Raw genomic sequence first — 72,089 nt, 5'->3', positions numbered from 1 at the left:
CCCCAGCCCTGATTGTGGCGTTCAAGTTCAAGAGAGGAGAGAGCAGTCAGGAAGAGAGCAGTCTGCTTCAGCTCATGTCTGCTGGGTCTTTAATTGAAAGGGATACTTATAATGGGCTGTGTAATGTAGTGAGATGACACTGTCTGGACCAGTACATTAACAGGAGCATAGTACAGAAGGCAGTTCTCTCAGAGCAGTGTGACACCCTCACAGGGAGTCCAGCGCACCTGCGTGTGCTATACTATACTGTTACTCTACTGTATTTGTATTGTACTGTACCGTTCACCCTACTGTTTTTAAATGGTATTTTACTGTTACTTGACTGTAGAGTGAGTATACAGTTCTCTATTATACAGTTTTTGTAATATTGTACAGAATATGTGTCTACTACATTGTTATTACACTGTTGATTGTCTATAGTGTTGTTGTTGTTGTTATTATTGTTATTACATGACTGTATTGTTAAATACTGTACTCTACTGTTACTATACTGTATTGTGATTTACTATACTCTACTGTTCCTCTACTCTCCTACTCAGCGCAGTCTCTGGCCTGGTCGTGTGTGAGTCAGTCAGGACTGTGACCTGCTGGTTCAGACAGAGCAGGCCAGGACGCTGGAGGTCCTTGGTGCCGTGTGCAGAGGTGACTGCTGACCACGGGTAGTCCGCCATCAACTCCACATGCTCCAGATCCATCCCACTCTCTCCGTCACACGTCCACATATTTTACAATGTGCACACAAACATGCACGCAACACTGAACAATGTCAACACACACACACACACACAATGCATACAAAATACTTACAACATACTGTAACAAACACATACAGTATAGTGTATATATAAATTGCAACTGCTTTTAATCTGTACTGCTCCCAACAGATCATTGGAATCAAACTGATCGTCGTCAGATGTTAACTGCTGCTGGATGAAACTGGAAGTGAGAAGTTATGGAGGGAGAAGAACTTACAGAAAATAGTTTCCAGACCTGCTGGCCCTTCTTGGCTGGGAAACAAGAAATGAGAGTTGGACGGAACCCAGAACACCTCGGAAATGAAGAAGAAGAAGACTAAGATTTAGAAGCCTGCCGGAGAGCTGCACTGTATCCTTGGAGGAGCTTCCGTGTCTTCCTGGAACCGCATGGTAGGGGGTTTTGTGACTGTGCTGCAGGGCATTGCAGCCTCATGAATGTCGAGGCGTTTGAAGAGCGCCTCAGATCGATTCCCTCTGCTGACTCGGAGCCTGTCATGCTTGCTTGGCCTCCGTCCAAGACCACGACAACCTTTGGCACAGGGTTAGAATTTAAACTGTTCTTCGGTGCAACAATTTCAAATTCCGTTTGTGTGTCACGTGGATGTGTGGCTGTGCAAACACTCTTTCTCTGTCTCTGTCTCTCTCTCTCGTTCACTTTCTCTTTCTCTTTTGTTTGTATGTGTTTTTCTTTTTACGTTGTTAGAGAAACCTGGTTCACCTGTTTCAACATTACTGATATTTTTATTACCTATAGGAATACCGTTGACATTGGAACCATCACAAACTCCTTTCTAGGTTGCTTTCAATGTCCCCATCTCTGTCTCTCTCAGTCTCTCTTTCCTCACCCCTCTCACATTCTCTCGTTCTCATTCTATCTGTTCCGTGGCAGAGAAAAGATACTGCTTTCAGTTTCCCCTCAATAAAAACCCATAATGGCTAATTAAAGTTAATTAATTTCAGCACTCAGTGTGCATAAATAGTTCTGGTAATTGCTCATTGGGTGGCAGGCTCTGGCTCTGTTTAAACTGGGTGTGGTAGAATGGGGCCTCATGTTAATGACATTACTCGCATTTGGGGCAAACATTTACCTGAAAATATCCTCAATGATGCCTAGGTAATGCATGTAGAGGAAGGGAGTGAAAGACAAAGTGTGGGATGAATAAGTGGCAAAGATGCACGAAAGAAAAGGCAGGAGAGAGGTAGAGTTGGGGAGGAGAGAGAAGCGAGGAGAGGTGAAATGTTTGTCCTCTCAGCAGTCTTCAAGATGTTATCAGCCATCAGGTCACATCGCCTTAGCAACAAACAATGGTACACACACATGCACACACAATCACACACAAACACATCCGTAAAAACACACAGTGCCTCGGGCGGCTTCCTGGCTCAACAGGAGGAGAGAGATGAGGAAGAGGAAGAGGACGAGGAAGGCTGTGTTCCACTGTTGTGACAGAGTGTCTCCAATGTGACCAGATGGTGGTGGACAGGCAAAGGCTGTGTATGCCTTCACCTGAGCTAAGGTGACCTGTGTGTGCATGCGTATGTGTGTCTGTGTGTGCTTGCTTGTCTATTTCTTTGAGTACATTTTACTTTTATGCTTGTTTAATCAATTTCTGTTCACTGGAGTTTATGTTGTCTTTAGTGCACTGTTTGTTCTACCTTTGCATTTACAGTGCATATTATTTAGCATCTGTGGTGTATGTTACCTTGTATGTATGATGTTGTATGCAGGGTTTAGCAAGCTAGCTTGTGTTGCATGTGTAGCATATGAGCTTTAACACAGCCTCAGGCTGTCACACAGAAAAGTTGTTGCACAAAGTCTATCTCTCACCTCTCCTTATTTGAACTAATCTCACCTCAGATGTTTTCTCATCAGACCTCTCCTCCCTGTCTCTCTCACACACGCTCACACACACAAACACACACACACAGACGCAAAACACACAAACACAAATGCTGTAGCGCAGTCTGAGCCCAATTGGGCTGTGTGCATACAATCACATGGATGATCGACAGCGATTGGCTAATGTTTAACCATAATTCTCCCAGCAGGCCCGCATGAAATCATGGGAGCCCTGCTGAGGCTCTCATTGGTGCTTTGAGCCTGCCGCCTCAGCCTGGCTCACTGGCTCCAAATGAGAAAATCGAAGGAGCTCAGGGGAGTAATTGTAAACAGCTGAGAGACTAGTGTAGCGGATTGGAGAGAGAGAGCGAGAGAGAGGGCATCTAACTGCTAATCTTGGTAACTAGTTGGCAATGGTAACTGGAGTTAGAGGGAGAGAGAGAAGGAGAGGGAGAGGAGAGAGAGCGAGAGAGAGAGAGAGAGAGAGAGAGAGACAGAGAGAGAGAGAGAGAGAGAGAGAGAGAGAGAGAGAGAGAGAGAGAGAGAGAGAGAGAGAGAGAGAGAGAGAGAGAGAGAGAGAGAGAGAGAGAGAGAGAGAGAGAGAGAGAGAGAGAGAGAGAGGGAGAGAGTGAGTGAGGGAGAGAGTGAGCGCGATGGATTGACACCCTGTGGGTTGGCGTCTTGCACATTCAGGAATAATGAGTGAGTGAGAGACAGGCAGACAGTGAGAGACACAGATGAGTAGAACATGAAAGAAATAAACACAGTGTTGGCGGCTGTCACAGACAACAGTCTCTCTCCCTGCCTGGTTTGAGACCTCTTCTAAACCACGTAAGCAGCACTACAAACTGCTCTGAGGAGCTCTCCATACGGCATGATAAATGGCCCCTATCCCCAAGACTGGTGATTGGATTAACTGATATCATTTGGTGATGCTCTGTATTTGATTATGGGTCTTCGAAATTGAAGAATGATTCGGATCATATTCAGAAGTGCTCCACAGGCAGAAGTCGGTGTCCAGTGCCTCTGGGCCAAGTGGCTATAAAGAAAACTGTAATGAAACAGGATTGATGGATGGAAATTGATAGACCGGCATCGGTCTCTTCAGGTTCTGATCCAAACTAAAAAGGAGAAAGGGATGTGTGTGTGTGTGTGGGGGGGGGGGTGTTGTGCATATAAATGCGTGTGTGCCAATGCGTGTGCTCCATTGTCTTGTGTGTGTGTGTGTGGGCCCGTGTTTGTTTGTGCATGTGTGGCCGTGTGTGTATGTGTGTGAGACGATGCAGGGCTTGACTCCAGCCTGCTGTACCAATCAGTAGAGCGCGGGGTGTGATTGGAGCAGGACCGACCTTGCAGCACAGCCTCAGAGACCACAAGGACAGCAGAGTGTTAACTCCTCAAGGTCTGGACCCTTTTGCACTTCCAGGGTCAGTCCAGACCACTGGAGCCAACAGGTCTAGCTCTCTTCACCTGGGATCTCTACCTCGCCATCTGTCTCCTGGTTCCATAAGTGTTGTCAGGTTTTATTGATGTCTGTTTCCAGAGTCTTCTGCTATTGGTCTCATGGTTCCGTTAATCTGTTGCGGTTCTGTTGTCTCTCCTGGTTCCAGGCCTGATTTACAAAACTCAAACATTCCCCAATTTAGGCCCATGCATTCACAGTAAATGATGTCATCCTAAGAACCCTGGAATAAATGTGCCTCCAGCTAATGGCCCTAGTGACATCAGATTAGACTGGTATCAGATTGGCATTATGCAGACATTAATGTAGCTGGCTTGGCAAAGACTTGGCATTATTTAGCAGAAGTGAAGTACAGGAGGACAGCAAGAGAGAAGCTCCAGTATGTGATCTGATGGTGTGCCAGGAGCCCATTACTGCCTGGCCAGGCTTGGAGGTAGGAGGACCCGCTCCAGCACCTGCTCCGGGTCTCCGAAGCTCCAGAGCTCCTGATCCACTTCAGTTCAACGATTCCTACTTCGTTTTTATGTCCAGATTCGGTTTCTGGCAAGGGTTGGGTCAACACCCGACAACAACGCTGGCAACCACGCACACGCAGGTGCACGCACGTACACACGCAAACATGCACTGACTCGCACACACAACGGCGCTCCCTAGCCTGAGAGGAAGAGAGAAAGAGAGGAAGAGCAGGATGGCGACGAGGGGCAAGGAGTGACAGCACTGAAACAACTGACTGATTTTGGCAGATTCAATTTCAACTAAAACTTCTGTTGTGGATGTCTGGGGCGTTTTCTGAAAGCATCCCACAAGCTCATTGCCTGGCTCTGCCCCATTCTCCACTTAAGACGTGAGGATAGGCAGAAAGGACGACACTCATCCTCCTGCTGGGAAATGGGGTAAGTGCATTTTTTGGAATGGGACAGTACAGTATGTATAAATAGATGGTCACTGCTACCACAGCCCGGAGTACACACACACACACAGAACAAACACACACATACACACATTGCTAGCACAGGCTGCAGCATAGGGAGGTTGAGGGTGAAGTAGTCCATGAGATGACCCAGTTGGGGAAAACCAGGTTATAAAGAACTGCAATAGGACACACACACACACACACACTCACACACACAGACAAATAAACAACCACACGTTCACAAACATAGATACACACACTTTCATATTTTTAGGACAAGGCTTGGGGCAAGAAGTGTCATTCATAACGTAAAAACCATGTGAAATGTAACCTGGCCAAAAGTCTGATGGGGAGAAGCGATAGTTTCATTTGGTATTCAAGGCCCCTGCCAACCCCCTAAAGCTCAGGATGACCGCAGCACACAGAGAATCTTGTCCTCCCTCTCTTGCCCCCTTTATCTCGCTCTTTCATTTTCTTTCTCGATCTTCCTCCCCCCTCTCTATCCCTCTTTCACCTTGTCATTCTTTCTCTCCTTTGCTATTTCACACTTTTCCATTTCAGCGCTTTTCCCGAAGCGAACCATTGTCTCTCCTCTTTCCTTCACACACTTTCTCATTCTTTTCTTCCATCTTGCTACCTTTCTCTGTCTCTGTCTCTCTCTCTCTCTCGCTCTCTTTTCTCTCTTTCTCGGTTACACTAACAAAACGGAAAAATAAATAGGCTTGAGTTTCACAGCCGGCCCCCGAGAGGCGCTCCACAAAGTGACTGATGGAGAGATCAGCTGCAGTGTAACACCTCAAGTTAACACCTTTCAGTGCGTCAGTCTTTTCAGTCAGGTTGGTCTGTAATGCTTCGGCAGCATTCTACTTCCTGTAGATCCTGGCTCCCCATGCTGCTTCTCTCAGACAGGATCAGGCTGCTGCAGCACACCACCTCCCTCCCTCACCTCAACAAGCAGAACCAGCAGAGCCAGATACCATCTACTGGTCGCCAAGCCATACTGCAGCCCGAATTGGAGACCAACCCAGCCCAGCCCTTCAACCCCCCTTTAATCGGCTGCAGAGAGATGGCTCCGGATAGGAACTGGTCTGGGATCGGTTTCCCCCTCCTCTCCATCACCTGAAGGTGACCTGTCAACTTGACCTTGGATAAGCGCGTGCAGGCACCGGGCGAGCGGCAACCACCTCAGAGACGTCACGGTAGCGGCTGTGCAGCTTGTGTCAGCGTGGGGGCTGTTTCATGGCTGTTCTTTTCAGACGAATTTCTCACGGTTCTCAGCACAGGCTTTAGTGAAAGATCTGATCTTCTTAATATTTGTCCTTGGATACGTAAAGGAAAAATTGGCATAAATGGAACAGATTCAGATTTTTGGGGTCAGTTGTGCAACGGTTACAGCGTTTAATTGTTGGGAGACAACAGAGATGCAAGCCAGTGCAACGCGTTCATTGTGGGTTTGACTTGCACTATAATGCCCAGTCTAGGATTCTCTTCTGCCTTGGAGAACAAACATGTAACACACACAACACAACTGTGTTCAGTGAAAACACACAGTGAGGCAGAAATGTGTTCTCTGGCGTATGTGAGAGTGTGTGTGTGTGTGTGTGTGAGTTAGAGGGGTGTGTGTGTGTGTAGTGTGTGGTGAGTGTGGGTCTTTCCAACCGACAGAGCAATATGGACATGGACCTCACTGGAACATGAGAGATGTGTGTGTTTTTATCACTTCAGCGCGTTGATGCTGAGACAAAGCCATGGCCAACTCTTAGGGAAAAGGACTAATTGGACTTGGTGCAATCTGCTGTCATTAAAACGAGTGAATAGGCTTACTGCAATGTTAACATATCCTGTCATACAGTTATCCACACTGTCACGCACAGTCCCTATCACTTTCCTTCCCAGACATGCTTTATGCAGCTGTCCTCACCTAACACACACAACACGCTAAATGTCTTTCAGGAAGTCTGTTTCCATGACGATGCGATACATTATTGTAAGGGGAAGAAGGACACTAATTGGAGCTGAATTGAATTAAATATCATTGATAGTCATCAAACTCAGAGACTAATATGTGTAGGAGTACAGACACAGAGAGCAAGGTTAAAGTGTAGTGGAGGGATTAGAGAGAGACAGAGAGAGAGAGAGAGAGAGAGAGAGAGAGAGAGAGAGAGAGAGAGAGAGAGAGAGAGAGAGAGATGTGAGATGAATCACAGAGTGGATCCAAAGGCTAAACAATTACGTTAATTCAGCCATATTAGCTTCCTATTCCACACCATATACAAAGATGCTTGCTGGTAACACTTTATAATAAGTCTATGCTTTTTGGCATCTACCGACATTTTTGAAAGCTTGAGTAAATAACTGACAACATATTTACTTATGTCTTTAATTAATGTACGTAAAATTACAACGGCACTTAGGAATGTTTGGCTGGACCTGATGTTAGTTTCCTCCAGGATCACAATGACTCGTATTGAGAGACTTGTTGCTCTTGTTGGTTAATTTTAACGGTTTCAAATTCTTGTACTCGCTGTGAAATATTTTTACTGTTGATTGTTTTTTCTACAGGTACACTCTTGCATTCTTGTGGGGAGTTTCATGTTGTTCAATTGTAACTTGTTTAACTGCATGCTCTTATGGTTCTTCCCTTTGGCACTTATTTGGTTTTCCACAATGTATGCTTCATGTTTTGGCTGCTCGCAATGTTTAGGGCTATCTCGTTGTTATGATCAGTGACCTATGCTCTTTTGTAAAGCTCTCTCTTTGGAGTCGCTTTGGATAAAAGCGTCTGCTAAACGCATAAATGTAAATGTAAATACATGATACACACTAATAATTAGCAGATGTGTTAACAATGATTTTATATACACTTAATATGATACAACTTGTGATAAGTAATGCAAGTTATAAAGCATTTACTAACTGTTAGACAAGGCTGTTGCGTGACCTAATCTGTGAGGACTATCTATGCAACTATGTTAACAAGCTGTCTATGAAGTATGTCAATGCAGTTATAAAACACCTTATAAATTGAATTATTAATCAAATAAATCATTTTCAACAGTGTTTATTAATTATTAACATAGTGTTTAATAATAGCTTAGTAATTAATTATTTTTTTGGGTGTGCTTTGCCTTCGGCAAGGGCACAACCTTTGTTCTCTCACATATGTAGCCGGGTGGTGAATTAGTTGTAGCACCCCCGTCATTTTAGTTTCTGGGTGAATGCATGTGTATGTAAATGACTAAAAAATGACTAAAATGTATGTATAGATATTTTGTTGTGGACCTAAGGGGTACATTTTGGGTTGTTTGTTTCGGCCACTGGGTGGCGGTGTCGCGAACCAGGTGTTGACGCGGTGCATCTTGGTCGTTCTTTCTTTTCTTTTTCGTCTGAACATGAAAGCAGCACCTTTGGAAACTGCCGGAGTAAACCGTGTAAACATCTAGGTAAATGTTGTAATACTGTTTAAAACATGTATGTTAAAAGGGTTGAATTATACCTGTTCATCTTTTACTGGATGATGTTTTGTTTTTATTATATATTTTTGGATAGATGTCTACGGATTCGTATGTGGCGGCTAACGCCAGTGTTTCTGTGACTGTATATTTATATTGTTTTGTTTTCTTTGTCAGTGTTCCTAAGTCCACTGCCGTATTGTTTTGTATTATTTTGTTTTAAATCATTTCTTGGGGTGTGCTTTCTGCGAAAGTAACAGTTAATAAACTAAATTGTGTCCTGTGTCGGTCTCAGTTTGGCAGGCTACACATATATATTATTTCTCACATCTTTTACTAGTCCTGCGTACTTTCACCGATTCCTACAATGTTTGTATCAAAACGTTCAGCTCCTTCAGGAGATGTTGGCTATGACTTTTGGTATTTCTCACTTTTATACTTTTTAAGACATTAAGGTTTTTGTGCAAATTATTCTCCCATTAAAAGTAATGGTAAATCCTTTCAAATCATTAAAAAGCTTCCTCCTTTTTCAAACGTGACTACTTCAGCATACTTTCAGCTAGAGACACCATTCAACCTTTAAGATGTTCACAAGACATTCAACTATTCCCAAATGATTCAGCTTTTTCAAATATTCAGCCAATTTAGAATTATGACAGTTTGAAATACATTAAAATGTTTGCTCCTTCTTGATTTTTATGAATGAGCAGCAAGCAGAGTGGCACATTCTGCTGCCTGCTCTTTTTATGATATTCAACTAAATTGTCAAACAAATTCCTCTAACGTTCATATAGTTTAACTTACAGAAACAAGTTATACCTTAAAATGTAGGAAAGATTGTCCTCTTTCAGCCAATGTAACTACTAAAGAGCTAACATTTACAGATGTTCAGCTATGAGCCTTGAAGCGAGAGCAGCCTTTCAAATTCTCTCACTAACTTCAATGGAGAGGTGGGTAAAATTCGTCAGAGAAAGCGAAAGAAACAAGATTTTGAAACTGCCGATAGAGTCGTATTTCTGACCGCACAGACATATAAAGGACATCTCTGGTCAGAGTCTTGGGTCTCGGAAAATATCCTTATTTTTTGGAGTGGACGTATAGTTTTGCGTCTAGGTTAACTTGTTTGAGGTGTGGATTCTAGCTACATTTCTGTTATTCTCTGCCTTCAGCGCATTAGCAATCATAGCTGCACCATCACTGTGGCAACGACAGACATGCACCACTCAGTCTCTCACACAGGTGATTGGTGCGTTTACTTGACCATGAGAAACCCGATTACTAGCAATTGTCGGTTTATGCCAATTATACGATTACTCCGTTTACATGTGTAATTAGTTATGCGATTACTCAATAAACGCGTCAACATGATTCTTTTTTATTAATCGTTGTATGCTCCACGGACAAAACTTGCACCATCATCCTTCTGCAACAAAGTGTCGCCGTGTCTTCCTGTATCGGCCCTACTACTGTATGTTACATGTATCCATCAACACATTGAATCCTACTAAGAAAGCCGAGTAAACGCACTCAATGGTAGGCTACATCTGCTACTGCTATTACTATCCCAACTATAATTTCAGCTGTTAAAAAGATAATATTCTTGTTACAACTAGCTAGCCTACTTCTTCTGTTTAACAGTTCAGCTTTCAGCTTCTCCCGCATTGTAGGCTATTTCAGCTCTTAGCTTTGTTAGATGATGCAGTTCAGCTTCCACACTGCCTCTTTTGTGTGACTCACACATTTTTGAAATTCATTACAGCTTTCAGCTTGCGGGTTTTTCTCATTTCTCACTTTTATACTTTAAAATATTAAGGTTTTTGTGCAAATTATTCTCCCTTTAAAAGTAATGGTAAATCCTTTCAAATCATTGTTGGAATGCTGCTCCAGCCCCTTTCAAAAATACCTTTCGGTTGCATTGAAGCTTCAGCTTATAACTTTCTACAAAATTTTCACTATTTTCAGCTTTTTTAGCATGGTCAGCTATCCCCATTCAGGTTTTCAGCATTCTCACTGCTGTTTCGCAGGAACAGCCTTTTCTAGTTATTATTCTTTTTGCCCCCATAAAACTCAGTCAATATTTGGCCTACATAGACAACCTAGGTGTCAAAAGTTTCGTCTTGGTAGCGATTGAGTTGCTTCTATTGGGATTTACGTTCCGTTTCACGGTTTAAGTAGAAATTAAGTAAAGGCGAAAAGTTAAGCTAACGGTGGCTAACTTGCTAGCCACAGTCAATGACGCTACTTACGTCACTAACGTCACGAAAACTCGCGTGAATACCTCTAGCAGGACATTAGTTTAGCAACTCGTTAACTTCTGGGAGATAGCTAAGCTAACTGCTTTACTGTAAGGCAGCTGCAGAAACGCCACAAGCAAAGAGGCCAGGGTGATAACTATTTACTAATTTTACTTTGTGATATGACACACAATTGTGATGTGTAAAGTACAATATAATCTGATATTATTAAGGAAGTACATCAACTTTCAAAAACAGTAGTTTACTATTTCACTGAAGTATTAGCATGTTTAAGTCATAGAGATTAGGTCAATTTTTACACCGGTCTGCCAAATGTATTCGTTTTGATTCAACGATGAGGCTGCCTCTTGCAGGGGAAATGAGAAGACATCTATTTCATTCTACACTTCACTCATATTTTCAGTTGTAAATGAGCAGCAAAAAAAATGCTTTTAAATCTATGTAATCTTTATAAATAATAAGTATGCATTTTTATATAAAATATACAGAAATATCAGTTGTAAAAATGTCATTCAAAAACAGACCCCTGTGCAACCGACGCAAGCAAGCACACCCTACAATTTCCCCAGAAATTGTACCCTCTCTAGTTGTTAATGTTTTATAATGTACTGTTAATGTTTTATAAAGGATAAACTAACAATTAGCTAACACTTTGTAAATGCCAAAAAGCGTTGACTTATTATAAAGTGTTTCCTGCTTGGTTTAAAGTCTTGCAGCCCGCTTGTTTTTACAGGGTCGAGCTGGTGGCAGCTATCCTGAGCTGTTATTCTATATGACTCTCTCTCCCTGTAAATCTGTACATCTGTCAGAACACATGAGAAGTCAGGGTTCTGACACTCTGGCATGAGGACTGTCACATTACACTGAGGAGGACAGCATCGCGGCAACCCAACCTCAAACCTCAGGCTTCCACAAACGTAACAATGGGTCTTTCAATTATGTCAGTGTGTGTGTGTGTGTGTGTGTACCTTCTCACACTAACACACACACACACGTCTGGACAGTTCATTTGCATGCGCACCTTGAGAACACAAAAGTGTGCAAACAGTGTATAACCCATCCGCGCTTGTCAGTTGAAACCACAACAGGACCATACGGTTAGTAACTCACCAGTCAAACACCTGCTGCATCCACCCTCATATTTCTAACCCAGACTGTGTGTGGGATAAAGAAATGTGTGTGTGGTACTGGGAGATTTGATGTCTACATGTGTATGTGAACATATGTGTGTGTGCGTGTGTGTGTTGTTACTCTCAGTCCACCCAACATGCCTTTTTTCAGATGTGACACATCAGATTAACACTGTCTTCTACAGTTCTACTCCAGTAGCCTCTATCACCACAGAGAGAAGAAGAGGGAGAGAGAGAGAGAGACCGAGAGAGAAGGAGAGGGAGAGACAGCGAGGTGAAGATAGAGAAAGAGAGGTGAAGACAGAGACAGTGGTAGAAAGAGAGAGGGAGAGACAAAGTGAGAGGGAGAGATATAATGAGACAGCGAAAGGGAGAGGTAGAGAGAAAGAGGTAGAGAGAGAGTGAGACAGAAATAAGCGAGGGGGAGAGGATAAAAAAGGCCTAGTCCGTCGTTGCCAAGTGAAGATGAGAAGTTACAAAGTAATACACACTGAAATATTAAGTGGCTCAGTGCGGCCGTAGGCATTGCGCTCTTTTGCATAAAACAACACACACACACCTCATCTCAGAAACGAGGCCAGCTGATTTTTGATCCCTTTGTTTGGCTTCCTCTATATTGAAGTTGGTCTGAGATATAGAAGAATCCCTGACTTGAGACACTACCGTAATTCAAAACCTCTTTGTGTGTGCATCTGTGTGTCTTTGTGTATCTGTGTGTTTTACCACTCCTTGTCCCAGACTATTTCTGTATAACACAACACATTTACACACCCATAAATAAACCAGTATTCATGCACCAAGAGGAAACATGGGTTAGGAGAGTGATCCCACAGGGCTTGAACATGAGTTAGTGTGCGTGTGCTTGTGTGTGTGTGTGTGTGTGTGTGTGTGTCCATGTGTGCGTGTGTGTCTTTGTATCTATCTGTGTGTTCATGTGTGTGTGTAAACCAGACACTGTAAAGAGTCATCCATGAGGGTGGAATTTCATATGAAAAATGTTGATGATTTTCTCCATCCCCCTCGACTTTGCTGCACATCATTTTGAGATCAAGCGTTAAACCTGGCCTTCAGACTGGAAAACCAAATGAATGTTCATACTTTATGGCTGCCCATTGATGGAAGACTTTTAACATTACTTACATCATACATACACTTTTTCTGACACATCTCGACTTGAGTTTGGATCTGATAGATATCGAAAATGTTTCAGCTGTTCGTGAATCTACTTGTGATCAGATTCGGAACCACTAACCTGCCTATGGTTGTTTCACATGAGCTCACTGGGAGAAAGACTATGTCACTGTTTCTTTTTACGTTCTCTGCGTGGCATAGCATTGCTTCAGCCCAGGAAGTGGGAGGGAAAGATGGAGAGATGGAGGGATGAAGGGAGAAAGAGGACAGGTTTGCTGAACAAGCTCAAAGTTTCAGTTCTTCTTTTGTCATTAGTCGGAGTCTCACCGTCGAATCTTTCAGCCATGCAGGTGCGCACGAGTCAGTCCTGCTGAGAATAAGACACACTCACACAATCACACACTCACTCAGAGACACAAACGCTCAGAGACCCGCAGTCAGGCACACACAATCCTCGCACTCACACGCACTCTGACACACACACACACTCACCCAGGGACATGCAGTCAAGAACACACTCACACACACTTTGACACTCGCACTTAGACACACACACACGGGCGTAGATCTCTGACCAGCCTAATAGGCCACATTTCTTCCTCCCACACTCCATCGTCTGTTCACTGAATCTGACAAGAAGAGGGGGAGTGTTCAGGCAGCAGACTGCTGATTTGAAAGAAGTGTGTATGTGTGTGTGTGTGTGTGTGTGTGTGTGTGCGGCTGTGTGTGAGCGAAGTCAGAATGAGAGTGAACCTATATTCTGACAAATCTGCCTTTTAGGAAATCTCCTAGCGCAACAGAAAAGTGGTTTCTTAGTTCGGCACCATTTGACAGAGTTTAACAAAGACTACCACACGCTCCAAACCCAAATTAAACACAGCCACACTCTTCCACACTGCCAAACACTACCACACATTACCAACCACTCCCAAACACTAACACACTACTAGCCACTACCCAGCATTACCACATACTACCAAACCCTACCACAGCCTACACAAGACACTACCACACTTTACTAACCATTATTCCCCACCAAACACTACCAAATACCCTCACTCACTACCATGCATTGTAACACACTTATAACCACCACTAAGCACTACCACACATTGCCAAATCTCACCAAGCACTACCAAACACCACCCCACCCACAACCACATATTATAAAACAAAACACTGGCCTACAGTTTGCAGAGCTTTACAACACAAATACAAGCTCATTTTTCTACCTGCGGAGATCAATAAAAGATGTATTGTGGGAGTTTGTTAAGGTGTATAATAATTCCCGTCCAACATCACACACTGCACCCCCTATGCTGCCTTGATAAATATGTGAGGAAAGGAAAATATGTCAGCAGCCACCACTGCATGATAATCACTATCTCCCCATGCAGGCTAAAACAGAGCAGGAAGGCTGATAGAATTAATATGGCTTACGGCTGGGGACTGAAAGTGGCAGATTGAAATGTCACACAGATGTGTGACAAAACTACTCAGTGTGGCTGCACACAGACACACACACAAACAGCAACACATGTACATGCAACAAACACATACACACACACATGCTCGTGCACACACACATAGACACATGTGCAGCCACACAGACAAGCACATAAACACACACACATTCATGTCCACACACAAACACACAAGTAGCATGCATGTCATAGCAGTAGCCTGGTGCTACAATGATAGTGTTGTTAACAAATATTAGCAGAGACAGTGTGAGTGAGGTGTCGCAGCAGCATATCTCTCACCACACCCACAGAGGGACACAGGCAGGGACTGGGTGACGGTGACTCTCACTTCCCCTGTCACCATTTCATGCCAATTTGGGGAGATTTTTGCTGCGTCCTGAAATAGAATTCAGATAAGAGTTACTGCATTATTAATTCGTCACAGCATAACCACAGACTATAGCTAATGGTCGTTTTGAAGGAACGGAGAGAGGGAGGGAGGGAGCGAAGGAGAGACGAAGGGGAGGATGTTGACTATTAATGCCTGTTTTCTTGATCTTTGAGATAGATAAAGAGAAAGAGAGAGAGAGAGAGACAAAAAGAGAGAGAGACAAACAGACAGACAGACACACACACAAACATACATACTAGTTCTTAAGCTTGTATGCTGTGATATTCAGTGTTATTGCCGGGTGTGTTGGTCGACGTGTGTGTGTGTTTGTAGCATGCTCTGCTGGATGCGTGCGGGTGTTACATAAGGCTCAAACGGAGGATGACGTTGTCTGCCAGGATGGTTCAGGGGAGCAGAGAGAATGCTTTGTGACACAGATAAGACTACAGCCCTCTGCCAATCTCCCCCACCCCCCCCACCCCCCCTACACACACACACACACACACACACATACAACTGACTGGCATCCTGTCCCTGCTTGGGTGGGTGGGGCAGCTGGAACGATGAACATGGACGGACTGTAAGATAACACTGATATCAGTAAACACCTTCCAGCTAGACTGCTGTGCCATTGTACCAGAACTCCCAGTGAACCTGATTTTGCAACCAGATGTCCCAGTTAACCTGGTTTAGCAGTATACCAGAACTCCCAGTGAACCTGATTTTGCAACCAGATGTCCCAGTTAACCTGGTTTAACAGTATACCAGAACTCCCAGTGAACCTGATTTTGCAACCAGATGTCCCAGTTAACCTGGTTTAGCAGTGTACCAGGCACAGTAATGTACCAGATCTCCCAGTTAATCTGGTTTAGCAACCAGATGTCCCAGTTAACCAGGTTTAGCAGTATACCTGACACTGTAGCCAGTAGCATTCTAGTCAGCCAGCTGGCTCACTGCCCTCACAACAGACACCAGCCTGTGCAGCACACCGCCAACCAAACGTTCTCAGTCCCAATGGGTCCCATGGGTCCCAATGACCCCCATGGGTCAAGAGAATATATGCCCCCTACCTCTGCTCCTTCCTCCGTTGAAACAATTACATGAAATGTGCAGTGCAGCAGTTTCCCTAAGTGTGGACTTCCACTCTCTGTACCAGAGATGGGAAGCACAGCACAGCTTACTGGCCCGAGAGAGAGACACACAGAGAAAGAACGCAAGTGCCAAAAAAGTGAGCGAGAAGGAATGAGAAAGAAAGACATACAGAGAGGAAAGATGAAACAGAGACACAGAGACAGGTTTGGAGACAATGATAATTAGGAGGGCGTCAGAGTGGAAGAAGAGAGAGAGAGAGAGAGAGAGAGAGAGAGAGAGAGAGAGAGAGAGAGAGAGAGAGAGAGAGAGAGAGAGAGAGAGAGAGAGTGGAGGGTTTGGGAGAGTACGTTCTTGTTTCTTAGTCTATGTGGCTAAATCATGGCCTTATTTCTGTAGCCTAGTCAGAAAGTGCTGCCTTGGCTGTTTTGAAAGGAGAGGAGGAACTTTTCAAACTGAGGCGAGGAGGTCAATTACTTCATCCTCCAACCCCTCCCTCCTCCCCCACAACCCCCTCCCTCCGTTGTCCCTACAGGAGCATAGAAGAAGAGAGGACAGGGGCAGCTAGCCACCGCTAATGCTAATCGAATTCTAATCTGGCCCTGCCCGGCCGAGCAGGACCACTTCAATAATACCACAGGGAGCCACAGCAGCAGAACCCGCTAATTAAAGGAGGGAATAAGAGAACCATCACACACTCATGCACATACACACACACATACATGCACACACACGCACCCAGTCTTTGTCTCTCACCCACACACTCTCTCTATCTCTCTCTCATACACACTCTTTCTAACACACGCATACACACGCTTGCTATTTTGCACATTCACACACGCTCTCACACAGAAAGGCTTTACAAGACGAGGGATTCTTCTTAGAGGGAAATAGGCTCCATCTATGCAGACTGGACAGTTTTTTCATACAGAGCTTATTGGAGAGGAGAGAGGCGTGAGGGAGCGAGAGTTTGGGAGTGCAATAACATACTTAATGACTGGGAGAATATTAAAAGTGTGTACAGTTGGTCTCCTGGGACACTCTGCAATATGACTGGTCCCGGAGGCCTGGGTAATATGTCTAAAACAGTCCTGCGTGGACAAACAGGAAATATTGAATCAGCTCTACAGTAGTTGACTTTTCTTTAGTAAACTGAACCTTGCCTGTCCATGCACAATCATGTCACACTACAACCTGTCTGGGTCTGTTTGCTTTCTAGGACAGGCCTGCACAAACCTTTTCATCCCTTCAGGTGTGTGGTTGTGTGCGTGCATTTGTGCGAAGGTGTGTGTGTGTTTGTGTGCATGCGCATGTGATCACGTTTGTTAACCTGTGTGAATGAATGATGCGATCGCATGTGTGTGAATGCGTGTGTGTGTGTGTGTGTGTCAGGCAGAGCTGATGTGATTAGGAGGGCTGGCAGGCTGCAGCTGGATGCTGGAGTCTGGACCGTGGTGGAGAGACTGGCTGACTGGGCTCCGAGGACTGGCCCTGCTGGGGGACCCAGGTGCGACAAGTGACAGAAATACCCCCCCCCCCCCTCCCCCCCCCCGCGCCATACATACACACAGATACACACCCTCTCGTACACACACACATGTACACCGCATGCTTCAGTGCGTCTCAGGGCGCCGGCCAGGAACAGCAGCGAGCTGATGGGATTTAGGGGAGGGGATAAAAAGGGGGGAGCAGCATGTGATTGGTCGATTAATGTTTTATTAGAGCTTTAATTGGACGCTCACCTCATCCACTGATGATCAATAAATATTTATAGAGAGGTCATTCATGTTTTATGAGAGTCAGAAGAGTGTCAGATCGAAGAAGCGCTGGTTTTAAAGAAGTCACGACTTCCAGTAGCACAGCTGACAATTACCTGAGGTTAAGGTGTCAGGGTTAGGTTACGGTCAGGGTCACAGTCACGGTTAGGGTTAGGGTTGAGCAAGAGTCAAACCCAATTTGCCATCCATGGCCAAAACAGTGTTACACGTATACATATGTACTGTATGAGTATATGTGTGCCAGCATGTCCATTTATCTGTAAAGGATGTACTAATATGTATGCCTAATGTACCTGCTTCTTAATCACTAAGTGTTGCAACAACATGTAACGCGATTGACACACACTCAGTCACACACTCCAGTTAGGTATCTGAGGAAAAGTTGTCCAACGACACCAGCCATGAGGCACAGTGGGTATCAGGGTCACTATCCACCTCTGCTATCGGACTTGCGACTGCCTGTTTTGAACAGTTTGTATTCCACACAGCCGCAGTCCTACTCTGCTGTGACTCTCCAGGGCAGTGCGGCATGTCATGGAATGTAGTAGGCACTTGGAACAGGCTGAGTGCTTTAAAGTGCTGCTCAGTGTAATTGTGGGAGAAAGTCAACTGCTGCCTCTGAAATCGGAAATTCACACAAGCGAGGCACTCCAACGCAGCGCCGCTCTCTCTCTCTCTCTCTCTCGCTCTCTCTCTCTCTCTCTCTCTCTCTCTCTCTCTCTCTCTCTCTCTCTCTCTCTCTCTCTCTCTGTCTCTCTCTCTGTCTCTCTCTCTGTCTCTCTCTCTCTGTGTCTCTGTGTTTCTCTCTCTCTCTCTCTCTGTCTCTATCTCTCTCTCTGTCTTTCTCTCTCTCTCTCTGTCTGTCTCTCTCTCTCCTTTATATTACTCCTAGTCCCCAAGGTCCTGACCTGCCAAAAGATCAGGATTCATCTAGACAGAAAATTGGGCGAGTTTACTGTAATAGCCATTGCACTATACTCACAACCCTCAATTAAAGGGCTTTGCTAGTACAGGCGCGACAGTTACACACACACAGTGATATGTCCGAAGGTGGCAGAGATTTTCCAGGATACAGTATACTTAAACCATTTATCACGCCAAGTATTGAACACCTAGCACTCAGTTTATTAGCAGTGAGCCTAGAAAAAGAGTCATCCCTATTATCAAAGAGAACAGAAGAAAGAGAGAGAGAGCGAGACAGAAAGAGAAAGTCAGATAGATAGACAGACAGAAAGACACACGAGAGAAACAACATTTGTAAGATAAGAGCGTCTGCTAAATGACTAAATGTAAATGTATTTTAACAATCAAAAAATGTTGGATTTAGAGAGGGAGAGAGAGAATTTAAGGAGAGTGAGAAAGTAAGAGAGAGGGAGAAAAGCAGGGGTAAAAAAGGTGAAAGAGAGGTATGGAGGGAAAGAGAGAGAGGGTTTCTGACTGCTAATCATGGTAACTAGTGGGAGAGTATGTCTCCTGTATCAATAGGAGCCTGGGCTCCCCTGCCCTTCTCTGCCTCCAGATGGAGTTTAGGCTCTGATGCTACACTGGTACCTCTCTGACCTTACTCTGAACTAACAGCTTTCTCTGCCTCCTCTCTTCTCCCCTCCTCTCAGCTCCTCTCATCTCCCATCCTCCTCTTTCCTTTCTTCTCTTCTACTCAACTTTCCGCTCTCCTCTCTTCTCCTGTCCTCTCCCCAAACCTCCTCTCTTACACTGTAAAAAAAAAAGTTGTAAAAAAACAGGAACAATCTTGCAGCTGGGACGCCAGAAAAAAAACATTAAATTAAAGTAGAAAAACATTTTTTGATTAACATTACCTAGCCGTAAAATAATTGTAATTTTCCAGTACCATTTTCCTCGTAATTTGTGTCCATTTGCTGGACCTGATGTTAGTTTTCTCCAGGATCACAATGACTATTACTATTATCTTGTTGGTTAGTTGTAACTGATTAAAAATTATTGTACTCGCTGTGAAATATATTATTGTTGCTTGCTTTCTACAGGTACACTCTTGCACTTTTGAGGTTCATGTTGTCTAGTTGTTTAATTGTAACTTGTTTAAATACATGCTCTTATGGTTCTTGCCTTTGGCACTTATTTGGTTTTTCACAATGTATGCTTCATGTTTTGGCTACTCTTTTGGCTATCTCGTTGTTATGATCAGTGACCTATGTAGTTTTGTAAAGCTCTCTCTTGGAAGTCGCTTTGGATAAAAGCGTCTGCTAAATGAATAAATTTAATTTAAATGTAAGTACCGAATTTACAAGACATATCTGTAATATTAAATTACATGCTGTTCTTTACCGGTAAATACTACTTTTATTAATTAAACTTCAATGTAAAAATACAGCATTATTTCTCAAATAAAAATACTCAGCGAAGCCAAAACAAAATATCACAATTTAACATTTGCATTCAAAACAAGTCATGTGGACAACATGACTTGTGAGCAATATGATTACAGCATCCAGATGCTGTAATCAGTATCCAGATATTTACAACTGTAGCACCGGCCAGCTGTACAAATTGGAGGTGTACAGGTGAGATTGTCATCTAACTGGACAACATTCACACTCAGGGTGAACACTTAATTTATCCAAACTACAGACCATCACATTACACATATCAAAACAGAACGAACACAACAACAAAACTCCAAACAATGCTTATCTAATTAAACCTTTAACTTTGTAGCTTTTCAGCTTGCCTCGGGGCATTCTGGGTGACAGGAGCGTTGCCGCTACACAACTATCTAATCGGACCAATCATCACCTCCCATGGCTTCTCCTACCACTGCTATGCTGACGACACGCAGCTGTACCTGTCGTTCCCCCCGACTGATCCGGGGATCTCAGCTAGGATCGAGGCCTGCCTCACAGACATCTCCGCCTGGATGACCGAGCACCACCTCCAGCTGAACCTCGCCAAAACAGAACTCCTCATCATCCCGGCCAAACCCTCCATCTCCCACGATCTGTCAATCACCCTGGGATCGGCGACAGTGACCCTTTCATCCTCTGCCAGGAACCTCGGGGTGACCATGGATGACGAGCTCTCCCTCACAGCCCACATTGCTGCGGTCTCCCGGTCGTGTAGATTCACCCTCTACAACATCCGGAAGATCAGGAAATACCTATCTGAGCATTCCACCCAGCTGCTAGTCCAAGCACTTGTCCTCTCAAAGTTGGACTACTGCAACTCGCTGCTCGCTGATCTCCCAGCATGCGCAATCCGCCCTCTCCAGAGGATTCAGAACGCGGCGGCCCGTCTGGTCTTCAATCTACCCAGACGCTCCCATGTTACCCCGCTCCTCATCTCCCTCCACTGGCTTCCCATCACGGCCCGTATCAGATTCAAGACTCTGGTACTGACCTTCCGAGCGGTGAACGGGACTGCACCCGACTACATCAAGTCTCTCCTCCAGCCTTACACCCCCACCCGCCACCTACGGTCTTCTTCTGACAACCGTCTGGTGGTCCCACCGCTCAAGAGCGCCCGGTCCCAACACAAGCTCTTCTCCTGTCTGGCCCCCCAATGGTGGAATCAACTCCCCACCTCCATCAGGGACACTGACTGTCTCCCCACCTTCAAGAAAAGGCTCAAGACGCACTTGTTCCAGGAGTACAACAACACTTAGGAATGCTTGGCTGGACCTGATGTTAGTTTCCTCCAGGATCACAATGACTCATATTGAGAGACTTGTTGCTCTTGTTGGTTAGTTGTAACGGTTTCAAATTCTTGTACTCGCTGTGAAATGTTTTACTGTTGATTGTTTTTTCTACAGGTACACTCTTGCACTCTTGTGGGGAGTTTCATGTTGTTCAATTGTAACTTGTTTAACTGCATGCTCTTATGGTTCTTTCCTTTGGCACTTATTTGGTTTTTCACAATGTATGCTTCATGTTTTGGTTGCTCTCAATTGCTCGTTGTTATGATCAGTGACCTATGCTTTTTTGTAAAGCTCTCTCTTGGAAGTCGCTTTGGAGTAAAGCGTCTGCTAAATGCATAAATGTAAATGTAATCAACTTTCCTTCGTCCTACTCTGGAGTCTTTACATTTATTCATTTAGCAGACGCTTTTATCCAAAGCAACTTCCAAGAGAGAGCTTTACTAAAAGTGCATTGGTCAATGATCATAAACAATGAGATAGCCCCAAAAAGACTTGTGCAGGCTTTTGTAGTCTTTGATATTGACTGGTGCATGTTGGGATTGCATGACGTCAACTACCCGAGCTCAGTTCACAATTCATTATTATTATGTTATTTAGAAGTTATTTGTCCGTGGGATGAAAGTAAATATCTGTAAAATAACTGTTAAAATAGCTAGTTTTGATAAAGTTAAATTATGTGTTTTAACAAAACATTTTGGTGAAAATGTTATTCATATTTGTTAAAAAAAGACATTTCAGTGTATTTTTAAGTAAGAATATTTTGTTGTAATTTTAATGTAAATATATGCATTTACATTTTGCCATTGTCTTTCTATCTGTATTTCCTGTCATTCAGAAATACAGAAAAAAACTAATTTACAGAAAAAGTACTGCAATTTAATAGTTTTTTTTTACAGTGTACCCTCTCTTCTCCTATCCTTTCCCCAACCCTCCTCTCCTACCCTCTGTTCCAGTGTACCCTCTCTTCTCCTATCCTTTCCCCAACCCTCCTCTCCTACCCTCTGTTCTCCTGTCATATCGTCTCCCCAACCCTCCTCTCCTACCCTATCATTTCTTCTACGCTCTACTCCTCTCTCCTCTTTCATTCTGTTCTCAACCTCCTCTCTCCCCACCTTTTTTCAACCCTTCTTCCCACCATTCTCCTCCCCTCTTCTCATCTCCTCCTGTGTAACTGGTGAGGGGAGCCGTGTGGATGAAGCCAAAGTCCAAATGAGAAGTGTCCTCATCACCCCGGCCCCACACTGCTATCAAACACACTGTCCTTGGCTGTGTCCCCACGAGGGACAATTTACGGGCCTTCCCTGGTGTTTCTCTCTCTCTCTCTCTCTTTCTCTCTCTCTTTCTCTGTATTTCTTTCTCCGTCTCCCTCTCTGTCTGTGTCGCTCTCCCTGTCTCTCCCTCTCCCCCCCCCCCGTCTCTCTCTCTCTGGTTAGACACATATTGATTGATAGAGAACTTATATCCACAGGAGAATCCCAGGGCAGTGATTAGTGGTGACTGTGTGACTGTCCTACAGAAAGGTAAAGGTAGTCAGGAAAGGAACCCGAAGGGACCCCTGTGACCCCAGAGAAGTGTTAATTAAACTGATAACCAGACAAACATTTATCTCCAGGATGACAGGGTTCTGCCTCCCAACCCCATCCCCACTTCCACTACTACCTCCATCCCATCACCCCCCACCACCACCACCCCAACCCCCCACTTCCACTCCCATGAGTTCTGAGTGATGGAAAAGTCACTGTTGCCCCCGTAAAGCACACTCCCTCATGTGTAATCATATGAATCAATGTCCAATATGCGACATGAACAGCCTAATGGCTTTCCCCTGCTATCATTCTGTATCTGTGCTCTGCTCTGCTCACATAAATCCCACAGCAGTCTGTCCCAACAGCAACTCTGGACCACGGCTTCCAAGCTTCCTGACTGCTTCTTTGACTGACTGACTGACTACATAGCTGCCTGTCTCCCTGCCTCCCTGTTGGCCTGTCTGCATGTCCCCCTGTCTGCCAGTCTTCTTGTCTGCTTGTCTCCCCGTCTGCCTGTGTCCCTGTTTGCATGTCTCCCTGACTCCCTGTCTGGCTGTCTTCATGTCTTCTGTGTCTGTGTCTGCCTGTCTCCATGTCTGACTGTCTCCCTATTTGCCTGTCCCCCTATCCACCTGTTTGTCAGTCTCCCTGTCTGAAAGTCTCCCTGTCTGCCTATCCCCCTGTCTCCCTGTCAAATGTCTGTGGATTAGACCACAGGTGTCTGGTAGAATTACATCCAGCAGAGGGCCCAACAGTGAGAGGGTGTGTGTGTATGCGTGTGTGTGTGTGTGTGTGGGTGTGTGTGTGTGTGTGGGGGGGGGGGCTGCGCTTGTCTATATGTGTGTCTCTCCTTCTGTTTAAGAGTGTGTGAGTATATGTCCTTCCCTTGAGTGACAGATGATACCAGTGTATCTGCCCTGTTGTCAGCGAGGGTCATTCACCCGGAAATTAAGAGATTATTTCAGTACAATACTTCCTTTCATAGTCCGTTAGCATCCAGGAGACGGACAGACATATGCCAAGGGGGCACTGTGTGTGTGTGTGTGTGTGTGTTCTGCAGTCAGACAGATGACAAGCAGCTGTGTCCTGCTCAGGTTTAAAGTATCCTCTCCACATCTACAGTATACGGTACAGTATTCAGATGCTTAGTGGTCACTTCACCCTTCCCCTCTCTCTCTCTTTCTATCTTTCTATCTCTCTTTCTCCTTTTCTCTCCCTCTTCCCCCCCCCCTCTCTCTCTCTCTCTCTCTCTCTCTCTCTCTTTTCCTCTACCTTGTGCTCACTCACACTTTCTACCTTTCTCTTTATCCTTCTCTCTCACGCTCTGCCTCTGTCGCTTTCCCTCCATACTTCTCCTTCTCCTCTTCTACCCTTCCCTCTCTCTATTTCTCTTATTGGGCAGATTTAATGATTGCAGCCTCCTTGTCCCTCTCACTCACCTCTGATGATGTAGTGTATCCCCGCCCAGGGGGACATCACCAAGGTTCCGACGGCAGTGAGCGCGCTCCAGAATGTGTAATGGAACTGGCAGGTCGTTAGAGAACCACAGCAGAGCACTTAGAAGTTCTGGAGATGCTCTGACAAGTTTCCCAAACAACTGACCCCTCACGTTCATCAGAACACGGCCCTTGTAGAAACACACACACTCATGCTCACATAGTGCACACATGATACACACACACTGACACACACACGCATGACACATAACACACGCACACAGATAAACGTGTTCTCTTCCTCACATGCAGGCTGAGAGCTGGGGATGGCTAACAAGGACATCTGCATTGACTCTTCCTGGCTGGATGGGCTCCCAGTGTGGTGCCACTTTGCTGCATCACAGGACTCTTCCACTCTGTTAGAGCATCTCAGAGGGGAAGCACATATACACACACATTCTACAGATGTGTACACATACTTATGCACAGGACACCCACACCACACACACCTAACACACACACACATTTGCACACTTGTGTATAATGTACTTCCGCACTGATCACACACACACACACATGCTTGTTTGAGGGGTACATTAAGTACTCTCTTCATCTACACCCGTACATCTGTTTGTGTGTGTGTGTGTGCCTCTTCATCTGGCTAGCCCTGTCTCGCAGCCAGCTCGAGGTGTGGTCTCACGCGGAGGAGAGACGCGTAAAAGAGAGGGCTTCAAAGAGAAGGCAAGGAGCAAGCAGAGAGAGTGACGGAGGAGGCAGAGGAACGACGGAGGGAGGGAGGAGAAATGAACCGAAGGAGATTGGGGAGAGGAACGGGGAAGCAAAATGACAGGGACATAGAGAGAAGGGGGAGGGGGGGGGGTGGAGGGCGGCTAGTCCTCCACTGTGTGAGCTGTGATGAGGGGAAGAGCAGGCAGAAGCTCTAATTAAGGGAAGGCACTCCAAGGCCCCTCTCCTCTCTTTCTTTTGTGCGCCTCAGCAACTTTCACTCCTTTTTTCAGTTCTCCCCCCCCCCCCCCCACCTCTGGTTTACTGCAGCGCCAAGCACATTTCCTCCCTCTCCTCTACCCTCCGGCCTGGGAGAGTACAGCTCCCCCTCAGGATGGAGAACACACACATTTACCTACACACACACACCTGCGCACGCACGCCTATACACACGCATGCACCGACGCACGCGCACACATCCACACGCAAGTACGTATGCGCACACGCACGCATCCACATGCGCGAGACCGGAGTCCCGCACGTCTACACACGTGCTCGCGTGCCTGTACACACACGCACACACCTGTGCACACACACTTGCGCAAAAGACACAACAAACTAATATGCTTGATTAAACTCCAGTTTACTTGAAGGGCGCAAGACGAAACACACGCATACGCACGAGCACCAACACAAACAAACACGCAAAAACCAAATTCCCAGGCTCCCTCTCTCCAGAGCGTGTGTGAACAGATGCACAAGCTCTGGAACGTGACATGGCGTCCGGCCGCTCGACTAGATCATGTCACACAAAGGGAAAGGAAAGGAAGAGAGAGATACAGATTGAAGGAAAAAAGAGAAAGCAAGAGATGGGAGGACTATGGGGGAATGGGGAGCATTTGCATGCACAGTCAGTCCTCCTGTTTTTCACCTCCTCCTGCTCTCTCGCTCCTCCTCTCCTCCGTGTTCCTCTTCTCCAACGTGTCAACGTGAGTGAGGACTGCACCACCCAAACACACACATATACACACAAGCATAAAGGCAGGTTCTTTTTCTGTTGAGCTGGTAAGTGAACAGCACAATATCCCCCCATGCCCTGCCAATGAGAACATTACCATATTTCCTTTTATCTTCTGTGAAAAGATACTTTAAATCTGAATAATAGTTTTTTTATACTACATGACAACAGACTGTAGAACCTCACACAGACACCCACACAGAAATGCAGATTGTGGTGTATGTTCGGAATGCCAACACACTAACTGGACGTGCATGTGTGTTGTGAATGCATGTGCGTGCATCTGGTGTGTGTGTGTGTGTGTTTGTGTGTGTCAGGATAAGGGGATGTCTTCTATAACCGTCTGCTGTCTAAAGCCCTCCCCAGCAGAACAGGCCTTCAGACACTGAACCAACACACTGTTGGTCACACTCACATTGAATCTTAAACCTAATCCAGATCCCAGTTAAAACTATGTCTAACTCTTACCCAGGTCTACATCTAACCCAGGTCTAATTCTAACACAGCTCCATGTCTAATCCAGGTTCATGTCTAATCCATGTCCACATCAAGTCCAGGTCCACATCAAACCCAGGTCTTCATATAACCTGGGTCTAAATCTAACCCAGATCCATGTCTAATCCAGGTATAAATCAAAACCCAGTCAGTGGTGTAGGTGCAGCCGTGGTGCAGACGGGACGGTGTGAGTCGACGTGGATCGATGCAGATCCTGTCAGGCCTGATAGCAGCAGTTTGGTGTGAGAGACCTTTAAGAATCCAATTAGAGCTTGTGGATCTCTACCTCCATTCTGCATCATCTCTTTCTCACTCTCTGTCTTCCTCTCACTCTCTCTCTCCTTCTCCATCTCTCACACACTCTCTTTCTGTCTTCTCTCCCATTCTCTCTTTTTTTCTTTCTTTCTCTCACTCTCTCCCCCTTTCTCAATCTATTTATCTGTCTCTCTCTCTCTCTTTCTCTCTCTCTCTCTCTCTCTCTCTCTCTCTCTGTCTCTCTCTCTCTCTGAGGAGTAGTCGAAGGTCACTGCTAACTCAGTTAGGCTAACTTGATTAGCAGCCTCTGTGCTAGTAACAACCACTGATCAGACTAACCCTGTCGACACAAGCAGTAATGGTGATTGACCACCTGTCTCCAGACACAGACCTTTAAATATGTAGCAGCCAATAACAGCAGCCAACATATCAATACAGCTAATTGTTGGTAGTTAGAGGATCGATGCTGTAGTATATGTTGTGACTGTGACTGCAGGTTGTAAATGTGGTACAGGCGTGTGTGTATATATATATGTGTGTGTAATAAATCATAGAGAGCGAGAGAAAGGAGAGAGGGAGAGAGAGAGAGAGAGAGAGAGAGAGAGAGAAAGAGAGAGAAAGAAAGAAAGAAAGAGAAAGAGAGAGAGATAGATAAATACTGTACACACGTGCACACATACTTCCTGTTTGTGTTGGTGTTTATCAACACAAGGTTAAACTGTTCTACAAGCTGCCTCCCACAGCTCCACAGATATGTTGTTTATACCTGATCGCACACACCCTGCAATTAATAGTAATCATCTCATATGCTAATTCATTATATATTCATATTAAATTACGCCAAGGCTTTAACTGATACCAATCAGCTGGGAAGTCAATCAGTATTTGACCTTGTTGGTTGTGTGTGTGTGCATGCGTGCATGTATGTCTATGTGCGTGCATACGTGTGGGTGTTTGCATGTGTGGATGTGTGTGTGTGAGTTACCTGCTATGGTGATGGTATGGACATAAATATCATTTTGGGAAGGGTATTTGGTTTAGGGAGGCATGGGAGTAGAGGTAGAGGGTGTGAAGAGAAGGAGATAGGGCTTGAGCAGGTGTGTACAGTATCAAAGGAACCGCCACGGAGGGACACAGGAGGACACAAAGAGAGACAAACAGACAAACAGACAGACAGACAGACAGGGACACAAAGAGCCAGCGGGCCCAAAACGTCTTCATCCACAGTGAATACCCACGCTCATGCCCTTTTCATTATTGAGTGAAGTTGATACTGTCGATAAAGTTTTCATAAGCTACACACGCACATGATGCATTACACTGCACGCCATAAGAGCAACTCAGTACCATCTGCTGTGTAAAGACCCTGAAGTGCTGATGTATGTTGGGCCTAGGAGCCAATCTTGGTGCCCATATTAAGATATTTATTTATGTGTTCCGAGTTGCCCTGCAGCACAGATCACAAACTGATCGCGGAGCAAATGTTTCCCATGTCATGGGAGAGCTTATGCACATGCTTGAAAACACACACTGTGTAAACACACACACATCCATTCTGTACACACACAGGCACACACACAAATATTCACACTCATATCCACTCGCAAACACACCATCTCCACAAACACGCACACATACAGCACATGCAGCACAAAGACAGACACTCACACCACCACATACACACACACCCTCCCAGTCCATAGCTTGTTTGCAGAGGGCCAACGTTAACATTCCGAGAACCTTTCTTTCCCTCGGATAACTTTCCCTTGTCCTTCCTCCCCCCCAGTTTCCAAATCTCATTTACCGGTAGTCTAATCTGGACTAGGAACAGATTAAATTGGACCTGGAGGGCTGCTTTTGCATGTATGCAAGATGGCCGCCCCTTCCACCATGATGGAGCAGCGCCTCTGTTACATCATATTGAGGGGCTGAATCTACACATTCTCCTGCCTTGGGGTTCTGAGACACCAGTACGAGATTAGGAGAAGTGTGTTTGTGTTTATTAAGATCCAACATCCCCTCACCCTGATCTTCCCTTCTCTCTTTCTATCTTTTCATTTATATTTCTCTCTCTCACTTTCATTCACCCTCTCTCTCTCTTGCCCCTCCCTCTCATCTCCACTCTCTTCTTTTCACTGTTTAGCTCCCTCCCCCATCTCTCTCTCTCACTCTCCTCCATTTTGAATGAGATTAATAAGAAAATCACATGTCATTGTCTTCCAGCTGTGTCCGGGTGCCTGGCAGCTGTCTATTAGAATAACACCTGTTTTCTATAATGGAGTATTACTGAGAGGCAGAGTTCCAGACCTCCGCGCCTCGCCACGTCTCACACACTCTATTAAATCAGAGAGAAACTCTGAGAAGACAGGAAAAGAAAGACTCCTATTCAACCTGCTGAGATTCACTGCTGCCCATACAGAATCGGTATATGTGTGTGTGTGTGTGTGTGTGTGTGTGTGTGTGTGTGTGTGTGTGTGTGTGTGTGTGTGATTGGGCCTCCTGTGTGAGGGTGAATAACTGGCAGCACACACAGAGATATTTTGTTTCTCCAACAGAGGGTTTTTGATCTCCTGTCTAGTTTCCTGTCTAATTGGACATTACAAGATGAAAATATGACAAAGAAATGGCCACTCTGCACAGGACACCTGCAGTGTGCTTCTGTCTCTCAGTCTCTCTCTGTCTGTGTGTGTGTCTGTGCCTGCGTGTGTGTGCGTGCGTGTGTCTGTGCCTGCGTGCTCGAATGTGGGCGTGTGTGTGAGTATCAGTCTGAAGGCTTAATGAAGCTGTTGCACAACAGGAGTATATGTCATAAATACATATGAGTGTGCTTAACCAGTCTTCTCTGGCTCTGTGGGCTTGTTATCTCTCCCATGAGTTCTGAGAGGACTAACCCTAACCCACCCTCCGCCTTGTAATATACAATTTAGGGCATGTGTACAATGTATGTGTTTTAATAGTGGTAAACTGTAAGCTCCTTTGTTCATTGAAAAAGGACAGCCATTGACTAGTTTAAGTAAGGTCAAGACGGGGTGAATGATTTAAAGGAATTCAAGGTGCTGACCGCTTTGTGGGACAGTTTACCTTGGAGGATGATTGTAGCATCTTATACGGCCTTCTATCTTGATACAATGGAGATTAGTTTGACCAGGGGTCATCTGGAGACATGAAGTCTGGGGGATTTAAGATATATATGACCCCACAAAGAATAGTTGACCATTTGGATGGTCCTCGTAACTCCTGGAGTTATGTCTTCCTGACCTGGAGAGTTCCTATCACTTGGGGGGAGAGGAGCTTCGGACATCAGGTCCTGAGGCTTTGTTGTTTCAGCTGTCCCTGTATTGTGTTTGGAGACTTTGACTGACGTTTATGTTGATTGATTGTGACAGTAAAAAAATGACCAAGATGTTATGTGCGAATTGTGAACGCTACCCCTCTGACAAACGACTCTCCGATTACGTGTCCTCCGGTATGACTGGTCACAGAGTGCCCTGTTTCGTGCGGTAATATTACATTTACATTTAGTCATTTAGCAGACGCTCTTATCCAGAGCGACTTACAGTAAGTACAGGGACATTCCCCCGAGGCAAGTAGGTTGAAGTGCCTTGCCCAAGGACACAACGTCAGTTGGCACGGCCGGGAATCGAACTGGCAACCTTCAGATTACTAGCCCGATTCCCTCACCGCTCAGCCACCTGACTTAGAATAAATCATTTGTATCAATCCGCCACTCATATCAATCTAGATATACAGTGTCGTCGGAAAATTTCCCTTCCACCCTCCAACTGGCTTAAAGTGACCACACGGCACATAAGCATACTATCAATTCATAGTCAACAAGGTAGCCTACGCTGGTAGCCTACGCTGGCTGAAACAGGTACTGCAGGGAAGTTCAAATAGAGCTCACCCTTCCATTTTCGGGATCCTGCGATGGACACAAACAATAGGGCTGAACTCTCTAGAAAGGTGGCGAAGGTGGAAGAACATGAAGTGGGAACAGATTTGCTTCATATTTAGAGATGGATGTTCATCATTTAGTAGCCTCAGCAGTGGCGCTGGGGTTGATCCTCCTCGACCCGACCAGAGTTGGGTTTTCCTGTCTGGGAGACCTCCTCTCTGGAGGGGAAGCCCTCCTCCCCACTAATGAGCCCGGTTCTCAGTCTTAATTAGCCCAACTATGAAACTACAGGCTCGCAGCCCGCACACATACATGCCCAAACACACATACTGTATACACACACACACACAGACACACATTACATCTGTCTGTATGCTGCACACAAATTAGGGACTCAACCCATAACTACCCCCTCTTCCCTCTCTCTCTCTCTCTCTCTCTCTCTCTCTCTCTCTCAACCATTCCTCTAACTCTACCCTTTCTCTCTCTTTCTCTATGGTCTATTTATTCTCTTCCTCTTCCTAATTTCTCTGCTTACTAATTGGCTGTCTTGGGTTTGACCTGTGAAAGTAAAAAAGTCAATGTTTTTTTCCTAGACTAGAGAGTCTCTTTACAGCCCACCATCAAGCATCAAGACTAGCATGAGTCTGGTGTCTCTCTTCTCTACTGTGAGGTCAGAGTGGGTGGTAGTCTCTCTTCTCTACTGTGAGGTCAGAGTGGGTGGTAGTCTCTCTTCTCTACTGTGAGGTCAGAGTGGGTGGTAGTCTCTCTTCTCTACTGTGAGTTCAGAGTGGGTAGTAGTCTCTCTTCTCTGAGGTCAGAGAAAGTTTTAGTTTGGTGCTGGGAGAGGGAGCTGTTTTCACTTTCACCTTTATCACGGTCACTCTCATACATACTCATACATAAAGAATTGCTTTTAAAGGTTTGTTTGCTCCCCTGATGCTTTTGCAGTAATTGAGAGAGGATGTGGGGTGTGTCGGGGCCCCGGGGAGGGGGCTGACGGGGTCTCCAGACACTTGTTTGGGGCTGATTGTGCGTGTTAACGGTTAAGGGAGGGCAAAATGCAGGCCCTAAAGTACAGGCCCACAGAGAACTCTGTACTCCAGGGAAAGTTCAAGTCCCCCCCATCTCTCCTCAGTTGCCTTTCTTTTGACTTTCCATCTCTCTTCACCTACCTGCTTCTCGTTCTCTTTCTTGCTAGCTCTCGCTCTCTCTCTCTTTCTTGCTAGCTCTCTCTCTCTCTCTCTCTCTCTCTCTCTCTCTCTCTCCCTACTCTACTTTTCTCTCAGCCCTGTGTATACATTCACTCCTGCACCTCCATCCCCTTCACCTCACTCTTTGTGCTGCCCTTGATTGACCCTCAGTCTCTTTTACCTGAAAGTCACTCATCATCACATGTGTAAACGTTTCAGAAAGCCGCGTTCCAACTCTGGCAGGAAAACCTCTGCCGATGCATTCTGTAGCGCTCCACAGCACAGGGGCCAAAACTCCCCATTAATCAGTAGAAAACAGGAGCTGGGATTCCAGTCCACTCCAGCCTTAATCACAGGCTGGCTTTAAATACAGAGCAAATGAATATGCTTCGTGCGTGGCCAGAAAGTCAATGTGTGAAGCTTATCTGCTCTAGAGTAGGGGGGGTGGAAGTTTAGAAAAAGAAAGCTCATTCTCATGCCTTTCACATACCCTAGGTTCTCTCTCTCTCTTTCTCTCTCACTTTTTCTTTAATGTAAGTGTGTGTGTGTGTGTGTGTGTGTGTATGTGTGTGTGTGTGTGTGTGTGTGTGTGTGTGTGTGTGTGTGTGTGTGTGTGTGTGTGTGAGACAGAAATGGAGAGAGTTTGTGCGCCAAATCATGTTGCATTGGCATTGTGCGAAGGTGGGTTACTGTGGGAGCCTCCGAGAATACCGGGTAATTATGGCTTCACCTCAACATGCTCTGCCATTACGCCTGTCTTCTCATCAGCTGTGAATGACTAATTAACACACACACAAGCATACATACGTACGGATGCACGCAACAATTTACTCCCTCTCTCACTCTTTGATTAACAGTGTTCGCAGAGATAACAACCCCCATTTGTAGAGAGCCCGTGTGACACACAAAATTCTCCTATCAAGGCCCCTACAGGTCTCATACTGTAGTTATAAATAACAACTGTAAATACAAACACACACACCCAGGGAAGTGTGTGTAATATCCTCCTGCCCTGGTCTTATTAAACAGAACTCTTAGCACTACAGCAGCAAGTCTTATCTCTTTAGTCTCTCTCTTCATCTCTCACCCTCTATCTCTGATCCTTTATCCCAGCTTCTCCTTCTTTATGATGAAAGGGATGGAAATGACTGCCACCTGGGATGAACTGACAGAGCTGCAATGCTAACGGTGGCTACATGCTAACGCTAGCTACGTGCTAAAACTAGTTGCAGCTGCAGTGTGCACGTTCATCCCCATTAGCTTCCTGCGTCCTCAGCAGTTTAGATCCAGCAGATCTTAATTATTTACTCAAACTTCCAAAGATATATCAACCACCATTTGTGGCATATCAGAGAGCTTGTCAAATGATCAACTCAGACTATGACATCCTAGGAGATCAGTCCCATTACACAGATCTAGTCTTTCAGATTTCAGGATTGAGATTTAAATTGTGTTTTGCTTTTTGTAAAGCAAATTATTTACCAGATAATCATTTGAATAGAAAGCTTTAATCCATATGTGGATATTTCTGATATTTAAAATGCCACCATGCTCATGGAGGGGATGTGTACTGTTTTACCATTTTTGGAAAATAATTTGATTGTTATGTTCACTAACAATAGACTATGATGAAACGTTATGTCTGCCAGGCAACCAAAGATACTTCACATAACCTCCCTTCATCAGATAGAGAGAGGGAGAAGGAGAGATATTGAATGTGTGAATGTGTGTAGGAGTTAGGTGCAGGTAAACAGGTGCAAAGATATATTTGTACCACAGACTGAGTTTGTGTTAACTTCACTATCATTCTATTTAAAGCTTTCTTTTTCTTTCTTCCTTATTCATTCCCAGTCATCTTCTCCACCCCTCTCTTTCCCTCCCTTGTGTCTACTCACCCTCGCTCTCCCTGTCTCTCCCTGCCTCTCCTTCTTTCCCCACCCCTCTCTCCCCCTCTGTCTGCTGAGATATGAATCACTGTCAGAGTTAAAGGAGATATCTGTGAGCATACTTAACCTCTGCTGCCCGAGCACCACCTCTCTCTCTCTCTTTCTCTCTCTTTCTCTCTCTTTCTCTCTCTTTCTCTCTTCTCTCATTTATGCCTGATCCCAGTCGCTGAGCTCTGAAGTTGTCTGAATCTGATACACAACAGGTCTAGGGTGTCACACACACACAATCACACACATCGTGGCATAAACAGATAACATAAATTAACCCGTTAAGGAGTAGCGTCACACATATGTGATCGTTCGAAAGCGGGCCCCACAGAGTACCGTCACACGTGTGATTCTAAACATTCCAACCGACTATTTTCCGATAGACAAAAACTATATGACAAACGCTATAGTATGGCTTCAAAATTTACAATTAGGAGGCTAACAAGTAACACTAGCAGGTAGTAGCATTGCTACGAGTATTATGCTAGGTTGCTAGGTAACGGAAGCTAACTAAAGCTAGCTAGCTTCCGTTTTGGAAAAATAACTCACTCTGGTGGAAGCGTCGGTAATATTTAGAACTCACTCCTTAACACACAATGTCCGGGAAAAAGTTTGGGTTTGCTCTGGGACACAGGGTTTTTATGTTACAGCTCAGAGTATGTGTTAGTGTGTGAGTATGTGTACGGGTATGTGTCTGTGAGGGTGTGCGTGGTCTGCTGAATATTCGTTGTTAGACTTCCTTGTTTTTCTCTTCCCCCTGTGAGTGTGTGTCGGAGCTTAGTTTAGCCTGATGACGCTAATGGTGTTTGACGTTAATGAAATGTTTAATGAATCCATGGCCAGAGGGCAGGCATTGGGACATACACACACAATTACACACACAGACGCATACACACAGTGGCATGAAGAAAGGTCCATGTCAGACTAAACGCAGTTGACAGGAAACCACGCTTTTTCGCCCCCTCAAACCCTTAGTGACATCTCTCCCTCCATCCATCCTTCCTTCCCTCCCATCCCCTCTCTTCTTCTGTCTCACTCTCTCATATCTCTCCCTCAATTGAACATACTCTAAACTTTTGACATTAACTCTATTCTATCCCTCTTTGTTTGTTTCTCTCACTATCCCTCTTTCTCTCTCCATCTGTATTCCACTCAAAGCTCAGCAGTTTTCTGACAGCTCAACCTTTGAGCCCAGCTTAGACCCACCCAGGATATGTTAGACCATCACCTGTTCTTCAAAGAGCTGACCCGCTCCTCGTTCATAAACTATCAGAGTTCAGCATGGACCAGAGTGCGTCAGGATTTGTAGCGTAGCGGAGCGTAGCAAGTTGGATTTTCTCAACTTTAAGTAAATGAGGAGCGTGAAAACGCTAGCGTTGGCCAATCGGATTGGTTTCTTGTTTCTTGTAACGTAGCAACTGTTGCTCATGGTAAACATTTCTAGGTTTTACAATTTCAAGATTGAGGACAAACTTATCGTATGTGTCTGCACACCCAGTTCTGTTCAGAACAAAGTTACGTAATGTGACGAGCCTGAATTTAAAGATTACATTAAACTAATATTGCATGTGCAGGGTTTCCGACGTTGTCAGTGTCCCTAGTGTGTTTTTATACTTTTAAATTCAGTCTTGTCACATTACGTGACTGTTCTGTGTAACTGCTAGCTTGCTAGCCCAGCCTACAAACGACTGGTTGAGTGACCGGTGACGTAACATGTATTCTACTGTAATCTAGCACTAGTAAAAATTCTGTATTTTTACACAAATGTTGTGTAAAAGTGGTATTTTGATCGATATTGTGAGTACATGAACCCAAGTCTGCACGCTTGGTCATGATTACAACAGTGACCTTAGAGAACTACAACTCTGTATTAACTTTTCTAACACGCCCCCGAGCGTGGTGTACTGTGGGAAGGCAAGCGGTGCAGAGCATTAAAAAAAACTGCAGTGTGAACGCACGGTTGTTTTCAGCGACAGGCTACAGCCATTGCACATACTCATCCTTTAGGTTTAGGGGTCAGTTTAGGTTTCTGGGTTAAGGTTAAAGTTACATTTATTCATTTAGCAGACGCTTTTATCCAAAGCGACTTCCAAGAGAGAGCTTTACAAAAGTGCATAGGTCAACCATCATGAACAACGCGATAGCCTCAGAAACATTGTGAGTAGCCAAAACATGAAGCACACATTGTGAAAAGCAAATAAGTGCCAATGGGAAGAAACATAAGAGCATGTAGTTAAACAAGTTACAATTAAACAACATGAACCTCAAAAGTGCAAGAGTGTACCTGTAGGAAAGCAAGCAATTATAATATAATTCAAAGCGAGTACAAGAAGTTAAAGTAGTTACAAATAACCAACAAGAGAAGCAAGTCCCTCAATAAGAGTCATTGTTTTCCTGAAGGAAACTAACATCAGGTCCAGCAAATCATTCCTAAGTACCGTTGTACTCCCGGAACAAGTGCGTCTTTAGCCTTTTCTTGAAGGTGGAGAGACAGTCAGTGTCTCTGACGGAGGTGGTGAGGTGATTCCACCATTGGGGGGCCAGACAGGAGAAGAGCTTGGGTTGGGAGCGGGCGCTCTTGAGCGGTGGGACCACCAGACGGTTGTGAGAAGAAGAGACCGGCGAGCAGCGAGTTGCAGTAGTCCAACTTGGAGAGGCCAAGTGCTTGGACTAGCAGCTGGGTGGAATGCTCAGACAGGTATCTCCAGATGTTCCGGATGTTGTAGTGGGTGAATCTACACGACCGGGAGACTGCGGCAATGTGGTCTGTGAGGGACAGCTTGTGGTCCATGGTAACCCCGAGGTTCCTGGCAGAGGAAGAAGGGGTCACCGTTGCAGATCCCAGGGTGAGGATTATTAGGCGGGATTAGGGGTTAGAGAACACAGGATTTGACTCAGACTGAATACTGAGTCCCCACAAGGTAAGCTGATCATAGCATGTATGTGTGTGAGAACAAGGAAAGCCAAAAGCTATTTTCTTGCCTATCAGACCAGCTTGAATAGGTAGTTAAGGGGCTGGTCCAGGTCATTGGATGATTCCAATGTAGGCAGGGTCCCCAAGGAGGAAGCCCATGAGTGTCACACCCACAGGACAGCATGTGACTCCAGTAGAGTGGTATTCATCTGCCAGTGATCCAGACATGGCCCCGGGGGCTTCTACCTGCTCATTCACACACACACGCAGAGCACGCACACGTATATTGTGCACACACACCAACCCACACTCACACGCACATATTATAATCAAATTCTCTTTGTTTCTCTGTCTCTCTGGGTTTCTTTTCTCTCTTTTTTTTCTTTCTCCATCTTCCTCTCCTCCTCCTCTCTCTCTCCATCTCAGGATCTCTGATTATCCAGAGTTTTGATGAACTAGGTCTGCATTAAAAAGGAGCAAGGAAGAGAAGGAGAGTGATAGGGTGAATACTGATCAACGGCCAAGAAAACCTATTCTTTATCTGAGAGAAACACACACATTCATTCAATACACGTACACTTTCTAACAATAACAAAGACTTAAATAGTACTATGTGCAGCCTTACATGGAAAGTCAAACACACACAGTCACGAGCACACACACACAGACACACACACAACAAAAGACTGCAGGGCCGGAAGACAAAAAGAAAAGGGAGAGAAAGAGAGCGTGTGGGGAGAGAGAGAGAAAGAGCGACAAGATAAGACCACCGAAACAAAAAAGTCTAAAATGCATGAAAGTAAAGTCATTAATCTTGAGATGCCCCCTCTCCCCTACTTTAAATTGCCTGCTATTAATAGGCCTTCTCCTCTGCAGCACCAGCAATGGTTTGGAAGTCTGCTATTGGTCCAAGGGGGGTCAAAGATCAAATGATTTAGCTCCACTCTGAGAGAGCGTCTCCTGTGGCTTCATTAGACTGGAGGAACAACACCAGGAGCTGCAGAAGGGCTGGAGCTCAACATTTTATAGTTCAACAAGCCATAAACAAGTCAGTTCTTTTTTATCATGGTGTGTGGTCTTTGTGTGCGTGTGTTTGTGTGTGTGAAGGAAACAGAGAGACAAACAGACTAACAGACAGACAAAGACAGATAGACTGATGGATAGAGACTGACAAACAGACAGACAGATAGATAGAGACAGATAAAGGGACAGATAGAGAGACAGAGAGAGAGATGTTGAAGCGGTGAAGAGCATGAGACGTTGTCAGCCGGATCCCTTCCCCGTCTTGATGTTGTCGGCCCGTGGGGACCCAGCCTAGTCTGATCCACACTGACACCCCCTGTCTGTTCACCCCCCGGTGACCTGACCAGCAGTCGTATTGGGGGGGACATGGGTTGCAGTGACAGGGGCATGAAGTGATGGAAAGTCTCGCTGGGCTGGTTCTTAGGCTCGGCTCAGCTCATCTTTAAACTGAATGTGAAACAGATTGGATTACATCACACTATACCATAGCAGTAGTCTACCATATCTGGGCACAGGTTTCCCTTCTGATCCAACACTGGAAAATAGAGACAAAATAGAGATATATGCTTTCACCCAAAGTTAATGTGTAGTAAAGTGTTAATGCAGATAGCTCCGAATAAGTCTCTATTCTCTGCTCTCAATACTGCTTCTGTGTGTGTGTGTGTGTGTGTGTGTGTGTGTGTGTGTGTGTGTGTGTGTGTGTGTGTGTGTGTATGTGTGTGTGTGTGTGTGTGTGTGCATGTGTGTGCTGTAGATTCTATTGAGAAAACTTGTCCATTTGGGTGAGTTTGCTGTTGTTCCATGTGTCTAATGTGAACTGACAGCATGACAAATATGCATCTATAATAACTACATGCATAATTAAAATGTCTGTGTGTGCTTGTGTATTTTTGTACTTGTGTGTGTGAGAGAGAGAGGAGAACAGCCATGTGAATGTGCAAGACACACAGCAATACATTAAATAGTCACACACTCTACGCTCCAACTTCCAATAACACAGAGTAAAGAGCTAGATGGATGTGGGCAAGAGCATCATCCGCTAGTCAGTCAGTTAGTCAGACCACCAGTCAGTCAGTCCACCAATCGGTCAGCTAGTCAGTAAACCAGTCAGTCAGCTAGTCAGTCAGTCATTCACTAAACCAGTCAGTCAGTCAGTCCATAAATCAGTCAGCTACGCAGTCAGTCAGCTAGTTTGTCAGTCAACTAGTCTTCTAGTTAGCTGGTCAGTTTGCTTCTGTAGTCAGTCAGCTAATCAGTGAAGCAATCAGTCAGTCAGTCAAATACTGTAATCAACTAGCTTGTCAGCTAGGTAGTCAGTGCTTCTGCTAGTTGTGCCCTAACTGTTCAACAGATATGTAAGATCTGATCTGCTGAAATACTAATCAAAAAATGCACTTAGTGCAAGGGGGTAGTCACTTGTCTTTTCTACCCCCTTTTTTCTTTCCCTCTCATCTCCCTTGTTCCTGTCTGTTCTCCTCTCACATCCCTCGTTCCTTAGTGCAGAAAGCTCATGCTGGAATGAGGATAATCCAGCTCTCTGACCCTAATGTTTGATCTGTGTGTGTGGGTGAAGTTTCTTCCCTCATCTCTCTGTTTGTGTACTCTTCCACATCATCCCTCCCTCTCTCGCTTTCTCTCTCCCTGTTTCACTTTTCTCCCTTTCTCTCTCCCTCTCTGTCCCTGCCCACTCTCCCCTCACTCCCTTTCTTTCTCCTTCTCTCTCCCTACCCACTCACCCCTCACTCCCTTCCCCCATCCATTTGAGTCTTGGTCTTAGGAGTTCTTATTTATAGTTCATATTTTCAGACCTTGCTGAATTTTTCATTAAATTCCTCTTTCACTCAATGGCTATCGCATTCATGCCTCCATGTTTCTTCTTCCTGCAACCCTACTTCCTTACTCCCTACTCCTCTATCCTCCATATCACACACTCGTCTCTTCTCTCCTGCTGACCCTCTCTTCACATCCTGTCCATTCCTCTCTTTTCTCTCTACCTCGGCTCCACCTCTCCACCTCTCCCTCCATCTCTCTCTCTGGCTCTTTCTCCTACACGTCTTCTGCAGCCCTCCCTCCTCCATGACATGGTCCCTGTTATGGATCCATACTCCAAGGACAATACACTCACACACGCGTGCACACAGACATACGCAAACACACACATACACACTGATAAATACACATTTTGGTAGAGCAGCACTGCCACCTACTGAGAGCAGGTCTACTACATGGCTCATCTTCCATCCCACTCTGTTCCCCCTCTCCTGTCCACCTCTCCCTCTGTCCTCTCCTTTTCCTCCTCCTCTCTTTCTCTGGCCTCTGCCTCCCTTCCTTCTCTTTCTATCCTCGTCTTCCCTTCTTCCCTTCCTCCTTTCTCTCTCTGTCCTCTCATTTCTCCCTCCTCTCAATCCCTCGGTCTTCTCTTCCTCCTTTCTCTCTATCTGTCCTCTTCTTCACCTCTCTCTCTCTCTCTCTCTCTCTCTCTCTCTCTCTCTCTCTCTCTCTCTCTCTCTCTCTCTCTCTCTCTCTCTCTGTCTTCATCTCCTCCCTCTCTCTGTCCTCGCATTCTCCTCCTCCGCTCTCTCTCTCTTTCTGTCTCAGTGCTATAGATGGGGTTTGTTCTCCCTCAGGATCTTATTAGAGTTGTGCTTACATTCAGGGGAAGGAGAAGACACACTCATAAACAAACACATAAAACACAAACAAAAACACAATGCACACACACGTACCGTTTCAGCTCCCCTCTCCTAATTATGCTGTGTGACTTTCCCCAAACACAGACATCCTTCGTGACTGGGAAGGAGAATCGATTTAAAGCCTAGCAATTGTTGGCTGGACTGATTGTCTACATCATTGCTTTGAGTGCACCAGAGGCCGTACGCAAAGCAGCAGTTTGTATTGTTATTTGGATGAAGGGGATACCGATAACAATATCTCTCCATATCTCTCTATCTTCTTCCCTGCCCCTGACACTCCCTCCTCACCGGCCCCCTCTCCCTTCCCTGCTATTAGTTCCCGCCCACCTCAGCCTCTCTCCCTCTATCTCTTTCGCTCCCTCTCTCTCCCCCTCCTCCTTTCTCCTTTCTTTTCTCTCATCTCGGTACTTTCTTCCTCTTCCCTCTCTCTTCTCCTTCTTCCCCTCTTTCCTTCTCTCTCTCCTGCCATACCCTCCCCTCTCTAACTGGGTGTTTATTTTAGGAGAGGGTAAGTGGAGCCCTGCCTCAGGGGAAACAAGGGCATTCGTTTTCTCTGGATTGACTATGACCCGAACACACACACACACACATGCATCACACCAGGTGAATGGCTGCTCTTGTTTGATGGTTTTGTAGCTTTCCTTTTATGCAAGTTTTGTTGGTGACCTGAATCAAATATTCATGAAGAGAAAGCAGGAAAACATGAACTTCATTTCTATTGCTGCTCCTGCTTTATTTGTGTGTGTGTGTTCTGGACACCTGGACAACTCCCCCCCCCCCCCCCCCCCCTCCAAGTGACTGTCAGGTTTGCTTGGGTTTCTCGCTCACTCACACTTGTTCTGATTGACAGACATGTCTTAGTCACTTTGCCCCCTCGGGTCACTGTCACTGTGCAAATCCCATCCACGGACAGTGCAACACAAAAGTCAATACATTACAGCTTTAGCACTCTGCATTAGTAGAGTGAGTATTTTCTTTTTTAGACGTGCATGGAGAATGTGCTGATTGCTGTGCAGGTGACAGGTTGTGTTCCTGAGCTTCTCTGGTGCTCACTGTCCAGGTCTGAGATCAGATCTCTGGGTGAAAGGTGCCCATGCCAATGCCTTGCAATCACCCCGCCCCCCACCACACAGTAAAGCTGAACGGACGGAACCTTGGCCATGACAACCTTTTCTGCAGAGACCTGGACACCGCCATGTCACACATGGTTCAGCTCTAATGGTGGAACATGCACGTGACAGGCTTGGAATGATTGGCTTTTCTGCTGCTGCTAAGCCCTGGACACACACACACATTGACTCATTTGTATTTGACACTATTGCACGTGCTGAAAGCACACGCACATTTTATTGCCCCACGAGAGTGTTTTCACAGATTAGTGGAAAAATACCTCACATTTCAACGTAATTACCTCTGCCCTGCATTAAATAGACTTGCCAGAGGTTACACTATGGTATGGATGTAGCGAGGGTTGCAGGAAGAGAGGGGTGGACAAGCACGGAATTCAATTCAAAAGCTAACCCTCCACACACCACCCCACCTTCCATTCTCAAACATCCTCCACTCAGACAATAACGAACTACTCTGGCCTCCAAGGAAGATGGTACCAAAATAGAAACTACAAACAAAGAAGAAAAAACTGATGGGAGTGTGGCGAGCGGTCAGGTCGAAAGGCCGGTCACATGACCGTGTTTCTGTCCTGAGTTGTCGTTGGGGACCAAAACGCAGCGGCGAATGGAGCGGAGGGAGAGGCGAGCCGTGTGATTCGTCAGCGGGGTCTAAAGCGCCCGGAGTTGACGTTGGCGTTATGGTAAACACAGTCCCGCCTCTGACAGCCTGTCACTTCCTCTTCGTCACAGTCCTGTCAACTTGAGTCACACACCCTCCATCTGTAGGGTACCTGCCTGCTTTACCTGCCTGCCTGGCGTTCTGCTTGCTGGGAAACAAGCACACACACATACACTCACACACAGACAATCCTGCCACCACAATGTCTCACACACATGTCTCATGCACAGTGCAGCAGAACCCTAATCACACACACTCACACACACTCCTTCTGCTGGGCCAGAGTTTGAAAGTGCAGTTCTGGCTATTTTAAGGTGCTACTCTTGTTCTGGCTGCTAAGCGCTCTGCTCAAATAAGCCACTATAGGTGTGTTTGTGTTTGTGCTTCTGTGTGTGTGCGTGTATGCACGCGTGCATGCGTGTGTGAAACAACAAGTATGAAAGAGTCATGAGCTCCTAGTTGTGCTGTTCCCATGGCTACCATGCTGACATAGAGGCTGGACACCAGCAGAGTTAGAGCTCTGGAAAACAGCCCACCTCACTGACCCTGCTGAGAACTCACAAACGCATATCAGTGTGTATCATATCAGCACTGGGGCCTATGCCATGAGCTGTCATTGTGGTGATACTACAATAGGGGTGATGTCATCATTAAGCGCCTGTGGTGTATATCTGATGGTCTCCCCCCTAGATGTTTGTCTGCTGATCTCCAACATTATGTCAAACACCCCCTAATAGAACTGTACACAGGCTTGAGGCCCCTCAGCCCTGGTCTGGGATCAGATCTGAATCCACCACATCCACTGTTTCTCCACAGAGCGAGGAGACACAGCAGGTCCAGGACCAGCCCTTTCTCCAGGAATGTGGAGTAGATAGGCTTGGGTTAGCCCAGGGCTGCTGGATCCTCTGTCATTTAGATGACTGAAGAAGAAAACAGACATGGGTTATTTCCTCAGAGAACACACGCACACACACACAAACACACACAAATACATACCCACATAAACACCACCTCTGACAGCATAACAGGGACTGTCACCCCAACTAGGAGAAACACAGATGAAAATATGAATAAATAATATGCATAAATAATCTACTCCAATAGGAAATGACTCATGCGTGAAGGGTTCGGTCACGTCTGGCCAGAGAGTGTGTTTCGCTCTAATCATTGTATGTGTGTGTGTGTGTGTGTGTGTGCGTGTGTGTGTGGTTGTTTGTGCGTCTGATCCCTGAAGTTCCACCTGCTTCTAAGTCCTCATTGACCTCCACAGCTAAATAGACAGTTGAAAACTGAGTGGTATGTGTGTGTGTGTTTGTGTGTGTGCATGAGCGTTTGTGTAGTTTTGGTGCCTCCACACATGCTATGCTAACGAGCCTGTTACTTCACTGACAGGTGGAACAGGCCGAGGGGAAACTAAACATGGCACAACGGAGGAGGCAAATACATTTCACTCTCACAGGCTTGGCACATCAGATAATGATGACAATATTTTGCAGAGGCTACGAGTTACAGTCACACACACACAATTTATTGAGGTATTACAGGCTGGGAAAGTGGATATTGGTCTTAAATTAAGGCTTAGATTTGTCTTTCTTGAGTTTTATTAAGCCTGCAAGCTGTTACATACAGACATAAGCAAAAGTGATTCTACCTTATGTGCACCAATCTTTTTTCTCGGTTCTCCCTTTATAGTCAGGCATAAAGAATGAATGCTATGTAGGTTGTGAGGGGAGTCCCACTCCAGTACATATGCAAGAATCATGAACAGACCATAAACATGGACTCCTATTTCTGTTGTAAAATTGATAGTAACACCCCCATTAGCTGCATTCCAGAGTAAAGGCCCCGTCACACCATAACGTTCTGGTCAAAGTTCTCTGAACGTTCTAATCGTTCAATTTCGAGCGTTCTAGGGTTTGGTGGACACATCTGGCGTGTGACTAACGCATGACTAGGGTGGGACTGACGCATAACTAGCGAGGAACTTACGCATGAGGAGCGTGTAACAGCGACCAAGTAAGACACCTCTGAAAACTATTAGCGTGTGACGACGTGTCACTGGCGTGTGAATAACGACAGAGTAGCGTTTTGCTACGCGCGACAAACGATTAGTCAACGTTAGACGAGCGTGTTGAGCGTGTGACTAACGTGTGAATAACGATAGAGTAGCGTTTTGCTGGCGTGTGGGTTTTATGACCAAACGGGTATAAAACACTGGAAAATCAGTGTATTCAGTTGGTCTGAACAGTAAACATCATGCCGCCCAGACGACATAAGGGTAAGAGGGGGGCTTCTGCTACTAGCGAGTGAGTTGTTCAAAGCAAACGATGAATAACAACCAAATAACGCTAAGGTAACGACTGTGATACATGAACTAACGATAGCCAAACGTGTGCAAAGTTAGTCAAACGTTCCACAAACGTTCTTCAGCGTTATCCAGCGTTTAAAATTAAACGTTGAAGAACGCTGGTCGCCATGAGAAATTTTGTGCATGTTCAAACTTTTTTTTGGGACCGGCGTTCTCCGCCGATCACCGACGATTACCGCCGATTACCAGCTTCACCAGCGTCCACACAACGCTCTTCTGACGCTGTACCAGCGCTATACCAGCGACCATGGACGATTAGCAATGTTTCCTCTAACGTCATAGAACGTTGACCAGAACGTTATGGTGTGACGGGGCCTTAAGGAACATGTGAACGATAAGTCATTGGGTTTTTCCAATACTGCCATCAGGGGTGGACACCTAGGGTCTGTTTTTATGATAACGTGCTTCCTGAGGCCCCATGGCTCCTGGGGGGGAGGGGGGAGGGGTGGTGGAAGAACAGCTCCTCAAGATGGAATTCCGGGCCTCCAAGGGCATCCATCTTGGACAGAAATGTTCTGTGGGACATTGATTACTATCAGTAATTGCACCATTTCAGTTGCAGGCTTCGTTTTGACCTAAGACCACTTACAAAAAGTATTGGAATCAGAGACGTTGTTATGTCTCATGGCGGTAGACTCCAGAACAGACACACACCTGCACACACACTCACACACTTCTGCTCCTAACATCTCAGATATCTATTTGGCAGCTTGGAATTAAATCTGTTGTTATCACAGAGCACATTCTTGGTATGTTCCCCTCTCTTCCTTTCTGTCTCTTTCACAAACATCCACGATCATACAAGACACACACACATGCACACGTAAACACTCGTGAACACACACACACAAAAACTGGCCATCTCTGCTCCCTGTCCAAAGGAAGTTACGTAAATGCTATAAAATGATCTCTATGGAAGGGTTGTGCTAGGTGAGGAAAGGGATGCAGAGAAAAGAAATCAGCCAATGTGGCATTTCACCACTCCCGTGCAGTCACTGAGTGGTTTGCAGCCCATTCCAGAATGGTGTCACCTTTCCTCCCACCTTACTCTCCATTCCTCAACCCCATAGAGGAATCATTTTACTCATGGGAGGTGGAAGGTTTATGACCACCATTCCACATGATCAAATGTCCCTTCTGGACACAATGCATGCTGGATGCCTGGACATATCAGCAGAAGATTGCCAGGGATGGATCAGGCATGCCATAAGATTCTTTTGTATTGCCCTAGATAACATGTGTTGTGGATGAGAACCTGTGGCCAAATGCAGAAGACCGAGTACATTAGCATTCCTTTTGTATCTGTATCAGTGAATGATGTGGATACAAATTCTTGTATTCTGGAATTACTTAGTGCAACAACAAAAAAAGACATACATTATATTGAAGCAAGCTAGCAACTGTAAAAAACTGTAACTGTGTGTGTGTGTATTTACATTTACGCATTTAGCAGACGCTTTTATCCAAAGCAACTTCCAAGAGAGAGCTTTACAAAAGAGCATAGGTCACTGATCATAACAACGAGATAGCCCCAAACATTGCGAGCAGCCAAAACATGAAACATACATGGTGGAAAACCAAATAAGTGCCAAAGGGAAGAACCATAAGAGCATGCAGTTAAACAAGTTACAATTGAACAACATGAAACTCCCCACAAGAGTGCAAGAGTGTACCTGTAGAAAAAACAGTAAAATATTTCACAGCGAGTACAAGAATTTGAAACCGTTACAACTAACCAACAAGAGCAACAAGTCTCTCAATACGAGTCATTGTGATCCTGGAGGAAACTAACATCAGATCCAGCCAAGCATTCCTAAGTGCCGTTGTACTCCCGGAACAAGTGCGTCTTGAGCCTTTTCTTGAAGGTGGGGAGACAGTCAGTGTCCCTGATGGAGGTGGGGAGTTGATTCCACCATTGGGGGGCCAGACAGGAGAAGAGCTTGTGTTGGGACCGGGCGCTCTTGAGCGGTGGGACCACCAGACGGTTGTCAGAAGAAGACCGTAGGTGGCGGGTGGGGGTGTAAGGCTGGAGGAGAGACTTGATGTAGTCGGGTGCAGTCCCGTTCACCGCTCTTAAGGTCAGTACCAGAGTCTTGAATCTGATACAGGCCGTGATGGGAAGCCAGTGGAGGGAGATGAGGAGCGGGGTAACATGGGAGTGTCTGGGTAGATTGAAGACCAGATGGACCGCCACGTTCTGAATCCTCTGGAGAGGGCGGGTTGCGCATGCTGGGAGACCGGCAAGCAGCGAGTTGCAATCGTCCAACTTTGAGAGGACAAGTGCTTGGACTAGCAGCTGGGTGGAATGCTCAGACAGGTATCTCCTGATCTTCCGGATGTTGTAGAGGGTGAATCTACACGACCGGGAGACTGCAGCAATGTGGGCCGTATTTAAGTGTGTGTGTGTTTAAAGTGTGATTGTGTGTGTATGTGTTTAAGGGTGGAAGTAGTCTTAACTGAGTGATAACATTCGTCAATGGGCCTAGACGTGTACACATGTACATGTGTGTGAGTATGTGTTGGGTGTGTATGTCACGGCCACAGCCGTGCCCCCCCCCGGTTTCAGTTTTTTGTCCTGCCCTAGTGTTTCCCTGTCATTGTCTTCACCTGTTCTCGTTAGCGTTATTGTGTCCACCTGTGTGTCGTTTGGTTCTGTGTATTTAGGTTTCTGTTTTGTGTCCAGTCTTTGTCTTGTCCTTACAATACCTGTCCCTGTGAGTGCCCTATCTGTTCCCAGTTTTTTTAAGAATTAAAACCCTTGTTTCGACCGTGCCTCGCATCTCTCGTGCATTTGGGTCCTACCCCTCCTCACACCCTGACAGTGTGTGTCTGTGTGTCCAGTATGCAGCCCTTGTCTGTGCTGAGAAATGTTATGGACACACTGTGGATTTAAAGTTGAACTAGTTTGGGACAAGTTTTAACATGAAATTGTGTAGAATGGAATGTCTATGGTATCCCCACTCCATTCACACACACACACCCACACACGCACACACAACACACACCACCTCTCTAACAGCCCGAGTCCCCAGTGTACTTTGACACCCCACTGAAACACTAAAGAAAACAACATCCTGGAACATGGCTTTGCCTTCAACACACTCTTCTTTCTATGTTCTCTAGTTTTTCTCTCCTCTTTCTTCCCCTTCTCAGAAACTCCCGGTTGAGATGAGAGATTTAATGAATAAAAAGAAGGATGTAGTGACTGAATTTTTAAAAGCTCTAAATTGAGGTTACAACCAGGTAAGTGAATTATTCAAGTTTGCGGCACAGCAACACACACATACACACACCATGGCTCCTGTGATCTCAGGAGAGCTCAAACTAAGTGCTTTAAGACAAGGTTTTAACTTTAATCCTTAACTGTTCTCCATCAGTCAGGCCACAAAATAGATAGAATAGCCTTAAGACACTCAGGTTCAACTGTTGGACGGCATCTACATGTCCCTGCGTGTGTGTGTGTGGGGGGGGGGTTGCATGTGAGTAAGTGTGTGTGTTTAGTCCAATGCCCCCTTAGCTTTGTGTTTGCCATTGTGTGTGTGCAGTTTTGAGTTGATGAATGATTCAGAGCAGTGTTTGGCCTGTTTCCCGGGGCATGACACATTGTCATGGTTAACACATACACACACTCCTGTTGGAGAGCAAAGGCACACACTGCACAAATGCATAACACATCTTCACGACAAACATCAGGTTGGTGATGGAGCTGTCAACATGCTTCATGTACAATGCCAGAATGGAACACCAGCTAGCCAGCGCATAGCATCCATACTGGGACAGTCATCATGAGGGCTTCAGCCATGGTGTCTGGGCTGTACTGGGCTGTGCTGTACTGGGCTAGGCTGTGTTAGTTGGCACAGGGGCTGGGCAGTACAGATCTAAGCTGGGCTAAGGTGTGTTAAGCTATGTTATGCTGTGTTCGGTGGTGTTCGGCTGGCCTTGGCTGTGTTGGGTTGTGTTCGGTTGTGTTCAGCTGGGCTGGGCAGGTCTTCCTCTCCCTCGTGAAGGCATTACTGTATTCTTACTTTCTTCGTGTTGCTCTATATTGTTCTTTTTCCACACAAGATCAGCCCAAAGAGGTCCTCTTTACTGTATATACCATATGGTCATGCGATTGAAAGAACCTCGACACTTGGGTGTTTCCTAGTTGGGAATCAGCTGTGATTTACAGTATTGGCATAACTTCAACCAGCTGTTTCTCAGTAGCAATGGAATAAAATACAGGGGATATATTTGTGTTTCAATTCACAATTTGAACAGCTGTTCACTTTGACTTTAGCCAATAAGTTAGGTTTTGAACATGATGATATCTGGTTGGTAAATTGGGCAATAAAAATTGATTGTTTTGGTCTTGGTTGAGCTTGTGTGTAAAAGAACGTACGGTTTCTTAGTGTGGTTTTCCAGCTGCACTAAGGCTGAACAGCAGGCACTCCAGCGGGTGGTAAAAACTGCGGGGAGAATCATTGTGACGACTCTCCCCGAGATCAGTACCGTCTACGCCACCCGCTGTCTGAGGAGAGTGCACAACATCCTACGGGACCGTCACCACCCAGCTCACCATCTGTTCCACCTGCTGCCCTCAGGTAGAAGGTACAGGTCCATACGGGCCAGAACATCCAGACTGACCAACAGTCTGTAGCCACAGGCTGTGAGGCTTCTGTGCCCCCCCCCTCCCCTTTCTGCCTCCCTCTCATGGACAGTAACCACACCCACCAATTACAATAACAATGAACTGGACTTTGCATTGTTGGACAAATAACAAAATACTCCACATATCTTGACTGTTCCGCCCTTGTTATGTTTCTGTTAGGTTGTCCATGTTGTTAAAAGCCCTTCACGATGCTGCTAATACTGAATATTGTTATTGTTACTGTTACGTGTATTGATTGTGAAGGTTTACACAGGGGTTATTTATGGGAAGTTTATTGGAGGGATATTGCACTTTGTATTGCACTTATGTCAAACTATGCAGTGTTTGAATGCTCTAAAAAGAATTTCGTTGTTTTCTATGACAATGACAAATAAATATATTGAATTGAAGAAGTTTAAGCATTTTACATTTGTGTTTACTCTATGCATTTTGTGTCAAAGCAACAACAAATGTGTTAATTGTATAGCCAACACAGACGAATGTTGTGCTAACTGTGTCAAGAGTGTAAGGGAGTCAGGTGGCTGAGCGGTTAGGAAATCGGGCTAGTAATCTGAAGGTTGCCAGTTTGATTTCCGGCTGTGCAAAATTACGTTGTGTCGTTGGGCAAGGCACTTTACCTACTTGCCTTGAGGGAATGTCCCTGTACTTACTGTAAGTCGCTTTGGATAAGAGCGTTTGCTAAATGACTAAATGTAAGAGTTTAGGAAACTTGTTTTGAATTTAGTATTGAAAGAATTGTCATAGCGATTGTAAAATACTGTAATGATCAGAAATAACCACACATTGAGCCATGGTAGAAAAACACTTTAACACAAGCCTACGGTTTTTCACTATCCTTGCCATTTCATTGCACAGTTCCATAACTCAATGGCATTGCTTTACTTCCATCAGCCAGTTAGTTTGAATTTCTTAAATGTCAAACACTGCTGAGAAGATCTCTCAAAGGCAACCAATTACCACCAGAAAAGCGTTCTCTCTCTCCATGTCTTTCATTGTACAAACAACAATAGCCACCAAAATGTCAACCCTCAAACATAGGCGCCGATACCGTGGGTACTTCGGAGCTTGAGCACCCACGGAAAATACTGAGCACCCACGTGTGCCAGACTGCCAGTAGGCTACATTCATTAAAAGTTAAAATTGCAGTTGGTGCTAAGTGGAGCGTCTGTCATAGTGTGATTGATTATGTCGCTGTCAGTCCCCTGCTCCATTTTTTTAAAGGGGTCATTGACTGATTTTATAGGGTATTTCAAACTGTTCCTTAAGGTCTCCGAATAGGGTATGTAACATTGGTTGGGCTAAAAATGGCCCGGGTGCTGTTCTATGTGCCCTAATGCAACCCTGTAAAATAGCCCTAGAATGAAACGAGAGGTTTTCTCCCTTTTATGATATGAGCATGAATATTTAGATGAGCTGCGTGCTGATTGGTTGGTTTACAACGAGCGAAGCTGCGGAGCAAAGACGCAACATAGCCAAACATGTATTGTAGATTTACATGACAACACAGGTTATTTATTCGAATGAAACAGTCAGGAAAATGAATTAACATTAGCCCCATTTGTAGCTCCTCAGTAATGCGCAGACACACAATGTTTAGTAAAGAACAGGGTGATCTTTATTCCATCATCGACCATCAATCCCGTGGAAACTGCCAATTACACAATACTTATAACAGCTGCTTGCAGCAACCTCATTGTATTAACACTAGCCTACTATATCACAGTTTTTCCCCATTGCTTTGGCTCATTTCACGAAACAGAAATGACATTCTCAAAACAACATGTGCAAATCTCCAAACTACTGGGCACTTGTTCACAAACAATTGGAATTTTTCATTCCTTTAATCAAATTGCAATTGTATTAGCACATCCTCGTAAATGACAAGTGCAATTGCCTACAGTTTGCACAAATTTCAAATGATTTAGCACTACTTTGAAATGGTGAAAGTACAATTGCCTTCAGTTAGGCCAATTACCAATTGAATATATCTTGCTGGTCTATGATGTGAAACGATTGGGGTGTTATTACTTCCGAACACCAGAGAGCAGCAACGACTAGCTTTTCTTTTTTTTCTCTCTCTGATCTGTAGGCCTACAATCTTGACGACATAGCAGCAGGTTCTTTAGTAGAAGACACAGACACCAAACTGGAGGCACATGTTGACGGAGTTTGCTAGTTGATACTTAGGTAATAAATCTTTGATGAACCCTAGTTTCTTTAAAATATATTAGAAACATTACAAGACAGGGCTCCAGTGTGTGTTCAAACAAGGCCAAAAGTGCCAGATGGTATCAGTTGAAAAAGACAATCACACCCGTGCGCCAAACCCTCCCTTCCCCCACCTAAATTACCGCTTTCAGTTCTGTTGTACGTTTTAATGAAGTGCATTGAGGCAATCATAGTAAGAAAGTTGAGGTCATGTGGGCTACCTTTGCAGTTTACATAGACACACAACTGACAGAGACTGTTGTGTATACTTTTTTCAAAGTTCTGATCATATTCTATGTCCAAATTCAACTTCTTAAAAGGCCAAAAACAGCACGGAGCAGCAACTAGAGGGTTCCCAGGAAAATCTGATTTCCTTTGTCTGTGCTACACTTTTTATATCCAACAAATTACACCCCTGAACTTTAATGAAGTGCATTGAGGCAATCATTGAGCAAATCTTCCCTTTTTATTTATAAAAAAACATAATATCTACTTTCGGAAACAGTAGTCTACTATTTCACTGAAGCATTAGCATTGACAAGCATTAGCATGACATTAGCTGTTGTAGCTCTGTTGCCCGGGAAACACATACTACAGGTCTATGATGCATCTGTTTTCAATCGTTAAAATAAACATTCCTGACAAATACATTTTCGTTGTAGGATTTATTATGACATTAGATTACAAGTAAAAGATTTGTGGGTGAAATTATCATTACCTGTGCTGTGGTTTCAAACCAGTGTAGCTCACTGCAACGCTGTAGCCTACGCGAGACGCAGTCTAGTAGTAGCTAACAAAAACATCTCCACAGCTGTCAAACGGCGACAGAACATGTTCGGCACTACCCTTACTTAAATCAAAAGTCTTTCAATAGGTGAAACTATCTGACTAGTGACTACTAACCCGAACTCCATTGCCACAGCCTAAACTTTGTCAATCTGTTCATGAAAATAATTAATTTCAGCCTAAACCGTACAACGGAACGTTAAATCCAATTCAACCAACGCAATCGCTACCAAGACGAACACAGCAGTAGTCTAGTACTGTACTGTAGTAGTAGAATTTACCGGGGCAGCTTCTCCACACAGGGCTATATCGCATTTTGCGTTGTTACTGACAATGATCGCTACCAGTGAGCTTTTTATGAATGAGCGATTTTCCACTAAATAAATGTCAAGCGTTTACGTTTTTGGGGCATATTTTCAGTTAGCAGATGGTACTGTTTGAATCGCGATTCCATCTTCTACTGCCGGTAACGTCATAGAATAATCTTCAAATGGGGTTCTTTATTAATGAATGAATGCAATATGAGTAGGCTAAATGCCTGAAAATATCACGAGAAGCGAAAAACTTAAAAAGATGTTTAAATCATAGAGATTAGGTCCATTTTTACATCGGTCTGCCACATTTATTCGTTTTGATTCAGCTATGGGGCTGCCTCTTGCAGGGGAAATGAGAAGACATGTATTTCATTCTACACTTCACTCGTATTTTGAGTTGTAAATGAGCAGCAAAAAAAGATGCTTTTAAATCTATGTAATCTTTATAAATAATAAGTATGCATTTTTATATAAAATATACAGAAATATCAGTTGTAAAAATTCAAAAACGGACCCCTGTGCAACCGACGCAAGCAAGCACACCCTACAATTTCCCCAGAAATTGTACCCTCTCTAGTTTTCTCATGTAACTTTTATTCAGTTTGGATGAAATGTAGAGTTAACTTAACTTAGTTACATTGGGGCCAGAGGTTCTGTTAGAGGGTCCAGTTACATTAAACATTATTGTTGTCATATAGTTTTCTTCACTGCAGTGCAGACATTAACAGGCAAAAGCAGTGGCACCCCCAGAAATGTTTTATAGGAGTGGCCATATGGGGCCACTGAAATCCTGGGTTGGCTTTCCAAAATCACAAGCCATATTGTATTATGTTGTTGTGGTATATAGGTTAGTTGTAAACAGCAGCGGACTGGGGAAGGGTGACAGGATCTGAGTGTGGATATACGTGAGTTTCCCGGGCTGCCAGGGTCTTCAGATTCTGAGTCAGTAGAGCTGCCTCCATTCCCTGCGTTCCCTGGATCATTCCCAAAGACTGCTACTACAATAGCTGCACCCACTGGCCCCCTGACACCAGACCTTCCTTACCCCCCTTTCCCAGGCTCCCCTCCCTGGCTGCCAGAATCCCCTGGCTCCCTTCAGTTTCCCGGCTCCCCCAGCTCCCCTGAGTTTCCCGGTCTGCCAGGGTCCCCTCAGTTTCCCGGGCTGCCAGGTTCCCCCGGGTCCCCTCAGTTTCCAGTGCTGCCAGGTTCCCCCGGGTCCCCTCAGTTTCCCGGGCTGCCAGGTTCCCCCGGCTCCCCTCAGTTTCCCTGGTCCCCCGGCTTCCCTCAGGTTCCCGGGTCCCCTCAGTTTCCAGGGCTGCCAGGTTCCCCCGTCTGCCCTCAGTTTCCCGGCTCCCCTCGGGTTCCGGGGTCCCCTCAGTTTCCCCAGCTGCCAGGTTCCCCCGGCTCCCCTCAGTTTCCCGGGCAGCCAGGTTCCCCCGGGTCCTCTCAGTTTCCCGGGCCCCCTCAATTTTCACAGCTGCCAGGTTCCCCCGGCTCCCCTCAGTTTCCAGGGCTGCCAGGTTCCTCCATCTCCCCTCAGTTTCCACAGCTAACAGGTTCCCCCGGGTCCCCTCAGTTTCCCGGCCCCCCTCAGGTTCCAGGGTCCCCTCAGTTTCCCGGTCTGCCAGGGTCCCCTCAGTTTCCCGGGCTGCCGGGTTCCCCCGGCTCCCCTCAGGTTCCCGGGTCCCCCGGCTCCCCTCAGGTTCCCGGTCTGCCAGGGTCCCCTCAGTTTCCACAGCTGCCAGGTTCCCCCGGGTCCCCTCAGTTTTCCGGGTCCCCTCAGTTTCCCGGCTCCCCTCAGGTTCCCGGCTCCCCTCAGGTTCCCGGCTCCCCTCAGTTTCCCGGTCTACCAGGGTCCCCTCAGTTTCCCGGGCTGCCAGGTTCCCCCGGGTCACCTCAGTTTCCCGGGTCCCCTCAGTTTCCCGGTCTGCCAGGGTCCCCTCAGTTTCCCGGGCTGCCAGGGTCCCCCGGCTCCCCTCAGTTTCCCGGGTCCCCCGGCTCCCCTCAGGTTCCCGGTCTGCCAGGGTCCCCTCAGTTTCCCGGGCTGCCAGGTTTCCCTGGGTCCTCTCAGTTTCCACAGCTGCCAGGTTCCCCCGGGTCTCCTCAGTTTCCCGGGTCCCTTCAGTTTCCCCGGTCCCTTCAGTTTCCCCAGCCACCCTGCGTTAACGCTGCCCTTTTCAGACTTGTAGGAAAGAGGGGTAAGCAGATTGTCCAGCCAGTGTACGACATAATGTTCAAGGACGATGCTTCCCTTCAGTTGAGTGTTACACCGGCTTTAGCAGGTACCTCCAAGTCTTCCACTGTTAGTGTGGAGGACCAAAGAAGGATTCCTGTCTTTGGGTCTCGCAGTAGGGATGCACTCCCTCCACCTGCTCCCGAGAACTCGTAGCAAGTGACTCAACAATTCTTATTGACGTAATTGTGCAACTTGACTTCAACTTTTAATAAATTCTCACCTTTACACTGATTTACTGGTTTGCAAACTTTATTTTTGCTGGATGCAATTGTATATGGCTTGTTGGTGATCACACTTTTATCCAAACATTGTTTTACACTTGTTGGGTGTTTGACATGCAGTTCTGCCAGCTTGATTTGTCATGAGTCCTTAATTTAAATCACAGCTTAATTGGTAAAAGGACCTTCTCACTCTGGATTGGACCAGTAGTTGAGTTTCCAGGGTAGTGTTTAATTTGACGCAGTGATTATAGCACTGCTCTTTGACTTTCTGACAATATTGAATTGGGTTTCCGTAGACAAACCAAATGGCAAATGTTACTGTATAATATATCACTCTCCGAAGCAAGAAGCATGGAATTGGTTAGCTGGTCTCTAAATGCAATTGACACCATCTTCTCGAAGAGACGCTTGGGTTCGGGGGAACCTAACTGCCCTGACGGGACGTTCGCTGCTGGCTACTCGATGGACGCGTGGGACAAGTGTCGTGTGCCTAGCGGTGCTTTCCGTGGAGGACGTTGAAGACATCTTTCTATTCGGAACCATGATTACAGGCTTTCTGCTGATTGGATTGGGCGGTACCCTATTTTATTGGAAAATTGTTGAAACGGCTGCAGCTGTCAAAAGCCCCATAAGACTGCCCGACATTTGTATTTATTTGTCAGGGACAATGCAGCGCACATTATTATATACATAGATAATGTTGTAGATGTGTTGCATAAAAGGTTTTTAGCCAATATGCTAATTTGCAACCCCAGTCCCTGGTCAGACCTTTCTAAAAAGTTAGGCAAATACATTTTACTGCATAGTGTGAGTTACACAATCATGCAGCAGATGCAATATATTAGTTTCTTATATACTAGTGTAATATTTGGACCAATACGCTGTTCCTATTGGTCCAGAAGACATTCTCAAAAGTTAATAAATCCATTTATATACCTCCTGAAAGTTCGCAGAGGTAAATAAACGTTTTTACAGACCTTGCAACAAGCGGTTGCCTTGGAGATGTAGCCATTGACCTTAACGACGTGGCATCTGCTCGCCAACAAAGTAGCCTAAATTGCCCCCCAAAAAACTAAAACAACCAAATATGGTTTTTGCACAGGTCCGAAAACGCCCCGTAATCGCTTCCCGTTTTAAAGAAGTATCTGAAGCAGACAGAAGACGAATTGATGATGTTGATATGTTGCCTTGGAGATGTAGTGACGTCACCAGTGCAAGTGCAGCTGATTGCTCGGACAACATGGCGGCTGCTCCAGATTCGACGTGTTTGATTTGGGATCTTCCCACGTATTGTTGTAGTATTTAAGAAACCAAATGTTTACTCCTCGACAGGTCAGCAAACGCTTTGTCGCCTCGATTTGTTAAAACGATTGTCTCGGTTAACAAACGTTTTAACAAATCTCGGTTTACAAAGGCGTTTGCAGACCTGTCGAGGAGTAAACATTTGCTGTATATCAACATTTCACAAATTCATGACCACATTACACACAACAGCACATCACGTAACAACACAATATATTACAACAGGGACGTAAAACACAATACATTAGAACAGGGACAACAGAGGCACACTGTGTGCTCCTGCCTTTATGGACCTGACTTAGTGGCTACATGTTTGGTTTTCTTTCAGCCAGTGTTTCACCTTTCTCTTAAATGTTTTCAGTTTGGTTTGTGTTTTTATTTTAGTTGGTAAATTATTCCATAAATGGGTCCCTATCACTGAAAAACATGATTGGTCGGAAGTGGTTTTGCGCACCTCTACTATGCAGTTGCCACCCACTGCCCCCCTAGTGGCCACTCTTCTTGTATTTGTTTTTGTCACAAAAGGACAGAGTACGGATGGAGCTAAATTATTGGAACATTTAAAAGTCAGTTTAAGAAAAGCGAACTTCATAAAACTATCAAAATTAAAAAGATTGTATTTCTGTAAAATCAAACAGTGGTGCCACATTGTTGGTTTCTGATCCATTATTTTCAAGGCCTGTTTGTGTAATGATGTGATGGGTTTGACTGTTGTCTTGGAAGCTTGACCCCATACAGTAACACAGTAGGATACATGAGAAAGTATCATAGCATGAAAAAACAGTAAAGCTGCCTTGACAGGTATGTGATGCCTTATTATTCTGAAACAGTTCAGATTTGTCCGGACAGTCTTACAGAGTTTGTTAATGTGTTTGTTGAATTTGAGGTGGGAATCCAAAATAATACCTAAAAATGTAAATTCCTCAACTTCCTCTATTGCCCCTTGGTCTATTTTTATAGGACACTTGGCTTTCCCTCTTATAGAGAAGCACATAGATACCGTCTTTTTGACGTTGAGTGTCAGATGGTTATCTTTGAGCCACTGGGATATACCCTCCATTTCCTTGGTCAGGGTCTCTGCTGCTGCTGCACTTGCTATACTGGCTGATGCATAAATTACTGTGTCGTCAGCATACATTTGACAATTGGCTGACTGACAGCATGTTGGTAAATCATTTATGTCTAAGCTAAAGAGCAGAGGCCCCAAGATGGAGCCCTGTGGGATATCCATTGTGGATTGTAGTGGCGTTGAGAGTTTAGTGTTTATTTTAACACGTTGCTCTCTATGCTCCAGATATGATGCAAACCAGTCGATAGCATGTTCAGAGAAGTTGAAGGTGGTGAGTTTATTCAAGAGTATATTGTGGTTCACTGTGTCAAAGTCCTTTGTTTTGGTCTATAAACACAGCTCCCACAACATTATCCTTGTCCAACTTACTCTTGATGTTCTCGGTAAGGTTGCAGTTAGCTATTTCTGTAGAGTACCCTGGTCTAAATCCGAACTGTTTGGAGTTGATAAGTTTATTGCTTTCCAGATGCTCTACTAGCTGTTTTGTAATAATCTTTTTTAAGATTTTGGAAAGAGCAGGCAATATCGGGCTGTGTGTAAAGGTGACTAATCAGGCTTTCCAACGATATAAAATACAATACCAATTGGTATTACTGAAGGGGAGGAATAATCGACCGAAATAACGTTTCCGAATAACTTTTTTTGAGGAGTTTATATTAAACTTGGGTTCATCAAAGATCATTGTTTATCAGAATCAGAATGGGATTTATTCGCCATGAAAGTTTGCACAGACAAGGAATTTGCTTTGGCAGGAAGGTGCATACAATAAACATAGGGACCTAAAATTTAAATATGTGGACTATCTATACTAAGGGTACATAAACTAGCAGTACTAAGTGGGATTAGAATTAAATTAAATATACAATAAAATATAAGTTGCCGTAATTTACAATATAAAAATACAAAAATTACAAATATTACAAAAAATACAGATGTACAAGATACAATTTTGTAATGCAGTGCAAAAAGCAGTGTGTTTTAAGCAGGAAGTCATTAGAGTCAGTGTGGTCCCTTGGCCTTGTTGAAGAGGCCAACAGCAGAAGGGAAGAAACTGTTTTTGTGGCGTGAGGTATTGGTCATGATGGACCGCAGCCTTCTGCCGGAGGGGAGTGACTGAAACAGGGAGTGTCCAGGGTGAGAGGAGTCGGCACAATCTTCCTCGCTCCCCTCAGGGTCCTCGAGGTGTGCAGGTCCTCGAAGGTAGGCAGATTGCAGTGATAATTAACTAAGTAGCAACTAGCAAACTCGGTCTACTTGTGCATCCACCTTGGTGTGTGTGTCTTCTACTAAAGAACTTGCTGCTGTGTCGTCCGGATAGTAGGCCAACAGATCACAGGTAAAAAAAAAAAAGATAGTCGTTGCTGCCATCTGGTGTTCGGAAATAGTAACACCTCCGATCATTGCACATCTCTCCCCCTCTCTCTCCTTTTCACGAGTGCCAGTATGCATAATACGGCCAATGAAAGAAACGAGTGAATGGCTCTTTATGCCATTTGTGTTATATGGTTATTCCGTGATTCCAAAATAAAACAAAACAACGGAAACCAAGCATTTCCCCATAATCTGGTTCTGACATCCGAAATGGACAAAACGAGCTTTTCATTTTTTGCAGATACCAGCATAAAGGATATGGAATAATCCAAACAACGATTAATGGCTCTTTATGCCATTTGTGTTATATGGTTATTCCGTGATTCCAAAATAAAACAAAACAACGGAAACCAAGCATTTCCCCATAATCTGGTTCTGACATCCGAAATGGACAAAACGAGCTTTTCATTTTTTGCAGATACCAGCATAAAGGATATGGAATAATCCAAACAACGATTAATGGCTTGTTATACCATTTGTGTTATATGGTGATTTCATTATTTCCCAAAAAACGAAAACAACCCAAAACAAGACGTTATATCCTACTTAAATGTATGTCTGAGTAACTAAAGTGACAAAACGATATTACAGCCCTATTTTGCGTTTGTCAACAAGGGTTGCAAAATTGAAAAATCAATGGCCACCAGGTAGGCCTACACGGACCCTGAAAGCAATCTGTACAACGCCGTGAGCATCGTAATGAAATCTTGTAAAATGCTATCATAAATATTTCAGAAGCAAACGGTGAGTTCAAAAACAGACATAACGAAATAATTGGATGTTGAAAGTAATAATTATACAATTTCCGAGTCGGATTGGCATGAGCTCATCAGCACTAAATTGACCAAACAAATTGCCAATTGGTAGGATCCACGTGTACAAACCCCTGTACTCGCAACAATCACTGACAAAGTCACTTCACGTCTAACGATGATCCAACTGCACTTCAGGTGCGTTGGAACGAAGGCTTGCCCACCTCAAATTGGATTGGTCGTCCAATTTGAGAGAGCATCTTAAAGCTGTGTGAAATGTGTATTGATATTATGTTGGTAGGGCGGCATTGAGAGGCTGTTCAACATGGTGCCGTGGAATAATGTTCAGTTTTGCATCTTAGTACTGAGGACTTTGACTTCTTTAGTAGCAGTTTCCTATGGAAGTATTAGAGATGGGAGCACATTTAGGTTAACAAATGAAGAGACCGATCCGACGGCATTCGGGACCAAATTTAGAAGAGACTTTCTTCGTGACGCGAAAGAGTCCACTCCGACTGGCGTCATAACTAGAAACGGCTCTCTTGCCTTTGATTCAGATGGTCGGGAGGCTAACCAAACCACAGGCATGGCTTGTGAGTATACACAGTATCTCAAGTTAGCCAACACGTGTTTAGCGGCTCCTCCAGTATAGTAACTTAATCCCTACTGTTTTAGCTCGGCACCTGTTGATGAACGCTAAACTAAATCGCATGGGACCTTCGGTGCAGTGCGCTGATGATGCTATGAACTTGCGGGTCAAGGGAGGGAAGACTCCCCATTTTCTGGTAGACAATGGTGAGATCAATGATGCATTTCCGTGGTTTTCCGGTGAAAACGGCGAGTAGTTTGATCTGAGAATCTGCTTTCTGCAGGTGACGGGACTCTCATTCCTGTGACTCGGATGCCTTCTCAGTGTGGATTCTCTGTGAGAAGGTCACGCAGAGATGTGCTTTTTGTAGCTCCATACCAAGGCTGCCATGTTACTGAGCAGGTATTTCTTAATGAAGGAATGGCAGACTAAACACACCCCTCTTTATTTGGTTGAATTTGAGAAGTGGCCTACTCTTCCAACAGGGTGGTGATCATGTACTGCATCTAAAGCTGTGGGGGGAATCCATGACAATGTCTTGTCCTCTAGCACCTCCTCGCCTGTCAGTCTCCTGTCTCCGAAAAGGCATGGTGTTGAATATGGGTAATATTGCAGCAGATGCACTCTCTGTAAAAGGTACATTTCAGCAGTTGCTCTCATTTTTGGAATCAAAGTTCATGTACTGTATTTCAACAACCATTTGCTAAAAGACTAATGGTTAACTCTTAAATTTAGTCTCAAACGTATGGGAGCCCCTGCTGTCATCCAGACAACTTTGTGGATTTACTGTGGCATCGCATTCTAGCAGATTGATGATCAGGGCTCCTTACAAAGAACCCTGCGTCAAGATGGAGGTTTAGTGCCAACTTCTGATCACAAATATGTGTACGGTATATTTGGGTCTTCCACTAATGCTTTTGTGTTTATAGGATGAGGTCTATGTTCTTGTCCTGCTGATGAATGGCCAACGGTTTGCAGTATCCTGCATATCTCCACCTGGTGCTCCGGAAACGACTGATCCCCTGACACCAGACATTCTGCCTTACCCTCAGTTTCCCCGGCTGCCAGGTTCCCCCGGCTCCCCTCAGTTTCCAGGCTCCACTCAGTTTCCTGGGCTGCCAGGGTCTTCAGATTCTGAGTCAGTAGAGCTGCCTCCGTTCCCTGGACCATTCCCAATGACTGCCACTACAATAGCTGCACCCACTGGCCCCCAGACACCAGACCTTCCTTACCCCCCTTTCCCAGGGTCCCCTCAGTTTCCAGGACAGCCAGGGTCCCCTCAGTTTCCCGGGTCCCCCGGCTCCCCTCAGGTTCCCGGTCTGCCAGGGTCTCAGTTTCCCGGGCTGCCTGGGTCCCCTCAGTTTCCAGGGCTGCCGGGTTCCCCCGGGTCCCCTCAGGTTCCTGGTCTGCCAGGTTCCCCCGGGTCTCCTCAGGTTCCTGGTCTGCCAGGTTCCCCCGACTCCCCTCAGTTTCCCGGTTTTCCCGGGTCCCCTCAATTTCCAGGGCTGCCAGGTTCCCCTGGGTCCCCTCAGTTTCCCGGGTCGCCTCAGTTTCCCGGGTCCCCTCAGGTTCCTGGTCTGCCAGGTTCCCCTGGGTCCTCTCAGTTTCCAGGGCTGCTGGGGTCCCCTCAGTTTCCCGGGCCCCCTCAGTTTCCACAGCTGCCAGATTTCCCCGGCTCCCCTCAGTTTCCCGGTCTTCCCGGGTCCCCTCAGTTTCCAGGGCTGCCAGGTTCCCCTGGCTCCACTCAGTTTCCTGGGCTGCCAGGGTCTTCAGATTCTGAGTCAGTAGAGCTGCCTCTGTTCCCTGGACCATTCCCAATGACTGCCACTACAATAGCTGCACCCACTGGCCCACAGACACCAGACCTTCCTTACCCCCCTTTCCCAGGGTCCCCTCAGTTTCCAAGACAGCCAGGGTCCCCTCAGTTTCCCGGGTCCCCCGGCTCTTCTCAGGTTCCCGGTCTGCCAGGGTCCCCTCAGTTTCCAGGGCTGCCGGGTTCCCCCGGGTCCCCTCAGGTTCCTGGTCTGCCAGGTTCCCCTGGGTCCTCTCAGTTTCCAGGGCTGCTGGGGTCCCCTCAGTTTCCCGGGCCCCCTCAGTTTCCACAGCTGCCAGATTTCCCAGACTCCCCTCAGTTTCCCGGTTTTCCCGGGTCCCCTCAGTTTCCAGGGCTGCCAGGTTCCCCCGGCTCCCCTCAGTTTCCTGGGTCCCCTCAGTTTCCCGGGTCCCCTCAGGTTCCTGGTCTGCCAGGTTCCCCTGGGTCCTCTCAGTTTCCAGGGCTGCTGGGGTCCCCTCAGTTTCCCGGGCCCCCTCAGTTTCCACAGCTGCCAGATTTCCCCGGCTCCCCTCAGTTTCCCGGTCTTCCCGGGTCCCCTCAGTTTCCAGGGCTGCCAGGTTCCCCTGGCTCCACTCAGTTTCCTGGGCTGCCAGGGTCTTCAGATTCAGAGTCAGTAGAGCTGCCTCCGTTCCCTGGACCATTCCCAATGACTGCCACTACAATAGCTGCACCCACTGGCCCCCAGACACCAGACCTTCCTTACCCCCCTTTCCCAGGGTCCCCTCAGTTTCCAGGACAGCCAGGGTCCCCTCAGTTTCCCGGGTCCCCCGGCTCCCCTCAGGTTCCCGGTCTGCCAGGGTCTCAGTTTCCCGGGCTGCCAGGGTCCCCTCAGTTTCCAGGGCTGCCGGGTTCCCCCGGGTCCCCTCAGGTTCCTGGTCTGCCAGGTTCCCCTGGGTCCTCTCAGTTTCCAGGGCTGCTGGGGTCCCCTCAGTTTCCCGGGCCCCCTCAGTTTCCACAGCTGCCAGATTTCCCCGGCTCCCCTCAGTTTCCCGGTCTCCCCGGGTCCCCTCAGTTTCCAGGGCTGCCAGGTTCCCCCGGCTCCCCTCAGTTTCCCGGTCTTCCCGGGTCCCCTCAGTTTCCAGGGCTGCCAGGTTCCCCTGGCTCCACTCAGTTTCCTGGGCTGCCAGTGTCTTCAGATTCTGAGTCAGTAGAGCTGCCTCCGTTCCCTGGACCATTCCCAATGACTGCCACTACAATAGCTGCACCCACTGGCCCACAGACACCAGACCTTCCTTACCCCCCTTTCCCAGGGTCCCCTCAGTTTCCAGGACAGCCAGGGTCCCCTCAGTTTCCCGGGTCCCCCGGCTCCTCTCAGGTTCCCGGTCTGCCAGGGTCCCCTCAGTTTCCAGGGCTGCCGGGTTCCCCCGGGTCCCCTCAGGTTCCTGGTCTGCCAGGTTCCCCTGGGTCCTCTCAGTTTCCAGGGCTGCTGGGGTCCCCTCAGTTTCCCGGGCCCCCTCAGTTTCCACAGCTGCCAGATTTCCCCGGCTCCCCTCAGTTTCCCGGTCTTCCCGGGTCCCCTCAGTTTCCAGGGCTGCCAGGTTCCCCTGGCTCCACTCAGTTTCCTGGGCTGCCAGGGTCTTCAGATTCAGAGTCAGTAGAGCTGCCTCCGTTCCCTGGACCATTCCCAATGACTGCCACTACAATAGCTGCACCCACTGGCCCCCAGACACCAGACCTTCCTTACCCCCCTTTCCCAGGGTCCCCTCAGTTTCCAGGACAGCCAGGGTCCCCTCAGTTTCCAGGGTCCCCCGGCTCCCCTCAGGTTCCCGGTCTGCCAGGGTCTCAGTTTCCCGGGCTGCCAGGGTCCCCTCAGTTTCCAGGGCTGCCGGGTTCCCCCGGGTCCCCTCAGGTTCCTGGTCTGCCAGGTTCCCCTGGGTCCTCTCAGTTTCCAGGGCTGCTGGGGTCCCCTCAGTTTCCCGGGCCCCCTCAGTTTCCAGGGCTGCCAGGTTCCCCCGACTCCCCTCAGTTTCCCGGTTTTCCCGGGTCCCCTCAGGTTCCTGGTCTGCCAGGTTCCCCTGGGTCCTCTCAGTTTCCAGGGCTGCTGGGGTCCCCTCAGTTTCCCGGTCTTCCCGGGTCCCCTCAGTTTCCAGGGCTGCCAGGTTCCCCCGGCTCCCCTCAGTTTCCCGGTCTTCCCGGGTCCCCTCAGTTTCCAGGGCTGCCAGGTTCCCCTGGCTCCACTCAGTTTCCTGGGCTGCCAGGGTCTTCAGATTCTGAGTCAGTAGAGCTGCCTCCGTTCCCTGGACCATTCCCAATGACTGCCACTACAATAGCTGCACCCACTGGCCCACAGACACCAGACCTTCCTTACCCCCCTTTCCCAGGGTCCCCTCAGTTTCCAGGACAGCCAGGGTCCCCTCAGTTTCCCGGGTCCCCCGGCTCTTCTCAGGTTCCCGGTCTGCCAGGGTCCCCTCAGTTTCCAGGGCTGCCGGGTTCCCCCGGGTCCCCTCAGGTTCCTGGTCTGCCAGGTTCCCCTGGGTCCTCTCAGTTTCCAGGGCTGCTGGGGTCCCCTCAGTTTCCCGGGCCCCCTCAGTTTCCACAGCTGCCAGATTTCCCCGGCTCCCCTCAGTTTCCCGGTCTTCCCGGGTCCCCTCAGTTTCCAGGGCTGCCAGGTTCCCCTGGCTCCACTCAGTTTCCTGGGCTGCCAGGGTCTTCAGATTCAGAGTCAGTAGAGCTGCCTCCGTTCCCTGGACCATTCCCAATGACTGCCACTACAATAGCTGCACCCACTGGCCCCCAGACACCAGACCTTCCTTACCCCCCTTTCCCAGGGTCCCCTCAGTTTCCAGGACAGCCAGGGTCCCCTCAGTTTCCCGGGTCCCCCGGCTCCCCTCAGGTTCCCGGTCTGCCAGGGTCTCAGTTTCCCGGGCTGCCAGGGTCCCCTCAGTTTCCAGGGCTGCCGGGTTCCCCCGGGTCCCCTCAGGTTCCTGGTCTGCCAGGTTCCCCTGGGTCCTCTCAGTTTCCAGTGCTGCTGGGGTCCCCTCAGTTTCCCGGGCCCCCTCAGTTTCCACAGCTGCCAGATTTCCCCGGCTCCCCTCAGTTTCCCGGTCTCCCCGGGTCCCCTCAGTTTCCAGGGCTGCCAGGTTCCCCCGGCTCCCCTCAGTTTCCCGGTCTTCCCGGGTCCCCTCAGTTTCCAGGGCTGCCAGGTTCCCCTGGCTCCACTCAGTTTCCTGGGCTGCCAGTGTCTTCAGATTCTGAGTCAGTAGAGCTGCCTCCGTTCCCTGGACCATTCCCAATGACTGCCACTACAATAGCTGCACCCACTGGCCCACAGACACCAGACCTTCCTTACCCCCCTTTCCCAGGGTCCCCTCAGTTTCCAGGACAGCCAGGGTCCCCTCAGTTTCCCGGGTCCCCCGGCTCCTCTCAGGTTCCCGGTCTGCCAGGGTCCCCTCAGTTTCCAGGGCTGCCGGGTTCCCCCGGGTCCCCTCAGGTTCCTGGTCTGCCAGGTTCCCCTGGGTCCTCTCAGTTTCCAGGGCTGCTGGGGTCCCCTCAGTTTCCCGGGCCCCCTCAGTTTCCACAGCTGCCAGATTTCCCCGGCTCCCCTCAGTTTCCCGGTCTTCCCGGGTCCCCTCAGTTTCCAGGGCTGCCAGGTTCCCCTGGCTCCACTCAGTTTCCTGGGCTGCCAGGGTCTTCAGATTCAGAGTCAGTAGAGCTGCCTCCGTTCCCTGGACCATTCCCAATGACTGCCACTACAATAGCTGCACCCACTGGCCCCCAGACACCAGACCTTCCTTACCCCCCTTTCCCAGGGTCCCCTCAGTTTCCAGGACAGCCAGGGTCCCCTCAGTTTCCAGGGTCCCCCGGCTCCCCTCAGGTTCCCGGTCTGCCAGGGTCTCAGTTTCCCGGGCTGCCAGGGTCCCCTCAGTTTCCAGGGCTGCCGGGTTCCCCCGGGTCCCCTCAGGTTCCTGGTCTGCCAGGTTCCCCTGGGTCCTCTCAGTTTCCAGGGCTGCCAGGTTCCCCCGACTCCCCTCAGTTTCCCGGTTTTCCCGGGTCCCCTCAGGTTCCTGGTCTGCCAGGTTCCCCTGGGTCCTCTCAGTTTCCAGGGCTGCTGGGGTCCCCTCAGTTTCCCGGGCCCCCTCAGTTTCCACAGCTGCCAGATTTCCCCGACTCCCCTCAGTTTCCCGGTTTTCCCGGGTCCCCTCAGTTTCCAGGGCTGCCAGGTTCCCCCGGCTCCCCTCAGTTTCCCGGGTCCCCTCAGGTTCCTGGTCTGCCAGGTTCCCCTGGGTCCTCTCAGTTTCCAGGGCTGCTGGGGTCCCCTCAGTTTCCCGGGCCCCCTCAGTTTCCACAGCTGCCAGATTTCCCCGGCTCCCCTCAGTTTCCCGGTCTTCCCGGCTCCCCTCAGTTTCCCGGCTCCCCTCAGTTTCCCGGCTCCCCTCAGTTTCCCCGCTCCCCTCAGTTTCCCCGCTCCCCTCAGTTTCCCCGCTCCCCTCAGTTTCTCACTGACTCAGATTCTGAGTCAGTAGAGCTGCCTCCATTCCCTGTGTTCCCTGGACCATTCCCAATGACTGCCACTACAATAACTGCACCCACTGACCCCCAGACACCAGACCTTCCTTACTCCCCTTTCCCAGGGTCCCCTCAGCTTCCCGGCTCACCTCGGTTTCCCGGGCTTCCCGGCTCACCTCGGCTTCCCGGGCTTCCCGGCTCACCTCGGCTTCCCGGCTCCCCTCAGTTTCCCGGGCTTCCCGGCTCCCCTCAGTTTCCCGGGCTTCCCGGCTCCCCTCAGTTTCCCGGGCTTCCCGGCTCCCCTCAGTTTCCCGGGCTTCCCGGCTCCCCTCAGTTTCCCGGGCTTCCCGGCTCCCCTCAGTTTCCCGGGCTTCCCGGCTCCCCTCAGTTTCCCGGGCTTCCCGGCTCCCCTCAGTTTCCCGGGCTTCCCGGCTCCCCTCAGTTTCCCGGGCTTCCCGGCTCCCCTCAGTTTCCCGGGCTTCCCGGCTCCCCTCAGTTTCCCGGGCTTCCCGGCTCCCCTCAGTTTCCCGGGCTTCCCGGCTCCCCTCAGTTTCCCGGGCTTCCCGGCTCCCCTCAGTTTCCCGGGCTTCCCGGCTCCCCCGGCTCCCCTCAGGTTCCCGGGTCCCCCGGCTCCCCTCAGTTTCCCGGGCTGCCAGGGTCTTCAGATTCTGAGTCAGTAGAGCTGCCTCCATTCCCTACGTTCCCTGGACCATTCCCAATGACTGCCACTACAATAGCTGGCCCCCAGACACAAGAAATTCCTTACCCCCCTTTCCCAGGCTCCCCTCAGTTTCGCAGTCTGCCAGGGTCCCCTCAGTTTCCCGGGCTGCCAGGTTCCCCCGGCTCCCCTCAGGTTCCCGGTCTGCCAGGGTCCCCTCAGGTTCCCGGGCTGCCAGGTTCCCCCGGCTCCCCTCAGGTTCCCGGTCTGCCAGGGTCCCCTCAGGTTCCCGGTCTGCCAGGTTCCCCCGGGTCCCCTCAGGTTCCCCGGCCACCCTGCGTTAACGCTGCCCTTTTCAGACTTGTAGGAACAAGGGGTAAGCAGTTGGTCCAGCCAGTGTACGACATAATGTTCAAGGACGATGCTTCCCTTCAATTGAGTGTTACACCGGCTTTAGCAGGTACCTCCAAGTCTTCCACTGTTAGTGTGGAGGACCAAAGAAGGATTCCTGGCTTTGGGTCTCGCAGTAGGGATGCACTCCCTCCACCTGCTCCCGAGAACTCGTAGCAAGTGACTCAACAATTCTTATTGACGTAATTGTGCAACTTGACTTCAACTTTTAATAAATTCTCACCTTTACACTGATTTACTGGTTTGCAAACTTTCTTTTTGCTGGATGCAATTGTATATGGCTTGTTGGTGATCACACTTTTATCCAAACATTGTTTTACACTTGTTGGGTGTTTGACATGCAGTTCTGCCAGCTTGATTTGTCATGAGTCCTTAATTTAAATTCACAGCTTAATTGGTAAAAGGACCTTCTCACTCTGGATTGGACCAGTAGTTGAGTTTCCAGGGTAGTGTTTAATTTGACGCAGTGATTATAATAGCACTGCTATTTGACTTTCTGGACAATATTGAATTGGGTTTCCGTAGACAAACCATAGAAAAATGGGAAATGTTTCTGTATGATTGCGTAGGCCTGCTTCCACCTTGTATGCTAAATCTTTACTGGAAGAGGTGTTTTACCAGGTATAGGAAACGGCAGCTTTGCGTCTCTTCACCCCTATGGTCCTTTGGTATGCAAATATGGTTATTGTCTGTTAATAAATGGAGCTCAGAATTATTGTGTAAAAGCAATGTCAAAAGGCTCATTACTTTAGCACTTCTTGCAGCCTCCAAACGATTTGGAACTAACTGTAGAAAAAGGACAGTTAAGATTTGTCTGAAGTCTTGCATACCTTTCTGGTTGCATGTTTTTGTTGGAGTAAGCCTTATATTAACAGTAACCACAATACTTAATCCTAAAGTAAAATTTATAATTTGTCATGTTGAATGGCAAATCATTAAATACAGAATGAAATTGTATTTCAATGTTCATGTAGAGCATTATATTTAATTCACTTTATTGATCCTGAAGGAAATTAAAGTTGTGACACTACTTCCCTGCTACATTAACCATGAGTCAAAATAGTTTACATGAATGCAGTTTGAGAACCTTCCATCAAAACGGTCACATCACTGCATGATGGCATATGCATCCTTACATATTTCAGGACATAAGAGATTAAAAAGGTCAATGTTTTCAACATATTGAACTATACTGAACCCACATATAATATGCTGTATTTGCCTTGATACCTTGAAACCTAAGACTGACTATAAAGCTTTAAACAAAGCCATATCTCTTTTCACAGTTTGTTTGTTTGTAGTCATGTCTTCAACAGCCCTCCACCCCATTAGAGTTGACCAAGACACAGCACTACTAATCAGTCGTTGAATTCATGAATATTATTGGGACTTTTTGAGAAAACCTTCCTCCATAAAGGCCGATTTATACTATTCTCCGTTTTTACAGAGACGGACACAGGGAACGCCCTCTCCGACGAGGAATTCCCTCTCCGTGCCCTCTCCGAGCCCCTCGGAAAGCTCTACGTGCAACTCCTGATTTTCCTGACTATCAGTCTGTCCGTCCGTCATTTTACTGATACCCCTTGGCTGTGATTGGTGCGTATTAAGAACCGCTTGCGTCAGGGGCGGGGTTGGGGTTGCCGTGATAAACAGGACGAACAGAATCCTTTGACCGCCATTGCTGTAAGTTTTTACAATTCATATTTCAGCTAAACAGTACATGTAAATCAGCATCTGAATTAAAATGTGACGAGAAATGGGCAGTGTAGTTTCTGAAATGTGCGTATTTTATTGATTTATTGACGACTTACTTCCGGCAGAAGGCTGCGGTCTATCAGGACCAATACCTCACGCCACAAAAACAGTTTCTTCCCTTCTGCTGTTGGCCTCTTCAACAAGGCCAAGGGACCACACTGACTCAAAATGACTTCTTGCTTAAAACACTCTGCTTTTGCACTGCACCACAACATGGTATCTTGTACATTTGTATTTTTTGTAATATTTGTATTTTTATAATTTTGTATTTTGTAATTTACGGCAACTTATATTTTATTGTATATTTAATTCTATTCTAATCCCACTTAGTACTGCTAGTTTATGTACCCTTAGTATAGCTAGTCCACATATTTAAATTTTAGGTATATGTTTATTGTATGCACCTTCCTGCCAAAGCAAATTCCTTGTCTGTGCAAACTTTCATGGCGAATAAATCCCTTTCTGATTCTGATTACAAAAAACCGTTGCGCCACCTACTCTTGTGGCGGTGAATTGTTTTCAGCACCCACAGCCTTCGGAGTACTATAAATTCAACCAATCCGTCCGATGTCCGTAACGGAGTCGGAGAAGTATAATTCGGCCTTAACTCGGGCTACTGACCCTGTCATTAGTGTAACGGTGTAGCACTAGGACCCAGCAGTAACAGGAAGTATATATAAGGGGGAGGGTGTATCTGACTCCCCCTTGACTTGATAAATTATGTGCAATATTATAAATGAAAACTCCCTAACTTAATTGTTTATTTAAAAAAAGTTGCACTATCCATACCTCTCTCCACTTAATGTCTTCAAATTTAAATGACCAAAATATAGTAGAACACAGCATATAATTCTTCTTTAGTAAGTTTCTAATATATCTATTACTGCATTTATCTTTGACGATGGTAATATCACCAATAAATATTGTATCACTGCAAGTGGGGGCTTGTAAGTCTATATCAACAAGCGGATATAAAGAAAATCGCAGCAATTAAACCATTTTACTTGAGATTATTGACAATTATCAAAGATAATTGCATAATCTTTTGGTTTCACAGGAATCTGACACTTTTGTAAGAATTCTGAGTATGATAACAGCTGACATTAAGAAATTAAGCAGTGAGTATTCCTTAGTTCAACCATGTTTGATTGAAAATTGACTTTCTTTCATACAAGATATCTCTATTATTCCATACAAAATATTGATGAGGTGAAAAGTTGTGGTTATAAGCTAATTCCCAAGCCAGCAGTGCCTGCTTATGCAAGTTTGCCAGTTTAATTGGGATTTTTTCTCTATCAAAATTATAGAAAAAATGTATGCCACCCAGAGAATACAAATAATAATTGGGGAATACATTCCATGTACTATCTTAATTTTTGATGTATTCAATAATTCATTTGATCTTACTGATGCTTCAGGTATCAGTGTCCAGAATACCACATTGTGACTGGGGAGAAAGGATTGGTGGAGGTAGTTTTCCACAATCAAATTACTTGGTGTGAAGAAGTGACATACAGAGAGCAGGACTTGTGGGCTCTGAGAATTGCAATAGAACGGAGGTCCAGGCTACCTTGTCCTAGCCACTGTTTTTGATCCTACCCGTGTGCCATCGATCAGTTCGATTTTGTTATACCTTTTTGGGCCATGTGTAGATGCAATAGTAGCCTATATTCTCCTGGGCTTGTCTCTGAGTGTAGGGCAGACGTGTTTCCACACTCACGTAGTTTGCTGCGCTTGGGCACTGGAGTTCTGTTTACTGTTTGCTGTGATACTTTTAGTTTATATGTGTGTATCACCACAATTGGACATATTTCACTGTGTGTTGGTATTAAACATTCTGAGTCTGTCGCCTTTTGCTATAGGTATCCTTACTGTAGGTGAGAAACTAAGATAGGGTGTATGTGCAGCTGGTTGGTGCTTTGTGTTCGCTCCCGGTGTGTCTGTCAGAACACAACTCTTCAAACGGCTTTCTTTTTGCTGATTTATTGCTAGCGGAGTTTCTTACATGACAGTGAAATGAGAGTGGTGCTGAAACAACACAGAACGTAAAACAATTACCATCATGCTCCCAACACAGCATATGACAGAATATAAAGACTAATACGTTACCTATTATTATTAAACATTTTATTATGGTCTATTGACATTATATCAATGAATTCCGATCACTGTTGAAAACGAAACTAAACATTCCACATACAATGATCCGACTTACCGAGACTATTTATAAACTATACAGATTGAAATATGTTTAAACAATCAGAGGACAACAAACAAACAACAAAAAAAACAATTTACTTTCATCATGAACGCACTCTACCGAACCAAAGATTATAAACTACGAGTGCAAGAAATAAACCCAACCGTCATTCTCTATGATTCTAACTGATTCTAACTGATACATTTACTAAGACGGTCTGTTATTGGCTGATACCCGCCAGCCTTTCTTACAGCCACCCCCAAATGTACATGGTATATTTGCACCCTGGAAAGGCTGATTATTATGGTGCCACTGTACTGTCCTCTTCTCCCTCTGGTATGGCTGGCAGAGCAACTAACCGTGCAACGGGTCTTGTGTACACCCGCTCCTTGATCTTCACGTCCACTGATCGGACATGACCATCTACGCTGGGATGTACCTTGATGATACGACCAATAGGCCAGAGGGCTCTGGGCTGCTGAGGTTCTACTAACATAACGACTGAATTCTCAGCCAGTTCCCCTGGGCTGGAGTGCCACTTCTGTCGGGCTTGCAAACTGGGGAGGTAATTCCGGGTGAAACTAGACCAGAAGTGATCTGCTAGTACTTGGGAGTGTCGCCATCGTCGTCGGCTCAATAGCTCAGTCTCTGGGTAAACGACTTGAGGCAGGGATCCATCTGGCCACCCCATCA

The 72,089-nt window shown here is 46.4% G+C and overlaps 1 protein-coding gene across 1 annotated transcript; it reads left to right on the top strand.

Annotated features, from left to right (window-relative positions):
* Positions 1-61,659: 61,659 nt before the first annotated feature.
* LOC136940244 (collagen alpha-2(IV) chain-like) lies at positions 61,660-67,374 on the top strand. The gene is made up of 10 exons (XM_067232294.1): positions 61,660-63,688; positions 64,248-64,375; positions 64,520-64,587; positions 64,695-64,759; positions 64,847-64,962; positions 65,054-65,121; positions 65,294-65,372; positions 65,501-65,568; positions 65,943-66,086; positions 67,253-67,374. Exons 1-10 carry the CDS (start codon positions 61,910-61,912, stop codon positions 67,372-67,374), a joined length of 2,637 nt encoding a protein of 878 aa, XP_067088395.1. The 5' UTR covers positions 61,660-61,909.
* Positions 67,375-72,089: the final 4,715 nt, after the last annotated feature.

Source organism: Osmerus mordax, chromosome 3, assembly GCF_038355195.1.
Source record: "Osmerus mordax isolate fOsmMor3 chromosome 3, fOsmMor3.pri, whole genome shotgun sequence".
Taxonomy (NCBI): domain Eukaryota; kingdom Metazoa; phylum Chordata; class Actinopteri; order Osmeriformes; family Osmeridae; genus Osmerus; species Osmerus mordax.
This window is presented reverse-complemented; position numbering and strand designations above follow the sequence as displayed.

What these genes read in the sequence shown, in the direction of transcription:
- LOC136940244 (XM_067232294.1), top strand. Translation starts at nt 61,910, where the DNA reads ATGACTGCCACTACAATAGCTGCACCCACTGGCCCACAGACACCAGAC. An exon ending in CCAGGGTCTTCAGATTCAGA is followed by an intron (nt 64,588 to 64,694) that starts GTCAGTAGAGCT and finishes CCCCTTTCCCAG; the next exon opens with GGTCCCCTCAGTTTCCAGGA. An exon ending in CCAGTGTCTTCAGATTCTGA is followed by an intron (nt 65,122 to 65,293) that starts GTCAGTAGAGCT and finishes GGCTCCTCTCAG; the next exon opens with GTTCCCGGTCTGCCAGGGTC.